The sequence below is a fragment of the Odontesthes bonariensis genome, chromosome 9 (genome assembly GCF_027942865.1).
Source record: "Odontesthes bonariensis isolate fOdoBon6 chromosome 9, fOdoBon6.hap1, whole genome shotgun sequence".
NCBI classification, from domain to species: domain Eukaryota; kingdom Metazoa; phylum Chordata; class Actinopteri; order Atheriniformes; family Atherinopsidae; genus Odontesthes; species Odontesthes bonariensis.
Genome location: NC_134514.1, coordinates 31,955,105 through 32,015,081, shown reverse-complemented (window position 1 = coordinate 32,015,081; position 59,977 = coordinate 31,955,105). Strand labels below are relative to the sequence as shown.

At 41.7% G+C, this 59,977-nt stretch overlaps 5 protein-coding genes across 6 annotated transcripts; 3 read left to right on the top strand and 2 right to left on the bottom strand.

Moving 5' to 3' along the window:
• Positions 1-1,810: 1,810 nt before the first annotated feature.
• On the top strand, positions 1,811-11,942 carry serpine2 (serpin peptidase inhibitor, clade E (nexin, plasminogen activator inhibitor type 1), member 2). Its single transcript, XM_075474035.1, has 9 exons — positions 1,811-1,962; positions 5,807-6,085; positions 6,263-6,490; positions 7,018-7,215; positions 10,192-10,390; positions 10,474-10,571; positions 10,954-11,040; positions 11,169-11,252; positions 11,366-11,942. Exons 2-9 carry the CDS (start codon positions 5,824-5,826, stop codon positions 11,401-11,403), a joined length of 1,194 nt encoding a protein of 397 aa, XP_075330150.1. The 5' UTR covers positions 1,811-1,962; positions 5,807-5,823; the 3' UTR covers positions 11,404-11,942.
• Positions 11,943-12,996: 1,054 nt separating this feature from the next.
• wdfy1 (WD repeat and FYVE domain containing 1) lies at positions 12,997-28,205 on the top strand. Its single transcript, XM_075474033.1, has 12 exons — positions 12,997-13,189; positions 13,886-13,953; positions 14,060-14,133; positions 14,263-14,317; positions 19,060-19,210; positions 19,291-19,403; positions 21,065-21,191; positions 23,152-23,257; positions 23,378-23,479; positions 23,566-23,696; positions 23,815-23,923; positions 24,970-28,205. The coding sequence occupies exons 1-12, from the start codon at positions 13,053-13,055 to the stop codon at positions 25,027-25,029; spliced, it is 1,233 nt and encodes a 410-aa protein (XP_075330148.1). The 5' UTR covers positions 12,997-13,052; the 3' UTR covers positions 25,030-28,205.
• A 56-nt stretch (positions 28,206-28,261) lies between these two features.
• On the bottom strand, positions 28,262-42,158 carry dhrs12la (dehydrogenase/reductase 12-like a). Of its 2 annotated transcripts, XM_075474031.1 has the most exons (10): positions 42,061-42,158; positions 40,374-40,507; positions 31,872-31,954; positions 31,666-31,761; positions 31,420-31,501; positions 31,274-31,335; positions 30,808-30,912; positions 30,182-30,272; positions 29,941-30,078; positions 28,262-29,206 (listed from the first exon to the last, which is right to left on the bottom strand). In XM_075474031.1, exons 1-10 carry the CDS (start codon positions 42,114-42,116, stop codon positions 29,091-29,093), a joined length of 963 nt encoding a protein of 320 aa, XP_075330146.1. In that variant the 5' UTR covers positions 42,117-42,158; the 3' UTR covers positions 28,262-29,090. The 2 variants fall into 2 exon arrangements, with proteins under 2 accessions (XP_075330146.1, XP_075330147.1); XM_075474032.1 differs by lacking the exons at positions 40,374-40,507; positions 42,061-42,158 and adding an exon at positions 35,760-36,024.
• Positions 42,159-42,647: 489 nt separating this feature from the next.
• ap1s3a (adaptor related protein complex 1 subunit sigma 3a) lies at positions 42,648-50,219 on the top strand. The gene is made up of 5 exons (XM_075474029.1): positions 42,648-42,731; positions 44,148-44,326; positions 48,351-48,459; positions 49,530-49,667; positions 49,751-50,219. The coding sequence occupies exons 1-5, from the start codon at positions 42,657-42,659 to the stop codon at positions 49,784-49,786; spliced, it is 537 nt and encodes a 178-aa protein (XP_075330144.1). The 5' UTR covers positions 42,648-42,656; the 3' UTR covers positions 49,787-50,219.
• scg2a (secretogranin II a) lies at positions 50,000-53,605 on the bottom strand. Its single transcript, XM_075474028.1, has 2 exons — positions 53,499-53,605; positions 50,000-52,280 (listed from the first exon to the last, which is right to left on the bottom strand). The coding sequence occupies exon 2, from the start codon at positions 52,270-52,272 to the stop codon at positions 50,368-50,370; it is 1,905 nt and encodes a 634-aa protein (XP_075330143.1). The 5' UTR covers positions 52,273-52,280; positions 53,499-53,605; the 3' UTR covers positions 50,000-50,367.
• Between the last annotated feature and the right edge of the window lie 6,372 nt (positions 53,606-59,977).

The following is a 59,977-nucleotide window of genomic DNA, read 5'->3' as shown; positions in this document are numbered from 1 at the left end:
TTGCAAAGTAATCTGGCAGCACGTTGTTTTGTTAAAACTCAGACTTCAGTTAATCAGAGCATGGCATGCATTAAAGACCATTTCAGCAGGGCGGACCGTTGCTTTTACACAAACGCTTCCATACATCACAGCTGCCTTCAGTAGCTAAATTTAATTCCAACATGTGAACCGCATAAGAGTCGAAAAGCTCATCACATCTCTCAGTAGAGGAGCAGTAATGGACAGTGTCACAACTATGTGTTCTTTGAAGATTAAAGCTTGTAAGTCCATTTGATGGACCCTTGAATAAAGTTAGGAAGCTGTAAATGAACAGTGTGGGCTCCTTAAGCAACAAGTGGTTCACTAATATTTTATTGGATTGAGTAAAACTTAAATCCTGACTTGCATAGTTGGATTAAACATTATTTTGATGATGTGGATTAATTAAGTTATAACCTACAAAAGAAACTGAATAATGTTAAGAGGTCATTTCTGTGAGAGTAAGATGTGTGTGAAATCAGCATTTTTCCAGCATAATATTTGCTTTTGGACACCATCGTGCTATGTCACAATCGTTTGTCACTGCTATTGACCAACCCTTTCGGCATGCGTAATACTCTTGAGCGTCAAACTCTTGACAAACGCATTTCACATTGAGACATGTTTTCCTACAAAGCTGCCTTTGTAAATTTCACAGACTTTCAAAACAAAGTTTATCAGTGAGTTCATCAAAACCATGTGCAGCATCATCCTTTCACTGTGCAAAGTCATGTCCTAACAGGAAGCACTCAAACAGAGACTAAACTTTACAGTGTTGCACCAACATGCTCAAATCTGGTCCTGTTCAGCACGGGCCTTTACTTGATGATAAGAGTGGAATTGAAACGTTTTCTTGGCTGCTCACCAAGAGCTGGACGACATCCAGCCAGGAACTTCTTTGTGTGACTGGATGGGGTACCGGGGAAGAAGAAATTCACAGAGCATAGTTTAAAAATGACAGTGATGTTACTGAACAACAGAGTTTTCATCGACTGCCTTGTGAAAATCCTCCACACACAGTCGTGAAGACTACCCTGTACTGAACACTGTCCAAGCATGCACCCACAGAAGCTGTGGACCAAAATCCTACTCTGAGACCAGCCCCATGGCGTCCCATGGTGGAGCATTCCATTCTTATACTCCACATATTTATTCACTCAGTGGTTGGGCCAAAAAAAACAAAACATACATGTGAAAATGTTATATATATGTAATTATGACAGACCCCAAACCTGCCTTTTAAGGTAAAACTCTACTATGGCCTCAGTTGTCATTTATTCCCCCGTTATTCAAACCTCCAAGCACCTACTCATAATCCTCCCTTTAGTAGCAACAGGAGTGTAATTTAGACTATTTTTGAGTTGTGTGTGTTTATATTCCACAATTTAAGGCAGTTTCCCGTAGGGGTAGGGAGCACATTGTGGTTCCCGCGGGTTATTACCAAATGATTTTTGAGGGTTGGGTTGGTTTTATGGTTGGAATGAGGTCATGGTTGGGCTTGCATTGTGTTAATGGAGAGTCCCCATGTGTATGTGAGTGTCACTGCTCTGATTCAGTAGAGAGAGAAATAGGTGGCATCAAGTGTTCCCCAGTCAGTCAAATATGTTTCTTTAAAAAAAAAAACGTGAAAAGTAGGACCAACAAAACTGTACCGGACCACCATGCAGGGTTCTCTACTGGTTCAGAGGCTTTCAATTTGAAAGTGTAGCGGAAGCTCGTGCTGTGTTGTTCGGTGTGAAACGCAACTTTGGTGCTGGGTTGTTTGCTTTGAAGGCGTGGTTCAGCCTGTTAAATTCCTCTCTGAAGCAGCGGAACAGTCAGTTGACTGTGCGGGAGTAAGGAGCTTGCTGTGACCCACCTTCGCTCCTCGTCCGGACCTCAGTGTAAAGAGAAGGTTACAGTTCCTCCTGCGGGACCAGTCGCAACGCCGTCGCCTCGTGAAAGGTACAGGCTGCAGTTGAACCGTCATTTTCTTGAAGACAAACAAACGTGTCGCCTAAACTTCCCAGAACCCGTTTTGAACGCCTCTTTCAGCTTTCCGACATCCACCTGGTTGTCGCGCGCTGGAAGTCTCCCGTGAATTTCTTTTGAAAGAAAACTGTTCTATAGCCAACATGTACAAACGTGCAGCATGCACCTGAGAGAGGGTCCGCTGGTTTTAAGTAACGTAGGCGCTTTGTATCTGTGAAAACCGAAGTTGTGTTGACGTGACCTGCATTAGAAGTGTTGAGAAAAAGTGTGCTTCTCATCCTCAGCTGCCTGCCGGCCTCCTACTGTTTGGACTGATTGTTTTAATGGAAGAGGAGCAGGGGATGGGGGGTCAGCCATGGCCGCTGGTTAAAGTCCGTTTCACCTCTGCAGCTTTCTCAACTTTTGTGACAGGGTCAGCCGTTAGGGAACAGCCAAAACGATGAATATTTAAATCTAAGTGCTGGGGCGATTTTAGGATCTGGTCTTATTGGGGTGCCCAGCCCCCAGTGCTCATAGAGGCAAATTATTTCTCACTAACTGAGGCGAACTAGTACATTTATAAATTTTGGAGCCGTATTAGTTTTGCTTTGAGTAGTGTTTTCCCCTACAACATTCAATTTTGACCTCTTCATTTCAAAAGACTGTGGCTTGACAGGGATAACAGAGAGCCTGAGACAAATATTGAAGATAACTCAACATTTATTTTGGGAGTAAAGAGTTAAAACAAAAACAAATGCTAGAAAATAAATAAAATGGTCACTAAAATAATGCATACTTGAGCAAAAAAAAGTGGTTTTTCATAATATAATATTTTAAAAATGTGCTGAGCCAGGGGGTGCCGAGCTATCTCACGGTGGTGCCTTGGCACCACTAAAAATACCCTAGCCTCGCCCCTGCCTAAGTGGCTGCTGTAATGTAAACCTGCATGCTGAGTACATCCCAGCAGGCACCGAGTCTAACTCTGCAGCACAGGGTGTTTCGGGCTCAGTCGTTCCCGTCAGATGGTGCCGAGGATTGAGTTTAGTCTGTAACTGCAACAGACCCTGCAGTGTTGAATGGAGGGCCAGAAAAGGTGAAGGCGATAATAGCTTTTAACCACGATGAGTCTAGGGTGACCAGATGAGGTTGGCTGAAATTCGGGAAGGGGCGCGCGTGCGGGTGGGCTGACATGTACAGTAATAAAATGCTTTGTCGTCGGTGTTCTAGTGTAGATTGGGTATAATTGCAATAAAAGACGCACACTCCGGTAATATCATGGCAAGTTCCAGTGTATTGGTATAACGTACACAGTCCAAAATTCTGGGGTTCATAAAATTAACATGAAAGTTAAAATTAACTTTTAACATGACGAACTGAACGTACAAAACATCAAAACGCATTATAACATCAGATTCTCCTCCGTGGGAAACGCCAAACTCCTTCCTGCACACTTTACAGAACGCCTTAAATTCATCCGTCAATGCATTTGTAAGCCATGAATATTTGCCCTCCTATTCCTTCCTGTACCTGCATTGTCGCTTTTGTTTTTTTGCTTGGTGGTGTGGCTCTTCGTCTGCCATTTCGCTAGCTATTGTGTGTCAGTGAAAGTGAATTTTCGCGCCGGTCATTGTTCGCGCTTACTGTTGCAATGGAATGGAATTAGAATGTCCTAAAGATAACAAAATAGATACATTGTAGCCGGGGTAGCACGCAGCCACTTAACATTTGGGGCTGCGCAAGCAAGCAGCCTCTAGGTGGCACAGACGCAGGGCCGTATTAAGTCAATGTGGTGCCCCTGGGCACTAAACCTCAAGTGCCCCTAGGCTACATTTTCAAACGTATTCATTCAAAATCAGTAACAATTAAAGGAGCATCCATCTATATACAGTATGTAGGATTATTCAAATATCTCCATTTAAAACCAATCAATTCAATTCACTAACAATCCAAACAGCATCCATATATTAAAATGTACAGATTCAAAATGTGTATCAATTCGAAGAGCATTTGTCTATATTGAAATATATTATCAATTCAAAGAGCATCCACCTATGCAGCACTAACAACACTCCTATTATCCAGGGGGACGTTATTGCCACAGCCGTCCCAGAGCACCATAAGTTGTCTCCCCGGAATGCCAAACCACTTCAAAACTTAACCAGGGTGCTTGCTCTTTTTCCAAATCAAAATTCCAGACTTTTTTAAAACTGAGACTTTTTTTCCCCAAGACCTTTACTTTATGTACTTGTAACTTGTGTTCCTACTGCCTACTTCATTGGTTGAGATTGTACCAACTGTGTTTATTAGAAATGTTCATTTTTATAGGCTAGTATTCAATGAACAAATCCATTATTCACAGTAAATTATGCTTTTACTGATGAAAACGTTTCAAAACATGAAAATCACAAGTACATGAATTTCACATCAAACAAGTGTAACAAAAACTATCTATAAAAAAATGAATGGATGGATGAATGTATGTAGAATTCAGTCTCTTCACTCACATCTCATCCCATTAGGCTAATACAGTACGTGACCAGTTAGTAAAATTATAGTTTTATATCCTACCTTCCTATTTCTCATTTCACAATGCCTTTGAGCATACTGTAACATTCTACCATACATTTATTTTCCATACTTTATTAAGACTTTCACACAAAATCCAAGACTTTTCAAGGTCTGGAAAACAGTGCTTCAAAATTCCATACTTATTAAGACTTTCAAGACTTGCGCAAGCACCCTGTTAATCACGGCCACAATGCGTCGCAACACCTCTCTCCAATACTTCGCCGCATCCTCTTTTTGTTGTCTGAGAACAACATCAACCGTACACGCATCCCGTGTGACCTCCTGAGAAGTGCGAGCAGACACTCGCGGTGGCTTGCGCTCTTCTCGTGGGCTGTGACTGTCCGGGTGTTTCCAGTCACTGTACCCCTCGGTGAAAGCATTTTGCTGCCCGGCCAGGCATTTACACGCAAAACAATACACCATGCCGGTTGAAGGGGAATAGATTAGCCAATCTCTAGAGACTGACTGTTTGTTCGGCAGCTGGCATTGGAAGAGATCATTTGTAAGAAACCTGGTTTTCTTACCGCCGTGCTGATGCTGCATATTTAGCCGCCCGGTTGTGGTAGATGGTGGGACCGTTAGCAATAGCCAGCTGGTTGTGACAGCAGTTGTCGATGTTTTTATAAAGAAACGATCTAACACTGGAACATTTTTAATTGCCGCTAAACGCCTGGAGTCTTTTTATTTTTTTTATTTTTCTCTTTGCACAACCACTCAATTGATGTCTATCCATTTATTTTTATTTTTACCGCGTTTTTTTAAAAACATGATGCATTTCACCATAGGTGGACTGGCTCAACTGACAGGTTGAGGGAGGGGGGTTAATGTTCACATCAGGCCACTATTGCTCAGAATTATGATATATCGTTGCTGTTCTTATCACATTAGTTTTAATAATGAATTTTATATGAATATTTATGTCAAGTGTCATCATTTTAAGTGTACAAACATTCATGAAAAAACTATTTTTAAAGTTTGTCGTGTGGTGCCCCCCCACTGGCTGTGAATGGTTGGTGCCCCTGGGCACTGTGCCGCAGGCCCATATAGTTAATCCGGCCTTGCACAGATGGCAGTAGCATTAGTTTGAGATGTGTACTTTACCTGGGGTTAAAAAGTAATTATTGCCTGCTGAGGTTGATGCTGAGCGTGATTTCTAATCGTTCCCTGTTCAGCCAGTTCAGCCAGCTGTTCCCTGAACAGCCAGTAAACACATCGAGGTGCTTGTGATTCATATGAGCTGCTTCTCGTGTTCTGCTGTTTCTCTTACCAGGTGCAGCAGGAATCAAAATGAAGCGGATTGCCTTATTTTGTCTTTTCGCACTGCTGAGCTCATATGGCCATGAGGGTGTGCTGTCCATAACTCCCTCCTATGGAGAGCGGGGCTCCGATCTTGGCATACAGGTGTTTCAGCAAGTTGTCCGCACTAGGCCCTTAGAAAATGTGGTGCTTTCACCCCACGGAGTGGCTTCTATCCTGGGCATGCTGCTGCCTGGAGCCCACGGGGAGACGCGGAAGCAGGTCCTGAACGCTCTGCGTTACAAGAGAAACGGTAAGGCTTGTGTCTGACAGTGGAAGGTCAACAGCTAGCTGGCATTAGACATCATTTGGTCGATGAGCCCCTTGTGACCTGATGTAAGAGGAGGCTTAAAAAAGGCTTTCTGATACTTGCACCCCAAAGTAATGTTTGAGGAATTATGGAGTGATGACGTTTACTTGGTCTGCACAGGGCCTTATAAGATGTTGAGGAAGCTGCACAAGACCCTAACTGCCAAGTCCAACCAGGATGTTGTGCTGATTGCCAACGCCATGTTCACCCAGATGGGTTTCCCCATGGAGGAAACCTTTGTGACCATCAACAAAGCCAACTTTCAGTGTGAGGGCAGGAGCCTGGACTTCAGCAACCCCCACAGAGCAGCTGAAGAAATCAATGGATGGGTCAACAATAAGACCAGAGGTAGGGGCTGTGGTTGGATGTCGCTGTGCTGTACACAATCCTAAGTGCTGTTATAAATCCTCTGTAATGGCTGATGTGTCTGTGCACTTTGAGTTTAACAGTCCCTTCTGTATCACTGTATAAATATAATGTGTTGACAGGATGATCCTGGAACTACACTAAGTCACTTGTGAACAGGGCTTGGATTGATTTTGGGATTCGTTCAGACACAGATCTAACGGGGATATTGAGCTTCCTGACTGTCCTGGGATGGAGACAGCTGCTCACACCTCTGCATGCAAGGCTCGATGTCTAGTTTATATTGTGTTTAGACAACAAGGGGAAACTTATTGAAACTAACTTTGGCATTAACACCTAACGCACTGACACAGTCCATTTTTTTTTTGCTGAGTTGACTGGCCTGTCCTTGTTTGATGCTGATTATGGCTTCATCTGTTGTAAAGTAAAGATGAAATACTTTTTTTTCTTCATTTAAATTATATATATATTTTTTTACCTTGGTGATCTACTGTTGCATATTTTTTCAGGTCACATCCCCAGCTTGGTCAAAGCAGACATGCTGGATTCGGCGCTGACCCGTCTGGTCGCTGTTAACGCTATCTACTTCAAAGGCTTGTGGAAGTCCTGCTTCCAGCCCCAGAACACTAAGATGAGGCCCTTCACTGGGGGTGATGGAAATGTATATAAAGTTCCAATGATGTCCCAGCTCTCAGTCTTCAACATAGGTAAGTGCTGATGTGTGTGAGCTTTCCACTGAGGCCGCTTTCATCGGTAAATGTAAAAGCAGTCATATCCATCACATGCAGTCTCTGTCTTTGATACATCACGATGCTTAATAGAAGTGAACCTCTCGGACACATTTCACAGACAATGATTGTTGGTTACCTTGCTGGACTGAAGCACATTCAGTCAAATAATGTTACAGAATCGTTACCAGCTACATCAGAGACTTCTCTGTTAATAAGTATTGAATGTGAGCCAGGTGGTAGGTTGAATATGATGTTTTTCAGTAGCTGCTCTTCTACTCAGGTCTGCAGATACTGTAGATTTAATGGTTAAATTCTCTCTGTTTAGTCTTTATAATCTAGTCTGTCCCAGTGTATGATTCATAGATCAACTTGTGGTGAGTAAAAAAAATGCAGGCAGTGACATGCCACATCTGTAGAATATTATTTAGTCTTGTGTGAAACGGGGTGATACACTCGTCAGTCGGCTATATTTAGAAGACTTGTCAGAGTTGTTGGTGCAGGCAGAGCTGCGGGTACGGTGCTGGTGTTGAATCGAGGCCATGTCTGGATCATGTGATACGTCTTCTGGAATGTCCACAGGCTAACAAACACGGGTCCAAACAGATTTTTTTTTTTTTTAACTGATCGATGCAGAAATGAGCAAAGTGTTATTTCCACATCTTTGGCTTTATGACTTCATAACAGACTTTGTGCTGTGAGTTACTTTAACACAAAGAGTTCCAGGCGTTGGGTTTGTGGTGTGAGGCTGCCTCTGCTATGACATTCCTTTTTGTACTTTCATAGTTGCCTTCTCATTGTAACATATTTGTTGTTCTTGTTTCTTGACTATTGCCTCATTCGATGTTAAACAGATGGTAAAAGCCTGAGTCAGTCCAGACCAAAAAATATCCTGTATGAATAAGAAATATCTCAAATATAACTTTATGAGCATTATGATGTTGGAAGAAAGTTTATAAAATAACACCAATGGGGAAAAAACAAAACAACCAAACTGAATTGAAAGTTAAAGTCTTTTGATGGCGTAGACAAAGATGTGCACCATCCAACTGTGAGTGTTGCTCACAGTTGGATGCTGCTGAGATCAGGAGCTTCTGAGATCAGGAGTAAGAACTGACACGACCCAAATAACTGAAGGTATTTTTGCATTGTACATAGGATGCAGGTAAAAGTAGGGATACAAATACCAAAACATTCAGGCGCAGAACAGGTCGAACCTAGTAACTCGACTGAACTGAACATCGGGGAGATGTTCGGGGGGAAATGATGGCACAGTCTCTCAGAAGCTGCCAAATTCTTCCCTTAGAGTTGGAAGACGAGAAGAAGAAGCAGCTATTTAAAGGAACAGTTCACTATTTAAGACCTTGAGTCCCAGTTCCAGCTTGTTTATCAAGAATAAGAAATGAGGAGACCATTTTCACAACAATAGCTCATTTCTATCCATTTTGGCTGTTTTCGCTGGTCCATCCTGCTGCTACAGACAGGGTTCCATTGGGCACTCTGTTCAATGTCCTTAAAACAATACTAATGTTAATTTTAAAGAAAAGGTCAACTCACCGGGTGGTTTGTGGATGTTCCTGTGTGTCCCAAAACAAATTGCGTTGCGAAATAAAAGTTATTTCTTGCTTTATTTAGCATTTTGTAATCCAATTGTATTCCGTTTGGAAGACTTTTCACTTTCACTTTCACTGTCAGATCACTGCGCCAGGGCTAGAGCCTCAGACTCAAATATAGAGCGGATGTTTACGTGCGTCGTGATTTAGCATGAAAAATAGTTCCTGAACAGCAAAGAACACGGATTACACGGATGGAAAACCATAAAATGCACCGACATTTTTTTTTTTTTTAATACCACTAACCACCCGGTGAGTTGACCTTTTCTTTAAAATTAACATTAGTATTGTTTTAAGGACATTGAACAGAGTGCCCAATGGAACCCTGTCTGTAGCAGCAGGATGGACCAGCGAAAACAGCCAAAATGGATAGAAATGAGCTATTGTTGTGAAAATGGTCTCCTCATTTCTTATTCTTGATAAACAAGCTGGAACTGGGACTCAAGGTCTTAAATAGTGAACTGTTCCTTTAATTAAATTTAGTTGTTGGTCAGATGTATCGAAATATCATTTCAGTAGCACTGATGAGGACGGACAAATCTAGTGCAATGAGGAAAAAAGAATGTCTTTGTATTTATGAGCATCTTTTTAAAAAAAAAGTATTTAACGGCATCGCCACCATTTGCAGCAACAGCAGGGATTGCCAGCATGAACTCTTTTCAACACCTTATTGGAGATGATTAATGGAAAGACGATACTTTATGAGCTAGAGGTCCACTTTACCTGTTGTCCTTAGGATCATTGCTGCTGCTTATCCCAGCTGCGCTTCAGGTCACGTGCACAGTGAACCTGTGATCCTCCTTCAGGGTTTTCTGAATTTCAGTTTTCTCTGATGGGACAGAACATTCCCACAGAACCAGACTGCCGCCGGCATGTTGTACTGAAGGTATAACGTCCTTTTTGTGGAAATCTGTGTTTTGTTCCATGTCTGAGGTAGCTGGACCCCTTGTTCACAACACTTCAGTCCACAGATTGTTCCCCCTAAAGGCTTTTGAGGGCCACAAAGGTGTGTTGTGATTAAAAGTTGGATGAACCTTTTGTGTTCCAGGTTAGCGGTGGATTTTTCTTTTTTTTTTTTTTTTCTTTTTTTGCCATTCTCTCCTGGAGGCCATTTTGAGCCTGATACTGGAGTCAAGAACACTGAAATGGGAGGCTTGTAATTTCTTGAAGTTCAACAAATGTGGAACGTTGAAATGTTAATTATTCTTCACTTGGCTGTTAAATCAACAAGTTTGTCTTCCCTAAAGATTTAATATGTAAAGGAAATGTATAGATATAAAAATGACGAATCGCCTCTGGTTCGTCCTTCCAAACTAACCCATAAGCTGTCTTGTTTTGTCAGGCTTGGCCACCACACCTCAGGGGCTCAAATACAAGGTGATCGAGCTGCCCTATCATGGCAACACCATCAGCATGCTGATCGTTGTACCGTTTGAGGAGGACACACCTCTGTCCCGCGTCATCCCGCACATCAGCACAGCCACAGTGCAGAGCTGGACCAAACTGATGCGCATGAAGAAGGTCCGCCTGCTCATCCCCAAGTATGTACACTCATACGCGCACATACTTGATTTGCTGTGAATTTAATAAAGAGCTGACTGCGTGCATTTCTTTTGTTTTGCAGATTTACTGCAGATGCAGAGGTAGATTTGGAAGAGCCACTCACAGTGCTGGGATTAACGGATATGTTCAGTCAGGACAAAGCCGACTTCAGACACCTCAGTGAGTTAAAGCCCAATATTCCGCTGTGACTCAAGGACTCCGGCACGATGATAATATTTATTATACATGTATGGTATGAGTAGGTGTAAAATATGAAAGGACTGCACACTGTTTTAGAGCCAGTAAGAAGTATGTATTGTGTCCAAATGTTCAGTGTGAAAATGTGGAGAACTGCTGGCAGCTCTGGCGCCATCTTGTGGTTTGATGAACCATAGCATCTTTAGATTGAGGCGTGAAAAAAATCTACCTGGCTGTCTGACAATTGGGCATTTATATAGTGGTGTAAAGTACAAAGAACTGATGGTTTTAGTTGACTCGTCTCAGAACAGCATGGAAACCAGGATTCTGCACTCTAACGCTGTAATGAACTCTGTTTTCTCAGGTACTCATCCTGTGTATGTATCCAGGGCGCTCCAGAAAACCAAAATTATAGTCAATGAAGATGGAACAAAAGCAGCAGCTGCCACTAGTGAGTTGTTGCAATTTGAACTCCTATGTTTTGTCAAGCAAAAGACTGGATGCCTATGTGATGAGAATATGTAACACTTATGTATATGTAATACAGTTGTTTGACCGCTGTGTTTCTGTTGTGTTCAGCTGCCATTTTGCTGGCGCGCTCCTCTCCTCCTTGGGTTATAGTGGACAGGCCTTTTCTGTTCCTCATCAGGCATAACCAAACAGGTACACGATGTTCTCTGTTCCTCGTGGACTGATGGATGGAGGCCAAAAGTTTCACTTTGCTGTGTTGTTAGTTTACCTCCACTGTGATGACTTCTGCCCGTCTCTGTCTCCAGGTACCGTTCTGTTTATGGGCCAGATCAACAAGCCTTGAGGTCCTCCTGCTCTGGCCGGCCCCTGGGGTCCCATCTGCCGGCATCCGAACATGCTTACACACTGACGTGCATGAACACACAGGCACACATAAACCCAAACACTTGGCTGTAGATTGTACAATGTGGACATATATTTGTTTTAAATGTGGCTTTTTATGTTACTTATTTTCTGTAATGCATAACATGCTGTGTAAAAATGTTTTGCAGACTAAATTTTTCCTGCCGTTTTAATTTTTTGTAAAGTCTTTTTGACTTTATTACATTTTTAAAAGACTTTGAATGTCAGTTGTGTATTTTCTCAAATCTGGAGTCGGATAATCAGTTTATTTATTATATCACTGTTTTAGTTTTTTCTCCCTCTCTAGTCACGTAACTCCAGCATGTGTTACATTTCTCTCCTAAGTTATGCTTATGTGCATCTCATCTTAAAGACTACCCATGATGACTACTTTAGAAAATATTTTCCCCTCACAGAGGAAGTCTTCTGTTGTACTTGTTTCATATTTGGATAAAATAAATGCACATATTTATAACATTAGTGATTTATGTCTCATTTACTATGTTTAAAATATTGAACCCGTGTGACATTTTGTCGTTATAATATTCTAGGTCAGTGTATTGATTTTCAAAGCTCTCTTTAGTTTTTATTTTACAGCTGCTGTCAGTTTTATAAACGGCTCACCTGTTCGGGGTCAGAGTATCTGTTCATCTGTACACAGGCTGTAACGCAAAGCTGAAACATACACGGGCAGTCTTATGTGAGCCACTGTTGCCGATTGGTTAATTAATGGCACTGACAAGTGTTTACTGGGCCCAAGATAATGAACAGGGTCTAACTTGGTGTGTGTTGTGTGGGCTAGATGTGGCAACTGAACAGATGGCGATTTGGACCTTCTATTCTGAGGCTGAGATTAGACGGCTACATTTGGGGTGAAGAGTGTTATCGAAGACCATACGCTGTCTGTGATTTGACACTAAAACTGTCTAAAGAATCAAAAGAACATCCATCCATCCAATTTCTATACCTGCTTAATCCAATTTCAGGATCATGGGGGGCTGGAGCCCATCCTAGCTTTCATTGGGCGCGAGGCAGGGTACACCCTGGACAGGTCACCAGTCCATGCAGCGCCACACAGACACACAATCATCCACACTCACACTCACTCCTAGGGACAATTTTAGAGACCAATTAACTTAACATGCATGTTTTTGGGTGGTGGGAGGAAGTCGGAGTACCCGGAGAGAACTCACACAGGGAGAACATGCATACTCCACACAGACAGGCCCCAGCCAGGAATCGAATCTGGAACCCTCTTGCTATCAAAAGAACAAAATCTTAATCAAGAGGCTTCTTGTTCGCTGTTGAAATAATTTGAACTATTTTTTTCGTGGATTTTCAGCTCTACGTGCTTTGAATCTCGAGTGCAAAACGCTTTTTGTCTGCAGGTGTGACAACCTTTTGAGGGGCCCCAGGATACCTGCGCACGGGCCTTGCGGGTAATTGAAACTATTTTTGCCAATGTGTTTGGCGCGTCCTTGGCGTCATTACGGTAATCCTGACAGCGGCTCTTGTGTCAGCTGATCCTCCTTTACTGGCGAGTGAGGAGGAAAACCATCTGAAGGAAAACACTGCTGCCTTGGAGAAACCATGGCTGCGGAGATTCATTCGAGGCCCCAGACCGCCAGACCGGTCCTTTTGAACAAGATCGAGGGTCACTCGGACGCTGTCAATGCTGCCGTTTTAATACCAAAAGAAGACGGAGTGATCACGGTCAGCGAGGACAGGTGAGTCTATTTAGCACGCTAACAGTAGCATAGCACCAGTAGCTAGCGGGCTTGGTCTATTTGCTGGTCATTGCGTTCATATTTCATGGCGCTATGGCTTAAGGAGAAACTGAAACATAAAAGGCACGATGTTTCCCACCCACAGCAACCACTTTAGCTTCTTCGTGTAGAGAGAACAGAGGAGGGGGGGGGGTCCCCTATCGTTAAAAAAACAACTAAACAACAGACGGGGAGATACGATCGGTGCTGTTGCTTTCAAAGACTCATGGTTTGATACATGGACGAAAAGCAGTGAAACTGGCCAGCTGGTCAAACTGCACATGTCAGATTGAGGTGGTCGTCAGCTGGAGTCCGACAGGCCTCGGGGACAGATAAATAATCTAAGCTGTGGAGGTGTGAGCCTCATATCAGTCCGTCACATCCACAGGTTTACGGGTGTTTGCAGGGCTATCAGACTGCGTTACCAGCAACAGGAAGCAACACCCCTGTCAAAGTGAAAGAATCTCAGCTGTGAAGAAATGCGATGCAGTGTCCATCACGCATCAAAGCTGCAGGGAAGGAGAAGTTGTCTGACCGCTGCTGCTCTTTGCTTCCTCAGTGCTCCGTTCAATTTCAAACTGATTCAAAGAGCAGCAGTAACTGAAAGTATGCAGGCATTGCAGAAAGCCTTCACTAACATGTCGCAAATTCCTTCAGGACCATCCGAGTGTGGCTGAAGAGAGACAGCGGTCAGTACTGGCCGAGCATCTACCACACGGTGTCCTGTAAGTAAGGCTGAGCTTTATGTCAGTGACTCATTGACGAGAGAAAAAAAAAAAAAAAAACCTCAGCATCCATGTCCCTGTTAATGTCTGCTTCTTTGTCATTTAGCTCCTTGCTCCTGCATGTCCTACCACCATGACAGCAGACGCATCTTCATCGGGCAGGATAATGGAGCCGTTGTGGTGAGTGGCCACAGTCATTGCTTGTTAAAATTTCAATATTTGGCTCTCTCAAATAGCTGGGATGTATGAAATACACAATTCAATGTATTTGCAACAGGTTTCTGTATGATTCGTTTGCTTACATTTTAGGAGTTTCTCATCTCTGAAGATTTCAACAAGATGAACCACGTCAAAACATATCCAGGTGAGACGCTAACACAAGGACGGGTCAAGTCCAGCGTGATTGGAAACGTATCGGGATGTGGTTCAGTAATGAGTAAAGGAGTTGAACTCGGCTGTCGGTCACTGCGAAGGATTCATTTGTTGGAGGCTGATCAAGCACTTGTTGTGTTAACAAGTTCAGCTACAGCTGAAGGCCTTTTTTATTTAAGTTTGATCTGTGAATGTTGGATCAGAAGTGGACAACATGTCATCCCTAGAATAACGATATATTTTTTCTCCATTGCTTTGTCATTAAATGAAACCCCGCATGCTCTTATGTGTGCCTATGTTTTGGCCCACATGCTTGTTAAGCAGTGCTTTGTGATCTGTTCTGTTAGTAAACTAAAGTTTCTCCCTACAGGAGTATTTTCTTCCTCATAAGTCATCTGTACAGATGAGCACGGACGGTTTCAGTTGTCCCACAACGCTCCTCTTAGCTTCAAGCTGCTCTGTTGCTGTTTCTTTACACATAATATTTCCGTGTTGAATAGTGGTCGAAGCAGGTCGCTTGCCTGCCTGGAATGTTATGCATGTAGATACTCGGTCCAGCTTGTGCTGCTTTTAAGGATGTGAAACAATTCCCAAATCAAACATTTCTCAGATGAAGAAGTTCTCTGACAACAGTACACCAAATGAAGGTACTCTGTTGTGGGATTTTTGTCCTGGATCTTAACTCATTTATTGTCAAAATTTTATGATGTAAGCCATAATACAGTGTGCGTTTAAAAAAACAACAACTATAAGTTACATAGAAATAAATCGGAGAGATTTTTTTATTTTTTTTACCCACAATCTGGCATTTTGTGTATACCTGCATGCATTAGAACAGTGGTTCCCAAATGTTTCACAGCCACGTACCCCTTCAGACATCTGACCTCCAGCCATGTACCCCCTACTCCCGCACACACAAAAAACTGTCTGTAAGCCCCCCCACCACCATCACCACACACACAGCATGTAACACTTCAGAAATCACTAAAATTATTATTTTATTCTTCACCAAATAGATCCATTTCTACCAGCATTTCACTGAGCAACACCAGTTCACTTTTGAAGAAATGAATCTACCAAACATTTCTACATTTCTCAAACATTCAGTTATAAATCACTTGAAACTGAAGAACAAACTCACCACAGCTTTAATGAGAATGAGGTGTGCCTGACAGGACGCGCAATAAAAAAAAGTCTGCAATATTGGGCTGAATTTCAGAAAATCTGAGTCTTAAATCATCCTCCACACAAAGTCTCGCTCTCAATTTTGTTTTCATAATTGTAAGGGCTGAGAATCCACTCTCACACAAGTACATGGTGGCATATTTTCGCCTTTTTGACGAGGTTGTTTCTCTGTCCGTCGCTGCATGCTTTCCCTCATCAGGAGACTCTGCGTCCGACTCCTCGCCGCTGTCGGTGGCGTCAGCTTGGCCAGCCACAGGTGCAACGCAAGCATCCCGGTCAAAGGTAGACGTTGAAGGTGAAGAGTAACGTGGGTTGTTGTCGCTGGAAAGTGCACCTTTGACTGTGGGCTGACTTGTGGTAGCAGTTGATGTCTCTCTGGAAGGGCAATTTATCCTTTTTAGCCATTTATCCATTTTCGGCGGTTAGCCTGGCGGTGGCTGGCGGGAGACGGTGTATTTATTTCGGCACTGCAATTAATTCACTGACCACTAGTGGATAGCCTATCTATGCATGGCAGTATCTTGTGTTTTTGACACTGTGAACAGGTACTCCAGTATGTCTATTTATATGCCAGTTTAAAAATGTAATCGGGCTCTTTGCAAACCATGTTTTTATGCATTTTTTCGTGTACCCCCTACGTACCCCTGGGGGTACGCGTACCACAGTTTGGGAACCACTGCATTAGAAGGTGCAGCTTCACCTGTCTGCACCTGTGGGTAGGACTGTGTCTTCTGTTTCTTCTAATGTACATGACGCATCACACAAGATCAGCACTGAGCCTCGGAACAAGGCTCCATATCTCCACTAGATGGTTGAAATCCCACCAATTCCCCTGAAAACTCTGCTGACACTTTTTTTTTTTTAATTCCTATTAATGGCTCAGCAAAGACCTCGTATCTGTGTGAATATATTCATCACGACATGATACAGAGAAGTTGGGTTGTTTGCACACAGGAAACGCTGAGAGAAGTGATTGCATTAGACACCAGCAACAGGTTACAGATGCAGGAAGCGTGTCGTCACGTCAGTGTGTTTTTTTTCACTGTGTTCCTGCAACACGAGAGAGCAGATACACAAGAAGACTACCTAAGCCTCTACATGCAGGATTTTACCATTGATTTGAGCCTTGAAGGAAACCAGATGACTCCCTTAGCTTTGCTCACTGACACTTTTATATAACTATGAACCATAATAAGTTAATTGAGCATATATATCACTTCTGACTGATGAGCAATACAGCCTTTGGGGCCAGTCTGGTTTACATGTCATGTTACAATTGCAGCATTTATTCAGGCACCTTTTATTTCCTTCTAACTGAATCTTCCCATAGTAGCTATTAAAGCTGCCGTCGGCAGGTTTTCAAAATTCCGAGTCTAAAGTTGGAAAATTTGAACTGATACAACTTTCAGGTCCATCCCCCAACCCCTCCCCCTCTGTGGACGAGGTTGTGCACGTGAGTTCACATCAGTGTGCGCGCACACAAGCTGGGGGCAGACTCACGCTCAGCATGGAAGACGTGGTTGGTGACTGTTCTGCTCAGATAATAGATCAATAATAAACCTAACGTGATTGGTTAAAAACAGCCGGGAGCGCTCGATTTTTGCAAGCACGATTACAGGCTTCAGAGGGAGCTACAGAATTCGGGATTTTTCCTTAACAGCCTATTTAATATTCTACTTCCAGAATCCCATGACAGTTCAAGCTAATGACTAAAAAAAAGTTGCCGACGGCAGCTTTAAGCTGGAAAAATGGAATGGAATTTACAATGGCGGTGTAAACATGCCTCTGAGAAATTTGATGGTGTTTGTTTGAGCTGCTCTTAGCAATATTTTTGTCTTGACAGTAGCTGAAACAAATGGGTGCGATATTCAAGGGTCGCCACCAGCCATGAGCCCGCAAACGCCCAGCTGTTAGTGGTTCTGCTCATATATTCAACGGGTGTCTGTCACCAGGGAGCTGTTTTCACAGCAAAAGTTTTGGAGCATTTATAAGTTACAGACGGGTTAATTTACCTCAAAGCGTCACGAGACATTTTTCTGGCTATTTGGCTCCCTCTACAGTTGTGGATGTAATGCCACTTTTGTAAAAACAAACCCTTTCATTAACCCTGCACATGCAAAGATCCATCCATCCATTTCCTATACCCGCTTAATCCAGTTCAGGGTCAGAGCCTATCCCAGCTGTCATTGGGCGAGAGGCGGGGTACACCCATCTGTCACATGCACAGATATACATGTAGATTAGATATCGTGCAGAAAGAAAAGACGTAATCTATCATGTCAGAGACAATGCTGTGTAATATTACAGGACCTAAAAGATTAAGACTGTATATTGGATATGTTATGATATATGCAAACATGCTCACAAATTACAGTACATTACAGCGTCGTGTGCTGAAGATGGCAGAGAACATTTTCAAAGGCTGCAAACTTTTGGTGGAAAAATGAGCCAAAACTGACCCAACATTTTAACACGTGAAGAACTTATTTCCACGTTAGTCTGAAACAGAACTGAGGCGCTAACTGAGGCTTTATCTGTGAGACAGAGATAATAAGGATAAGGTCATAGCTTATGTTTCAGTCTGATAAATAACATAGCAGGGATGAGCACGCTGCTGTTGTAATGTTGTGTACTTCCTGTTAGTCATGACACAGAGCACTAAACTAAACATCTGGAGTAGCCACAGCTACAGCTTCAATCTCCTCTGATTTACAGCCTCCATAGAGCAGAGGGAGAAATGATCATGTATTCTTTTCGTGAATTTAAACCTGCACTACTTCACCAATGGAGCCAAGCAAAGCAGACTGGACAGAACCAGAGAGCTGATCAGTTTTTACTTACTGATAGCAATAATCTCTGCAGTAAAATCCAACCTGATCTTTGTTCTTGTCTCGTGTCTTTGGTGGTGTTGTCTTGGGTGTCTTTGGTGCATCTGCTGCAGTTGTTTTTTTCTCTTAAACTTTGTTAGTAATCTGTTACATTGAAAGCTTATTGTTACCTAGCTGTTAGTGTGTGATGTGGTGGAGGACTGGAAACAAAAGCTGATTACTGGTTTCTCAGCCCCCAGGGGGCTCCAGGACAGTTTCAGACTTCAGGTTTTCAGTCTACTTCAAAATGAGTCGGAAGCGTACAGTTTTGAGGTTCAACATTCAAATTGAATCGGAGTGTATGTTGAAGACTGATGGAGGGTTTAGATGTTACACCATCTGAAAATGCCTCCTGGTTTGAACAAACTGATATCTCATAACGGCTTGTTACTCTCCTCAGATGGCCAGTTCAGCTCTGAACAAAACTAGAGATGTCGACAATAGGAATAAAACGAAAGGGTGCAACTAAGAGGTGATCCAAAGAAGTAGCATTCAGACTGGTGGTAGTACTAATAGTGTGAAGAGATTCGTCTGTCTCTGTCTGGATTACATCACCACATGGAAAGGACCAATTAGATGGAGTTCGTCTGTTGCAGAGTGAATGTGATCTTGTTTGTGCTTCATCCAAAGTCATGCTTCTGTTCAACACTTGTCATGTGTATGTGGGTGTGTTTTCTTGCAGCCCACCAGAACCGTGTGTCCGACATGGTGTTTTCCCTGGAGAGTGAGTGGGTGGTGAGTACTGGCCATGACAAGAGCGTGAGCTGGATGTGCACCCTGAGCGGCAGCATGCTGGGGAGACACTACTTCACTGCCTGGGCCTCCTGCCTACAGTATCCTTCACTGACTGATGCCACACTTTGTATACAGCAGGAACACGACAAATGCATTCGAGCCCTGACTCCTCGCTCAGATATGATCATGAGACGCAGCACGCCTTTGTTGGCGATTTCTCCGGACAGATCACTTTGCTGAAACTGGAGAAGCAGACATACTCCACCGTCACGACACTGAAAGGTCACGAAGGTAAAGCACACGTGCCACATTCGCACTGAACATGTTAGTCATGACAGCCCCCGTACTGCACGCTGAAGCAGGCGTGATGCTAATGGGCAGATGTGACTGCAGTAAATGATACATGACCCAGATTCCGGCACTGTAACACCATTCAAAGGATATCTGTTGGAACAGGGAAACACGAGTTAATGACCACAATAATGTCACATACACATAAAGAGAGTAAAGTGAGGAAAGGTGTGACAGATGAGGCCCCCCAGCAGTCTACCTCCCATTCTACTTTTAGAAACTCTGGGAACGTCAAGTAAACCTGCAGTTTGGGAACGAAGTGCTCTGTTAGGAAAATATCTTATAATGAGATCTTTAAGATATGATGGAGCTCGGTCATTAAGAGCTTTATATGTAAGGAGAAGAATCTTAAATTCTATTCTGAATTTAACAGGGAGCCAATGAAGAGAAGCTAAAACTGGAGAAATATGATCTCTCCTGCTAGTTCTCATCAGAACTCTGGCTGCAGCATTTTGGATCAACTGAAGGCTTTTCAGAGAATATGTGGGACATCCCAATAATAAAGAATTACAGTAGTCCAATCTTGAAGTAACAAATGCATGGACTAGTTTCTCTGCATCACTCTGCGACAAGATGTTCCTGATTTTAACAATATTACGAAGATGAAAGAAGGCAGTCCTAGAAACCTGTTTTATATGCGAGTCAAATGATAAATTCTAGTCAAAAATAACTCCAAGGTTCCTCACTGTAGAACTAGAAGCCAAGGAAATACCATCTAGATGAGTATGAGTGCAGGAACTTATTAAAAGCTAATGGCATGAATAAGTCCATTGGGTAACAGCCACTGCAGTCACCTGCCATTCAAAGCAGCCAAGCTCATAAATTATGCATAACCCAAAAGCTTTTATTTTCTTTTTCTGTGGCCTTTCTAGGAACTTAGTCTCTAGTTTTCTGACTCTTAACAGAAATCGTCATTCGGTTTGGAACAACAAACGTAGCTGCTTCAATTTAGCAAGCACTCGGATCTAGTTGCTTGTTTCTTGGATTAGATTTTCCAGATTTTTTTTTTTCCATCAGGAATCGGGAAATTAAAAATATTGACACTGTGTTTTCATGTCATTTCATTGTGATCTCCTGAGATTTCCACCCTGCCTCTGTGCTGCTCTTCAACTTTCCCACAGTTTGTCAACTAATTTTTGTTTGTTTTTTTTTGTTTTGTAATTTTTCCACAACAATCTGTACTCCAATAATATAACATCCTTTCTGGGATTGAAGTATTATTCCCTTTCGTTTTGTCCGTACCTATACAACAGTAATTGTGCCGCACGGAGCTTTCATTAATTGTGTCTCTGCTCAACTAATAACATACTTTAGGTTTATGGGTGTATTGCTCTGATTAGACAGGCATTAAGTAATTTTTTTAATGAAGCAAAAATCAGGTTCTGAGAAAATTGTTATGAATTACAATAGGATTCACCCAAAAATAGACCTCAAACAGTGATGGTGAACCAGTTCTCGTTGAAATTGAGGGTGTTTGGAGCTGCATGCAGTTCTCTTAGCAGGCACTGGGTGGTGCCAGCAGGTCAGACTGTGACACTGTCTCATAACACGGTTTTTCTGCAAATGTCTTGTGTATTAACTGTTGTTTCTTTTGCATTCAGGCAGTGTAGGAGCCCTGTGGTGGGACCCCATCCAGAGGCTGCTCTTCTCTGGGGCCTCCGACCACAGCGTCATCATGTGGGACATTGGGGGCCGCAAGGGACGAACGCTGCTCCTGCAGGGGCACCAGTAAGTTCCTATATTGCCCGCATACATGCAGGGGTTAAAAAAAAAAAAAAAAAAAAAAATCCATGTAGTAGTGTCGATCTTTTTTTTCCGCCACATTTCTGTGTGAGACTCTTGTCAAAGGCAGGTCAGTAACAGCTGTACCCTGGCACAGACTGACACTGTCCTTAACTCCCGTCCTTAGTCATCATACATAATTCAAAACCTCCCAGTTACAGACGTTATCAACAAAGCCTGTGTGCTCATGTGTGTCAGAGCCAACCTCCATATTTCCTGTTGTACTCTGGAAGGATTTACAGGCGTTTGCTCCGCAGACAACCAGAAATATGAGAGCTGTAATTCTCCCATACTTTTCACAGCTCCTAAATCCTCTTTGGTGTTTATGTTCTCCCTCTTCTTTTCTTCTTCTCCTCGCCCCAGTGTAAACTTAATTTTGTGGAGTCTGTAACGTCGTAGGGACACAAAGGAAAACCATTTAACATTTTAAGTGTTTATTTAATGTGTGGGTGTAAGCTCATTAAACCCATTAAAACCTGATTGTAAGGGCACCTTTAGCCAGTGGTTGCATTGTTCAACTTTACCGCTACATGCCACTTTCTCTCAACTGCTGATGTGTCAGTTGTTTTAGGGAAAACAATCTAATTGCTGATATGTGTTTTTGCTTTTGAGTTTGGTTGTTAATAGTCTGTTTATGTATTTATGTGTTGTTGGTGTACTGTTTGTGCTTATATCTTTACACTTGTGATTTAGGTGCTGATTGAAATCAGCATTAAGCCATTAATAAAACTGACAGATACACAATTATCACAGTTAAGTTGATAAAGATAATGGATCATTCTGCACTGTTGCAGGCTCAAAGTTTGGATGAAATCCTCCATTAAGGTTAGAGATGAGGAGATATGTGATTACTGCTGTTTGATAAGGGGAGCCAGGGGAAATATTTCTGTGGATCTGTTACTATACATTACACATAGTCCTCCTGAGGGATTCCGAGGCGTCCCCTGCCCAGAAGTTACATATAATCCCTCCAGTGAGTCCTGGGTCTGTCCCGGGGCCTCCTCCCAGATGGACATGCCCCAAAAAAACACCAAAGGGAGGCGACCAGGAGGCATCCTAACCAGATGAACCACCTCAGCTGACTCCTTTCAGCCCCCCATTCTGAGCTCCCTCCGGATTTTCATTCTTTCGGTCACTACCCAGATCTGTGATCATAGGTGATGGCTGGAACAAAAATGGACTAGTATATTGAAAGCTGTGCTTTCTGGCTCAGCTCCCTCCTCACAATAACGGACAAGAGCAGCGCCCTCATTACTGCTGATGAAGCCCCAGTTTGTCTGTCCATCTCTTTCTCCAACCTGCCATTAGACATTAACAACATTCCAAGATACTTAAACTCCTCCACCTGAGGTAGGGAGTTATCCCTCACCCCTCACCTTTTTCCAGTTGAGAATCATGGCATTGATTTGGAGGCGCTGACTTTCATCCTCTAGTGCAGCTGAAGGTCATGGCTTTAAGAATCCAAACAGAACCACATCATCTGCAAAAAGCAGAGGTGCAACCCTGAGGTTCCCGAACCAGATGCCCTCCTTTCCCCGACTGCTCCTCAATATCTTGTCGCATGAAAATCACAAAAAAGATTGTGACAAAGGCAGCCCTGGAAGAGTCCAACACGCACCGTAAACCAGCTCGACCTTAAGAATTACTTTGGTTATACAGAGAATAGCCTGCAAAAGGGACTCCGGTACCCTATACTCCCTCTGCACTCCCCACTGAATCCCTCAATGGACACAGTTGTGTTAAATATGTGTATCAGGTTCTCTACACCGTTGTAGTTGACTCTAATGTGTAAATGGCTGCGCACGGATATTTGTATAAGCTCATTGATTGACCTCCACTAGAAATTAAAGTGACCGAAATTTCCTGTTTTGGATTGTAACCATGTTACACCCTCTGACTCCCTCAGCGAGCGTGTTCAGGCCCTGCGTTACCTTCAGTTGACGAGGCAGTTGGTGTCGTGCTCAGCTGACGGAGGCATGGCAGTGTGGAACATGGACACGCAGAGAGAAGAGGTTAGATAACAGCAGGAACAAACTTATTTACCTGTTTTTCAAAAAAAGTTTCACTGTGTTTCTTTTTTTCCGCTGTTTCTCCATGTTAAAAGCTCGCTTACACTTTCCGTGTCTCTGCAGGCACCTCAGTGGTTAGACAGCGACTCCTGTCAGAAGTGTGAGCAGCCTTTCTTCTGGAATATCAAGCAGATGTGGGATACCAAGACCATGGGACTGAGACAGGTCGGAGAGCTAGACCAGGGTCCTCTGTGGATGTGATCCCCTCATCATTAATCCTGCTAATATGTGGATGTGTCTCTTTTCTGCAGCACCACTGCAGGAAGTGTGGTAAGGCCGTGTGTGGAAAATGTAGCTCGAAACGCTCCACCTTCCCAATCATGGGCTTCGAGTTCCCTGTGAGGGTGTGTGATGCCTGTTTTGACACAATCAAAGAAGAGGAGTGAGTAAAAGCCTTCTCTAAATTGAACTGTTGACATTATATTCCTGTTTTCACAGAGGGCAACGCTGATGAAATGCTGTTATCATATCTGTTATCATATCTGTTTGTGTGTGTGCAGTCGAACACCGCTGGCCACGTTCCACGAGGGGAAACACAACATCGCCCACATGAACATGGACCCATCCAGAGGCCTGATGGTTACTTGTGGAAGCGACCGCATTGTAAAGGTCAACAACAGTTCTTTGATAGCAGATAATTCATGCATGTGATAAGCCTGTTTCAAACACAGGCCCTTTGAGCCAATACTCCGACCAAAGCTACCACAAATCTCAAGCTGATGTCTCTCAGACCCATATTCCTTGCTGAACTTCTCGTGTCTCACAGGCACAAAACAATTAAATTGTATATTTGTATGTCAAACTGGAATCATAGCAAACCTTCCCAAATTGTTCAGTGTTTAGATTGTGCAGAATTATGTTTTCAATCTCCTTTCAAAGAGCATTTCAGTGACTGATCAGTTGTATACAGTCCCAGTGTGGAACATTTGTCTTGGCTTAAGTGCTCTTATGTTTTAAGTAGAACAATTTATAATCGCCGACACTACACGTCATTGTCAATGTCCTTCCACCATATCACTACGGTAGCCCAAAAGGGACAAAACCATACATTGGTTCTTGGGTGGGTCCATCGCTCAGAACCTTCCTAGATTTTCTTCCTGCTTGGAAGAGGAGGGATAAATGTTGATATTCAGTTGGTTGTTCTCTCTTAATTTAGATTTCATTACATGCATAATCCTTGACCAAAAATTGCACATTGTAGGGGGGGGGGGCATGCCAGATTACCTGCAACACGTTGCCAGGCGGTTCTGTAACAGTCTGCGTGCTTGATGTTGACAGTTTCCGAACCTCATCGCTCAGCTGTGTGGATGTTCACACTGTAATTACTATAGTTATTACTATGGTTGTTCTTTGTGTGGAAGGCCCTTATAAAAAATTGAAACAGACATTTTTATCTATTTTCTGACATTTTTAGAATAACTGTAGAAACACAACACTTATTGCACTGTTCTCATGAGGAAAAGGGAGAAATAAATTCTCTTAGACTACAAGCTGCAGAGGTGCTGTCCTTGTGTAGAGGGATTTGTGTGTATTTCCACAGTAAGAATCCCGGTTCCATTGTTTCACGTTCGTATTTATTCCTGTTGTCAAAGTTAACAGTGAGCTGAAAACCTCCAGTTCATGAGCCCTAACAGTAGTCATGTTTGTCTCCACAGATCTGGGATATGACACAGGTGGTTGGCTGTAGCCTAGCAACAGGCTTCTCCCCACGCTGATTGGCCCAGCCCACTACATGGTACCCCCTCTCGCTCAAGCCCGCCCCCACTCTTCCAGTGTCATGGAAACCCCTGTCTGTACAGTGCATCTCTCCATCACGCCTGGGATCTTCATCTGCAGCTGGGCCTGTCCTTAGTGTGTGTGTGTGTGTGTGTGTGTGTGTGTGTGTGGGTGCACAGGTGTATGTGTGTGCACAGTCTTCCACATCCCTCCTTGTGTTTGACTGATTTACACCTTTTGTTCTGATCTGAAACGGAACCCTAAGCACAATGTGTGTATGTGTGCATGTATCATTTTTTCTCCTGTGGGAGAATTGGTATTGATTTAGTGTTTACTTTGAATAAGTGTGATGCTTCTCTTGACAAAGGTCTTTTTTTATTGCTCTTCCACTGCTCAGTTAGGTTTTCCTATAAAATAATCTCCTCTCTTGCTCATCAGTGTGTCCCACTAATTGCGTATTGCTCAGCCCATGGAAAAAAAACAAAAAACAAACCCTTAATCAGCTGTACCTACTTCTGCTTCATGTGTACAGTAGAGGCTTGAAGTACTCTTTCTGGTTTCTTTTTCTCGTTCACTAGCTGGCCTTAACTCACTCTCAGGAGGTTTTCCATCAGTAGGTTGTCACTCTGTGGGTTCTGATGATGTCAGTCGTATCAGCAATTTCCGATGTGCGGTCACTGAAACAGCCTCCTCTTTCATAGATGAAGGAAATCTCATGATGGATTTGTCAGATTTTTGCTTGACCGAGTGACACCACTTTCACTTCGCAATCCAACTTGAGATATGGGAATTGCAATGCGTTGCCGTAGTAACGGTCATGGAGAGCAGCAGCATCCTGTCACAGGCTTTATGAGGTGTTGCCAGTGGAATTAGTTGAAGATGTGATTATTTGATTTTGTGGGTTGAAGTCTTAAACTTTATGCGGGTGGAGATGGATTTGGAAAATCCCCAGCCAGCATGTCCCTAAGGTACTGGACAGGTACTGTGAAATGTAGCACTGACTGCTGGTGTGTTGAACTGCTGTGTTCCTGTAAAAGCCTTAAAAGGAGAACGCACTTAAAGCCTTTTTTAGTGGTTTGCTAGTGTGTACGACTGTTCAGTCTTGCCCGTTTACTACCAAGCACTCGTCTTGTTCAATAAACTCTGGAGGTCTTGTTTGCAGCTTCTTTCATACTGTTTGTTTTTCCCCCATGATTCTGTACTCAGTCATCCTCCTTCCCCACTTCGCACACATTTGTTCATCGAGAATGTCTCTTAACACTATTAGCACTGCACTGAATTGCACAAATCGTCTTTGTTGAGTTGTAAACCTTTTTGTAAGTTCAGATGTGGGAGAGATAATTGCAGAATTCCATTGTAGCACTCCTGTAAATAGCAGCTGAAGTCCTCGAGCCCTAGACTTAACGCTTGCCTTATTGTTGGTGGAATAATGAGCATTATACTGTTGGAATTCCTGTTTTCAAAATGTAGTCACATTCCAGTTTTCTTGATCATGTAGTGTGTATTTATATTTGTAGTTAAGTATGTATCACTGTAAGTTGTCGTGCCCATCTGGTAGTGTTGAAATGTGCGTAGTAGCATATTAGAACATGTTAAATCCTCCGTTATGAAGTTCATAGAAACTCAGTGCTGTTGACCTGCAGTGTCAGTGTTTTTCACATCCAGACGAGGATGGGGATTAATTGGTTATTAAAGAACTGCAGTAACTTAATCCATGATATTTTCTTGACACACGTTGTTATACTTGGGCTTAGAATGAGAGCTGACACTCATTTTGTTTGTCAATTGCTGATATTTAATGCTACTCTTCAGTTTTCATATTCTAGAAGAGCAGCTCTGCTATTTGCCTTCAAACAAATATTTTCGTCCGGGTAGAGGAGCCTTAAAGCGAGGCTGTTCCCCACAGAGGACATCGAGCGGCACTAGTTGATATTATTGTGATTGTTTTGTGGAGTCAAACAAGCTGAAAACATAAAAATGACACAAGTAGTTGCCTATGTTGTTTTGGCTACTGTAAATTAAGACTTTGAAATTATTTTTTTGAGGAAATAGGAAGTAATGCAGCTTTCAGTATTTGCAAAACGGGCAAAAACAGGAAGGTGTCATGGGCTTATCTTTTTTGGTGACTCTGGAGCAGACCCAGACAAAGCTGACTGTGATCACACAGAAAACCAGAACAATGTGAGGCAAAGATGTGACCGTAAAGCTGCTGCAGGCCTGAAGATCTTCTGTGTGTCTGCTTAGTTGTGGCTACAAATGAGCAGCAGCAGGTTGATCACAGTGTGTCACTGAAAACAGCCTGTGCTGCTGGAAACATGCTTTACAGACAGCAGTCAGTCTGGTGCTAAATGCCAGAGTAGCTGTTGTAAAACCAACAAACTAAAGTGTCCATGTCGAGCTTAGGAGCTGCAAAGTAGTGACCTTGTAATTCCACCCAATATTTCCCATAATATTAATGAGTGCAGTTTTGTATACAATACATTTCCATGTTTGTAAGACTCTCATTATATGTGAAGTTGTCTTCTTCAGCAGTTAGCCCAACCCCAAGTATCGTAAAGATTCATCCCAAACGTCATCAGGGATCTGCAGGGTTATTCACCATGCTTCCGTACAGTCAGCACTCACAGCCCTCCTCTGTGCTCCCTCAGTTCACGGCACATCAAAGGCTCCCCCACTCATTTCTTCTCCTCATGTCCCTGCAGCAGGCTCGACAGATGTGCAAGAAGTTAAGGGCATGAGTAACGGCAGGAGTTGCTGCTGTCAGAGATAGATCTTCACGTTTCCTGAGAGTCCCAGGAAAGAAGCAGTGGATTTTACTGTGTTATCTGTGATAAAACAGTCAGCTGAATCATTGTGGTTTTGTCATCTTTGTTTTATCACTAGAATGGATGGCGGCCATCTTTAGGAGAACTTTTGACTTGCTTTTCACCACACCACAGCCCATAATCTCTGCCCATAAACTTTGTGACGTGATTTATGTTCTCTTACACTGCTCATTAAATATACTTGCCGTTCCAACAGGATGTTGTTAATGTATATCTGAAAATGACTGTATTTTTTAATACTTTAGTTGATGATTCAGGACTGACAGATGTCTCCCTGTGACCTCAAACCAGAGCACAGAGAGAAAAATACAATGCTTAAATAAAGATATTTGATATGTTGTTTTTTTTGACTGCTCTTTGTGTTCTTTGTCTCCTGGAGAATTACATCAGCACAACACATACAACATTGGGTCATTTTGTTTATTCATGCAGGTGTTTACAAGATGAACTAAAGTCAAAGTAACAGTGAGTGAAAGGCTTCTTCAAAGGTGCTGGGCAGATATCATGTCAAATGCATAAATTCTGTTTCACATGTCAGGTGATGCTGCTGTGTTTGTGTATTTGAGGCACACAGCTCATAGAGAGAACACTGCACCTGTAGCCTTGGTTCCACCTGTACTGCACAGTAGCTACACTACAACACAGCAAATACACAGGTTATTTACATGGCTATTAAACACAAACGTACACCACTGGACACATTTGTAAGTCACCAGAACACAAGTGTGACACTGAACCCATGGCTGTGTGAACAGATAATGAATGTGACCTTAGTCACATCAGATTCCCATCTGATTGACTGCTACTGAAGTCACAGTTACTCTCTGGCCTGCGTGTATGATCACTGGGCATTCTCTCTCAGCCGTGTGTCTCGGGCAGCTTCACTGTCAACCACTCGCACAATAAAACATCTAGTTCTTAAATAGTTGGGCTTACAACTGATGAAAGCTGCGGTCACATAAATGGTTAGGAAGCATTACAAATCTGCAAATCCCTGTTAGAAGTGAATCGGCCATCAAAAGGCTGGGTTTCCAAAACACAACTTAGCATTCAGTGTTCATGTCTGTCCCACTTCAACCCTGTGTTACCACTTTAAGTGCCTCAGCTAAAGCAGACAGATATGTTCCCTCTTCTCAATATGGGACAGATTTCCAACATAGTAGTGATGAACTCCTGAGCCCAGCCTTGGTCAATATAAACTGTTTGCGTTAGTCGAGGTGGTGTCTCGTGCTGACTCAGTGTGGCTGAAACGTCTTGGCCAAGTCCTCCAGCAGCGACATGAACTTCTGCTCCTCCAGAGGGGAGCTGTGGGTCCAGGCCAGAGGCAGGTGGGTGGACACCATCTTCCGGTCTATATACACACAAACACTGCGGTTAACGTGAAGGTAATGTAAGTTGACAGCTATGTCTCCTTTAACTCCTGTTCTGGCTCTAATTTTGAAGCAATGGGCCCAGTCTATGTAACTGTCTAAAGCAGGAGGGATGTGTTATAGGCATGAACACAACAGTGTTCACTCAAAGTGATGAAACTTTTAAGATATCTAGTTGTTTTAGATAGAAATTTTGCTCTCATGGCCATGTTCTGATTCGCTGTCAGCTTAGCTCACAATTCAGAATAAATCCCAGGTTCTTCAAACTGAGAAACTCTGACTGGTAAAGTTTTATGAAGAGACCTGTTGAATCATTTTGAGAACTGTGTGTCAGATCTGGCTGCTTGTACAGCCTCCATCTTTGAAGTCAATGGAGAATGTGTGTATGATTGAGAGAACAGAAAAGTTCATTTGTCTGCACTCATAGAGGCACTGTACTCTCTGGCAGTATCTGGCACCGAAAGCAGCCCACTCCAGCTGCAATGGACACAGGCCAGAACAGATCACTCGCACACACACAAAATCCATCCTCCCCACAACTGAAAAACACATCATTCTACTCAGACTCCTCTCTTCTGTTGCTTACTTTTTGTTATGTTTTTTTTAAATTTCTTATTTTAGATGAGTCTTTTAGGGTTCTTTTCACAACCCTTTCAATACATAAACCCTCAACTAATAAACAGCTAAATGACCATGTCTCATTTTTGTAACATACCCTGGTAGAAACGTCCACTGGGGTTTGTGGTAGCAGCCTCAGAGACAGCGAGCCACACCACCGTGTCAGCCCCCTCCTCTGGGGTCCGTAAGCTGCTCTTCATAGAGTGATGGAAGTCTGGCATAGCATTGGCCACCGCTGCGCAGACGCACACAGACCAACAGAAAGACAGCATGTATGAGAGCTTTGGAGTCAAGAAAACTGCGGAAGAAACTTTGAATCTGCAGTGAGTAGCCTCTACCTGGAGTGTCCACCCAGCCAGGGTGCATAACAGAGAAGTGGATGTTTGTGTAAGTCTTTGCCAGCTGCTCTGTCATCACAACCTGCTGCCTCTGCAACACATGCAAACCCAACTTCTCAGTGTGTTCACACTGATGGTGAAGAGGCACACTTGTTTGAGGTCATTTGGTTGCAAATGTGATCACTGAACAACAACAATGACAGATCCTCTCCTTCATCTTTGGCTCCCTCTCAAAATCTACTTTTAAGGCTTCATTCATCTGTTATTATCATTATTGTTATTGTACAGAGCTAATTTATGGTAATGTTGTTTTAAAGGGAATCACTTAATTTTTTCAGTGTGCCAAATAATTTGATAATGGAGGTCAATAGCAATCACCTCTTGTCTCAGTTTATACAAGTTAGGGAAAAAAATGGAAAAAGAGTAGAAATGCAAGTGTGCTGAGTCAGCAATAAACCTGAAGAAACCAGAATTATTCTAGTCTTAGCTCCACCAATTGGTTTCTGTTGCTCAGGGAAATAATGAAATACTGTAACTCTGACTATGAGATACAGACTAACTAGAGATTTATTGATATTTTTTCTTTCTATCCAAAACTTCTCCAGGAGACACTTAGTAGATCTTACTTTGTGCTGGGCATAGACCATGGTGCCATCATAGCGGCCTCTGTCGGACTGCAGATTTCCTATCCTGAGCTTCTGCACCAACATTCCCCCTGATGACACCAAAATCTGATCACAGAGAAAAGAGGAGAGGTCAAGGCAGGACCATCATTTCAGAAAACATGTGTATACACGGCTGCAAATGATAAGAATAATAACTGTCAGTTCTTTAAAGTTCTTGATCACAGAGCTACCTTAGCCAGAAAAAAGTCACAATACAATTACATTTTTACTGTAAGAAAACAATGAATGAACACAAATACCAAACTTTTTCATGTCCTGTCAATCACGCTTTAAGAAAGATTATTATTTACTGGAACTTTCTTTTCCTGAACATTTACAGTTTGTTCTGAAATGACAGAATATTCTCAATCCATTTACTGGGAACTCCTGGGATTCAGGCCGTTTGAATTAAAGAGGTCAAACTCACCACTTTGGGATCTGCACTCTTCTCCAGTAAAGGAATGAGACTCTTGGTGAGAATGAAAATCCCTGCAAATTGAAAGAAATGTTTCATAACCCTCCCCATCTTCCTTCTTATCAGGGCAATTCTTCACACTTTGATTTTTGACTCACCGAGGACGTTGATGGCAAAGCTCTTCTCGAGACCTTCAGCGTTCACATCCCTCTGACTCATGATGGAGCCTGCATTGTTGATCTGGGTGGATGAAAATACATTTGATGATCATTTGCTGCATTCAAATTATGGTGACATTATGATGTATTCGTCGCTTGCTGTATCACATATATAAAAATGTACTTACTTTGACTCAAAAGATTTCAGCACAAACCCATAAAATTAGGAAAATTCATGTTTCTTACCAGCACATTTAGGGTCTTGTACTTCCTCTTGAAGCTCTCAGCAAACTCCCAAACCTTCCTGGTCTCAGTCATGTCCAGGATGTGGACATAGATCTCCTGGAATGACACCAGTCATACGACATAATTAATGAGAGCAAAGGTAACATTTAGGGAATCTGAAGGTTGTGCAATTGGTTTTATGTGGTTAGAAGTGAATCACACTTTACTTTATTTCCTGTCTCCTTGACAATATCGGCCCTCGCCTCCTCTGTCTTGTCCTTGTTCCTGCACACCATGTGGATCGTTCCTCCTGTGACAGATCAAAAAGATCAAAGATCAAATAATTGAACCAGCTGGGGCCAAATCTTAATGCACCTGAACAACAACAAAAGAAAAAAAGCTTTGGGTTTACAGTACACATCAGAAGAGAGTATGCTTCTGTAAAATATCAGTCAACGGTCAAATGATCCATAACTGTATCACCTCTTGATAACAGCATTATTTCTAAGTTGATAAGCATTGTTACCTCTTGTGAAACGTCAAAAATACATACTGTATCTAAAATATAGGTCCAAAGGTAGAAAGACAGCATGAAGGATGCTACATTATGTCAACTTCTGCGAACGACAGAAAATTCCCCACTCGCTCACTTCCTGCAGATTAAACCCTGCTTGCAAAAAGAAAAAAAGATTTGAATAGTGATCATATGAGTGCATGACAAATTAGTTTGACTCATATGGGGTCCGGCATGTTGTGCATGAACCTGATCAGGACCACCAAGGTGAATATATAGTCCTGACAGTAAGGTATGGAGGAGGTAGTGTAATGAGATGGGCCAGCATGAGTAAAAAAGTTTTTGGGCAGGCACCATGAGTCAGGCCATACAAGCATCACCGTTCATTGCATACAAGTATGAGCAGTCCAGCAAATAAGAGAGTGAGTGCTTCCAGAGTTTTGAAATTCCCTTCTGTTTAACAGAAATGGTGTGTGATACTGGACAGGGGTGTACTAACTTCTAATGTTAGAAAAGTATTAAATAGAATACAGCTCCAGCATGTCAATAATGTGAACACAAACTTATGTTTCCATTTTCATACAACTGTTTGCTTCCTTCCTTCACTGTAGACTTTACCTAAAATACCAGCAACGTAGCTTTGGCCAGTACTGTTCATAAGTTTGTGCATGTAATAAGCATACTCTTTAAAACATTCAGCATTACTGGGCCACTGTATTCAAGAGGTCAGCTGAACAGTTTGAATTTAGCAGAAGTTTGGATCTTTTATATTTTAGAATTTCAATTTTTTTTTTATTCCATTGTGTTTTTAATATTATTTAATTGTTATTCATTATTTTTATTGTTTTTAATAACAGTTTTCTTCATGTTACAAGTTAAATGGGCTGACTTAAATGTAGCTGCATGGAAATGAGTGCCAGCAAAACAAAATGTTGTTCGTACTCCTGGGAAACTATCTGCTGACTGAATAGTTTACCATATCTACAGAGTAGGAGAGGTGTTCTTGTATGTGCATCACCACAACTTTAAAACCAGTAAAGTTAGTAATGCCGCTCATGTAGTAACCGATGGGAAAATCTGCTTCCTGGTATTCACATCGATGTTACTCTGACACCAGCCCTCAGATGTACTCTCTCCACTTATCCTGACCCAAACCATACAGGCAGCATGAGGAGGGCATACTCAATATAAGGTGGGTGTTCGTAGTGATATGGCTGATTGAGTTGTGTAACAAAAGCTCTTAGAGACAGGAACCTTTGTAGTATAACATCTATACATATAACATGTTACTGTTAAAATGAAATAAAGGAGACAGACAAATAACCTTTATAGAAATAACCATGACTAACCAACACTTGCACAACCTCCTCTGTGATTGTATCTATCACCCTTTGTAGTAAAATTAGATTTATAACCCATAATCTCAGCACATCTTGTTTGGTTGTTTCATATTCACATAGAATCCTATTTAAAACTGCTGGCTAAGGATAAACGTAAATATGGTAAAATAGTTATTCACGTCGGCGTTAATGACACCCGGTTGCGCCAATCGGAGGTCACTAAAATTAATGTTGCATCGGTGTGTAATTTCGCCAAAACAATGTCGGACTCCGTAGTTTTCTCTGGACCCCTGCCAAATCTGACCAGTGATGACATGTTTAGCCGCATGTCGTCCTACAATCGCTGGTTGTCTAGATGGTGTCCAGCAAACAACGTGGGCTACATAGATAATTGGCAATCTTTCTGGAGAAAACCTGGTCTGATGAGGAGAGACGGCATCCATCCCACTTTGGAAGGAGCAGCTCTCATTTCTAGAAATATGGATGAATTTATTTGCCACCCTAAAACATGACAACCCAGGGCTCAGACCAGGATGCAGAGTTGTAGTCTTACACACTTCTCTGCAGCTTCCCACCTGCTGCTACCCCCCAATCAATTAACACAAAAGGATCAAATCCTCTTGTGCAAAAAAAATTAAAACAAAAACTTTAACTGAACAAAAACATCAAACTATTAAATGTGGTTTGCTGAATATCAGATCTCTCCTTTCGAAGTCTCTGTTAGTGAATGAGTTGATTTGTGATCATCATATTGATATATTTTGTCTTACAGAAACCTGGCTGCAGCAGGAGGATCATGTTAGCATTAATGAATCAACTCCCTCTGACTGTTTAAATGTTCACGTTCCTCGAACCACAGGCAGAGGAGGAGGAGTGGCAGCTATCTTCAGATCAGGGTTACTAATCAGTCCCAGACCCAAGATTAGTTTGAGCTCTTTTGAATCTCTGATTCTCAGTTTTTCCCACGCAAAGTGGAAATCACAGAAACCTCTTGTGTTTGTTGTTGTGTATCATCCACCTGGCCCTTATTCTGAGTTTCTGTCTGAATTCTCAGAGTTTTTATCCCAGTTAGTGCTGAGTACAGATAAAGTCATTGTAGTGGGTGACTTTAATATTCATGTAGATGTTGAAAATGACAGCCTGAATATGAACTTTAATTCTATATTAGACTCTATTGGATTTTCTCAGAGTGTTCACAGACCGACTCACTGCCTTAATCACACCCTTGATCTTGTGCTGACTTATGGCATTGAGAGTGAACAGTTAACAGTGTTCCCTCATAACCCGGTCTTATCTGACCATTTTCTGATAACCTTTGAGTTTACATTACTTGACTATACAGTTTCTGAGAAGAAATTTACATATAGAAGGTGTCTATCAGAGGATGCTGTAACCAGATTTAAAGACTTAATTCCATCATCCTTTTCTTCACTGCCATGTGCAGATATGACAGAGGACGACTACCTAAACTTTACTCCAGCAACACTTGACACTCTTGTTGACAGTACTATAGTTTCAATGCGTACAGCACTGGACAATGTTGCCCCTCTGAAAAGGAAGGTAATCGGTCAGAAGAGGTTGGCTCCTTGGTATAATTCACAGCTGCGTGCTTTAAAGCAGACTGCAAGAAAGCTGGAGAGACAGTGGCGTTCCTCTAATTTAGAAGAGTCTCAATTAGTCTGGAAAGATAGTTTAATAACGTATAAGAAAGCCCTTCGTAAAGCTAGAACTGCTTATTATTCATCATTGATAGAAGAGAATAAGAACAATCCCAGGTTTCTTTTCAGCACTGTAGCCAGTCTGACTAAGAGTCCGAGCTCTGTTGAGCCAGGTATTCCTTTAACTCTCAGCAGTGATGATTTCATGAGCTTCTTTATTAATAAAATTGTTTCTATCAGAGAGAAGATTGATGGAGTCCTTCCCACTATTATCAGTGATGTATCATCAAGTACAGCAGCTTTAGAGGTATCTTTAGAACCTGATTTGTATTTAGACGGCTTCTGTCCAGTTGATCTCTACTGCACGCTGTCCCGTCAGCGGTACACTTGGGATTGGAATTGGGCGGTATGCACTTTAGTTCAATCCTGAAACGCCATTCCTTAACAAGTATATTAATGCCATACACCGTTAGAAAGCTGAGATTCACCCGATTCATTCAAGACCATTTCCGAATCAAATGGGTGCTCACAGCCATAACAGTAACAGACGTTAGCTCAGCTAGCCTCTAAGCTAACGTGTTTCAGTGTGACATCTCAACCTACCTTTCAAGCCTTGCTGTTATCCACCAAAACCTTTTCGTGACTCGGGGACACCTTGTAAAGCTTGCCAAGTATCCATGGTTATGAAATATGAAGTCCCTTTTCTTATAAACTTAATCCTCTCCTCACAATGTTGATGTATTGTCCAACCGCAAAACGTACTTTGGCCGACTAAAGACGCAAAAGTAACTTACATAGCTGGCTCCGAGTCATATGCCAGTCCATTGCTTACAAATTTCTCAATGTGGAGGTGTGTCAGGTACTGTAGCTTCGATTGACACCAGACACAAGCCAATCGGAGCATGGTTAGTGGGCAGTACACGTCTTGAAAGCCAATGAGGACACGCGTCTTCACTTCCCACAATACTACTTAGAATGACAGTAGTTCCAGCCAATGGCGATTTCCATGTAAATGATGTTGATAACCTTTTAGCCAATAGTCTAACGTTTCCAACGGTGTATGGGACTATACCAGGGGTCTTCAACGTTTTTCAGGCCAGGGACCCCCAAACTTATGGAGAGTTGGAGCAGGGACCCCCCTACTATTTATATGGCATACAATTGTGTTTTATATTTAACGGGGCCTAGTGCCGTGTATAAACATAGCTACTCTGTTATTGTACATTCAATACTTAAAGGATAAGATCGGTTTTTTGACATTGGGCCCTTGATTTCACATTATAACATGATGTTCTACTCACCCCTGCTTGTTGTTGAACATTTGGAGCTGTTCCGAAGATATTCGCGAGGCGTCTGGCTGCTCTCTTGAGATATTCGGCCATGAAACGGTTTCCTATGGGCAAGTTTATACAGGCACAAACTATGCTGTTTATAATTTATTAATTACTCTACACTAGCACTGATAACGTGGAGGTGCGTCGCTTACTTAAAAAAATCCGGGTTATTGTAATTTTGATTTTTTTGTCGTAAAGTGGGTGTTACTGACGTCCTTGTCGTGCTACTACCACAGACAGCCCACAGACCTGCTGCCTATTTATTCATTCGGCTAAAATTCAAAATTAGTAACCCGGATTTTTTTAAGTAAGCGACGCACCTCCACGTTATCAGTGCTAGTGTAGAGTAATTAATAAATTATAAACAGCATTGTTTGTGCCTGTATAAGCTTGCCCATAGGAAACCGTTTCATGGCCGAATATCTCAAGAGAGCAGCCAGACGCCTCGCGAATATCTTCGGAACAGCTCCAAATGTTCAACAACACGCAGGGGTGAGTAGAACATCATGTTATAATGTGAAATCAAGGGCCCAATGTCAAAAAACCGGTCTTATCCTTTAAAGGTAGGGTAGGAGATCCTGGATTTTGAGTCCAGCGAAGCTGCATTTTGAAACTACACAGGTAAAAAAGTCCCAACCCTTTTCTTCACTTTCTTCCCGAAGGCACGCCTCTAGAGTACATGAACGCGCACGAGCACTAAGGTGCACGAGCGCTGTTCTGACAGCAAGCATCGATCGTTGCCGTATTTAGTATTTAGTATATGCTAACTATACGTTTAATAATGCTAGGTGCTAGCCAAGCTGGCTCTAGTTTAGCTTCCTGCCAAGCTTCTGGACGTGTAATTCGTTCACGGAGCAGGGTACGCGCACGGGGGGGAGGGAGGAGCAGATTGCAGTTTGATAGACGGCATCAGTATCCAATCATTGTGAACGGTCCGTTCACAATGATTGGATACTGTTTTTCCTAGATTGTACGTTCTAGAGGCCACTAAAACTTTTCATATTTGTGTCAAAACTTTAAATTAATTGGTTGCAATGGGGGTGTGAAGAGTATTTCAAGCAATATGTAAAAAAATGTTCCAGAAAAAGATCCCCTACCCCGCCTTTAAGCTATTCAAATAATACACAGGTTAATATATTCATGTTTTTATTTTAAACATGTGCTTGGTACAGGGTGTCCGTGCCACTGCCATTTATAAACAAACATCTTGCAAACAACACTGAGCTATTCAAATAATCCACAGATTTTAACTTTAAACATGCATGTAGATGGGACAATGAATCCTCAAACCATCTGTGGATGGCACACGTTTGCACACAATTTGTGAGAAAAAACTGTTTGAAAAAAAAAAAAAAAAATTTTTTTGTTTGTTTTTTGTTGTTTTATTTCGCGACCCCCCTGCAGTACCTCCACGGACCCCCTGGGGGTCGCGGACCCCCTGTTGAAGACCTCTGGACTATACTATCAAGCTTGTATGTGCCAAAACAAATCCATGCGTTATCGATCATAGGGGAAATGCCCCGTGTGGTGCGTAACGTGCATAATGTAAATGCGTACAGATTGTTGCATTGAATCATAACACACAAAGAGATTTGCGATTTTGATATTGGTTTGATATTGTAATTGATACTGTAATAGATAGATAGATAGATATTATATTATATTATTGTTTGATTCTGGTTATACAGCTTTGGTAACCAAGTGTCCTTTTGGAGACTCCAAAAAGGAACTAAGGAAAACGCATAGACATACCTGTTGAAAAATACCTCTGAACAATTAATTTTTTGGTCTTTTGACTCCAAATTTGGACTGCATGAAGTCAAGACATGTGGCTCTGACCTAGCTGTGTCTATAGAGGCCTAGATGTCCCTGAATGGCTTTACCCAATTTAATGTATAGGCAAACATATGGACGGGGAAACAACCCCATCATTCTAACCCCTCCCACTCTGGGTCAGTAAGACACAGCATCACACAGACACTTTTATAATATTCCTGAGAGTGTTACCTTTCCAATGATACCAGACACATATCTGAGTCTCAAAAGATGTGGGATCTGTGCTGTTTACAACTTGGGCATGTCGTTTTGGCAAAAAACATGAAAATGGGGGGCGCGTAGTAAGGGGACACTTCCATATTGGATTTGATCAATCTGTCTTTGTTGACAGGATATGTACCTCAGACTTTTAAGGTTGCTGTAATTAAACCTTTACTTAAAAAACCTACTCTTGATTCAGAGGTGTTGGCTCATTATAGACCTATATCCAATCTCCCTTTTATGTCTAAAGTTCTTGAAAAAATAGTTGCAGCTCAGCTTTGTGATCATTTACACAGAAATAATCTGTTTGAAGAGTTTCAGTCAGGATTCAGAGTGCATCATAGCACAGAAACAGCACTGGTGAAAGTTACCAATGATCTCCTCTTAGCCTCTGATAGCGGACTTGTGTCTGTGCTTGTCCTGTTGGATCTCAGTGCTGCATTTGATACGGTCGATCACAGTCTCTTATTACAGAGACTTGAACATGTTATTGGGATTAAAGGAACTGCATTAGGCTGGTTTAAGTCATATTTATCTGATAGATTTCAGTTTGTTCTTGTAAATGAAGAATCTTCCTCACACACCAGAGTAAGTCATGGAGTTCCCCAGTGTTCTGTGCTTGGACCGATTCTTTTCACTTTATACATGCTTCCATTAGGTAACATTATTAGACAGCATGGCATAAATTTCCATTGCTATGCTGATGATACTCAGCTGTACTTATCTATAAAACCAGGTGAACCCAATAGGTTGGTCAGACTACAAGCATGTCTTAAAGACATAAAGACCTGGATGACTCAGAACTGTCTGCTTCTAAATTCAGACAAAACTGAAGTCGTTATCTTTGGACCTGAGCGTTTCAGGGAGAAATTGTCTAGCTATATAGTTACTCTAGATGGTATTTCCTTGGCTTCTAGTTCTACAGTGAGGAACCTTGGAGTTATTTTTGACCAGAACTTATCATTTGACTTGCATATAAAACAGGTTTCTAGGACTGCCTTCTTCCATCTTCGTAATATTGTTAAAATCAGGAACATCTTGTCTCGGAGTGATGCAGAAAAACTAGTCCATGCATTTGTTACTTCAAGATTGGACTACTGTAATTCTTTATTATTGGGATGTCCCACATATTCTCTGAAAAGCCTTCAGTTGATCCAAAATGCTGCAGCCAGAGTTTTGATGAGAACTAACAGGAGAGATCATATTTCTCCAGTTTTAGCTTCTCTTCATTGGCTCCCTGTTAAATTCAGAATAGAATTTAAGATTCTTCTCCTTACATATAAAGCTCTTAATGACCGAGCTCCATCATATCTTAAAGATCTCATTGTAAGATATTTTCCTAACAGAGCACTTCGTTCCCAAACTGCAGGTTTACTTGAGGTTCCCAGAGTTTCTAAAAGTAGAATGGGAGGCAGAGCCTTCAGTTATCAGCCCCCCCCCCCTTTCTGTCTTCTCAAACCCCAGCTGGTCGAGGCGGATGGCCACCCTTCCTGAGTCTGGTTCTGCCAGAGGTTTCTTCCTGTTAAAAGGGAGTCGTTTCTCTCCACAGTCGCCTCAGGCACGCTCAGGACGGGAGATTGGACCGAAAAAGAAAAAGTTTTCAGTGCAATCTGTTGGTTTCCTTAGCTAGGAAATTTTTTTTGAATTGGCTCTATATGAACGAATTGGATTATTTTATGAATAATTATGATTACAATGAATTGAATTCCAATTGGCTTGAATTGGACTTACTATCTAAGTGCCTTGAGATGACATTTGTTGTATTTGGCGCTATATAAATAAAAATGAATTGAATTGAATTGAATATGTGAACCGATCAGCTGCCAACAGGGTGTAAAAATGGTACCTCTTTTAGCTATGGCCATGGCGGTGGCTTTGCCGATGCCACTATTGGCTCCTGTGATCATGAAGGAGCGTCCGGCCATAGACACGTCCAGGTCCTTCTCCACAAACTGCTTGGATGCAGACAGGAAGCCCTTCCTGCAAGAGATCAACAATTTTTACTTTATTCCTATATCAGCAGCCTGTTTAGCAGCTTACCTACACTGCACTGCTTCCATACACATACACCTATATCCCTGCCTCAGAGTTCACTGATGTGTGTGTGTGTGTGTTTGAGGTCAGCCTGTCTCCTATACATCTTTTCACAGCTTTACAGTACAGATACAGTGAAGCAAGGAGTGTGTCTGGCATTGTCTCTGATGAGAGGAGGTTTGGGGTGAGACTCCCATCAAAGACAACAACATCAGTGTGTGTGTGTGTGTGTATGTGTGCGTGTGTGTGCATGTGTGCAAGAGAGCATGTGTGGCACCAAAGGTCCTCAATTCCCCTTATTGTCCTGAACTTGATGCCATCGTTGATGGTGGCTGAAGGGAGGGGGGGGTGAAGGGGGCTACAGAGATTAAATGGCCGCTCTGTTCGATGGTGTCATGCAGAGAGCTATTAGAGCAGGGTCAGAGCGGGCTGCCGGGCAGCTCTCTGGGAGGAAAGATAACACAGAACAAAGGGGAGATGGGAAACAATTACAAAAGCACCTCTTCAGGCTTGTTGGCATGCTGTGTACTGATGAGGAGAGGCGCCCCAGGGCTCCCATAGATCAAATAATACCAATAAAGGGCCCAGAGCCCCTTTGTGGTTGAATAACTTCTTTATGGTGTTATATGGTTTCTGCTGAGTCAATGTAAAATTAGCTTTGACTCATAAATCTATGACGTGCAGGACTCTGCTGCTGCTGTCCTACTCTGTACAGACATACTGTGGCAGCCTGTAACTGCACAGCTGAAACCTCCCATCAGAGGAGCGCTTTGAATGGTCAGTAAGAAAGCGATATAAATTCAGATATCATAAACTACCTGCAGAGACAAAAGCCTGCATTGAGATACATTTTTTCTTGTCATGCAAAGATCCAGTCCTTACATGACTCTGACCTACCCCAGAATAACCATGGCGGATAATCATATCACATTTATTAGCACTATTCAACTTGGTGTTTACGTTACATGACTGTTTATATTACAGGTACATATTTTCCTGATTCAATCTACAAACTGTTTGGTTAATTCCATGTAAGAGAGCAGAGAATAATGCAGGTCAGGATTACTCAGTTGTTACTCATTACTCAGTCTTGTTTTGTCACATACAAAAGACAAACTCTAAATCCTCATATTTTAAAAGTGTTTGACATGTATTAGTTTAGAATGTATCAAATGACTAATGTTTTGTCAAAGCATTTTTATTTTTGATGATCAGCTCTTAATGATGAACACATTTTTTTGTGAGTAAGAGACCCATCCGTAATTCATGTCTTCCAGCAACAGTCTACAAATCTCTAATTAGTTTGGAATGTAATAACATGCATTTTTTTCAAGTCAGGAAGCTAAGTATAAACTTGTGGGTGTTAAATTAAAGTGCCCTGAATTCAGAACAGTTTCTGTAAAGATCCAACAAAGTTCTAACTGTGATCTGAACTAACGAATTGGAAACACACACACACAGACTGCCCCAGCTCAAACAGAGCAGGACTAACACCTTACCTGGTGAACTCGGTCAGTCCCTTCAGGAACCAGGCGGAGTTGCGGTACAGAGACATGGTGCTGCTCTGGAAGCCTCTCGTTGTGACGGCCTCTCTACTGAGCTTTTACTCTGGACCAAAACCACGTGCAGATCCACTGAATAAACATCATCACCGGACCACAACCCCACCCTCCCCAGCGGCGTCACACCAACTGACAGCAGGCTGACACCCACTCACACACCAACATACAGCTGTGCCAGGTAAGTTTTGTAAGTTTTTCAAATATGAATTCTAATATCTACAAACAGAACTGATTCTGTTTCAATGACACAGATAAACAAGTATAAAAAAATGTGTAAAAAAAAAAAAAAACTACGAGGGGAAAAAACTTACTTAAAAGTTTCGTCAGGCCAGTTTCAGAATACAGTGGATACATTTTGGGCCAGACATCTAGTCTCGCTATAAGAGACGTTCCTCACCGCAGCTTTACAGGACGGTTTCACGGCAGCCAATCAGACGCTGAAGCGCAGCAGGGCGCGCCTCTGACCTGACAAGGTGTGCGCGCACTGATTTCTGGGCGGATCAACGAAGTCTCCGCAGTTCATACAGCAGTAGATGAAGAGGGGCGCTGGTGTCCGGGGATATCTGCATTATTTATGCTTATTTGCTTTCTTGCGGAGGTATAAAATGGTGAGTATCTGAGCTTTTTCCGTTTATCTGCAGGTGATAACACCTGCCCGACAACATAACAAACGGCCTCTAAATTCCTTTCCTCGAGTTTGTCCTACCTGCTATTAGATATGTGAAAACTGCCTGGATATGGAGATTCATTTAAGTTTGTGGTTGAGTAACGCAAATCAGACTATTTGCCCGATTAAAGGTCGCTGAGCTGAAACACGTGTTTCCCCAACAGTTATCAATAGGCCTACATTACAAATGCAGGAGCAAACCAACACTGGATGGTTTATCTGTCTCATTCATTGCCTTATGCTAGGAGAAGCCTTGAGTAGAACAAGCAATGGCATCTTATCAGACTGGCAAACGAATGTAAATCTGTGGCTGAGCTCTTCTGATATTAATTTAAACATTAAAACCATTATATAATGTGACAATGAAAGATATGAGTGGCACATTGCTGCCCTCCTGGGCCTCTGCACTCCACATGTCCTGGTTTATCTTGCTACAGTCAGAAGCAGTGCAGCCTGTGGCTGCACCTCGGGGCAAAGATCTCATTAATTACCCTTGAACAACACCGCTTTGTATTCAGCGGGTTATTGCACTCAGAGGTGATTTACATGTGCTGTGTTTTCCTGGTGATCTTCATCCACATTTCTAGTTGTGCAAGCTAATTGCAGTCTGGTGTAATGGTGGTGGCTCTGGTGTGTTTGGGCGCCACCCTAACCACGCTTAAAGGAGAAGTTCAGTTTTTTCAACGTGGACCTTATTTCTGGCATAAAATACGTATATCTACTCACTGATAACAGTTTGGTGAAAGTTGGCATCCTTCGGAAGATATTTAGATTACTCGAGATCCGCGTATATCCATATAACGGGAGTGAACAGGGCATAGACAATACAGCCTCTAAATAAGACATTATCTGTCTTTGTTTCACCAACACTTTAAGCCAAATGAATGACTGAACGCGTACTATAGCACTGTTAGCTGCCATGTTGTTGTCATCCGGGGATAAAGGGGGGGCTTATAGGAAGCTCTCTACACACGCATCTAGTGGGATGACTTCATCGACGCGCGCCACTGCAGCACAGCTCATTCTGCCCGGTAAGGACGTCTATCGTACTCAAAGTCGTCGTCCACGTCGTCAAAATCTGATAAATATCCTGCAATGTTGCATAAAAAAAAGCAGTAGCAAACTCCGTATGAAGTTAGCTGACTGTCACAGAGCAAGTATTTTATGCCAGAAATTAGGTCCAGGTTTAAAATAAAAATGAAATTCCCCTTTAAGCTGGGGGACTTTATCAGCCATAACACAACATGTTCCTACTGCTTTTGTTATTTTACACAATTACTTACAAAGTCTATTAACATAGCAAACGTTTAAGGAGTAATTGTATTTCATTTTTTCACCCACTCTTTACTCTCTTAAGATGCGTTTCTTGCTGCTGTTCAGTCGGCAGGGGAAACTGCGATTGCAGAGATGGTTCACGCCCTTATCGGAAAGAGAAAAGAAGAAGGTGATCCGGGACATGACGATGTTAGTTTTGGCCCGTCCACAACGTACCTGCAACTTTTTCCAATGGAAAGACCTCAAAATCGTTTACAAGAGGTAGCTGCAGAAAACACAGAAGCGTTCTGTCACATGCGCTGGTCAGAATGTGTACACTCTGTGTTCATGCTTTCAAGATTTTCAGTTCCTTGCTAAAGCATTCACTGAATTGGCATTTCCCCCTATTTTGTTGCATTATATCCTGAAATTCATTGTTTTGAGAATTTATTTAAAGCATTACTTGAAAATCTGGCCATTTTTTTGCTATTTGGCTTCCCGTACGGTTGTGGATTTAACGCCACCATTGTGAAAAAAAACCTCCAAATAATTACTAATTACCTGTACACATAGATGTACAGGTAATTAGTTGTCTATGGAAAGCCATTTGAGCATTTATTCCATATCCTTGATATCAGGCATTAGTTACATTCACTGCTTTGATTGCACTAGTTGGACATTTGGTCACACGAATTAGACATTTTGTCCAACTAGTTGAACAAAAAGTCCAACTAGTGACTCCTTTTCAGCAAGTAGTGTCACTTTTGTTGAACTAGTTCCAGCAAAATCCTTACCAGTGATGCCAGAAGCTACACTAGTAGAAGCAAAATCCAAACTAGTCAGCTTTTTGACAGACAAGTGGCCCTCTGGACCAAACTAGTAAAAAAAAACTTTACTAGTAAGCTGCAAAAACTCCAACATGTTAACTAGTTTAGCTGTTACTAACCTTACTAGTTTATCAGTAATGTACAATTAGTTTAACTAATTAACCAGTGAGAGCCAAAACTTATCACTAGTTCAACTAGTACAGATTTGTGGAACTTTACTAACTAGTTAACGAGTTGAAATATATTTTCACAGAAAACTAATAGTTACACTAGTATGAGACATTTTGACTCCAACTAGTCACACTAGTGAATGCCCAAAATGAGGTCAAAACTGTTACAAGTTGGAAAAAACAGATAAACGCTTTTATATGGGAAAGCAGAAATGTGCACTGCTCACAATAGTGGCCCTAATGCTAATAATCCTATTGGCCTTCTAATTTATTAAAAAAATGTCTCATTCAGGATTTTGTCACCTCCCAATTAACATGCTGTCCTGAAGACCTGCAACTAGTAAACTAGTGGCTGCATGTTGTAGCTTACATGTTAACTAATCAAATAAGAAATCATCACATGTTTACTAGCTAAGGACTATTTTGACTCTACTAGTGAGCTTCATGAAGCACAACTGGTCAACTAGTAAAATGTACCACTAGTCAACTAGTCAAAACCATACATCACTAGTGATACTAATTCAGGGAGTTTTCACCTAACAAGTAAACTAGTGAAGATAAAAATGTTACTATTTAGCTAGTAAGTCCGAAAATGCCAACTTGTTACACTAGTTTTGGTATTTTTTTCTACTTTACTAGTTAACTAGTAGGCTGCACGGTGGTGTGGTGGTTAGCACTGTCGTCTCACAGCAAGAAGGTTCCAGGTTCAACTCCTGGCTGGGGCCTTTCTGTGTGGAGTTTGCATGTTCTCCCTGTGTATGCGTGGGTTCTCTCCGGGTACTCTGGCTTCCTCCCATCATCCAAAAACATGCATGTTAGGTTAATTGGTGTCTCTAAAAATTGTCCTTAGGAGTGAGTGAGTGTGTGTGGTCCTTTGTCTTGTTTGTCTCTGTGTGGCCCTGTGATGGACTGCTGCCCTGTCCAGCGTGTACCCTGCCTCGCGCCTCTCGGGATAGGCTCCAGCCCCCCCGCGACCCGACCGACGGATTCAGCGGGTATAGAAAATGGATGGATGGATAGTAAACTAGTAACATATTCTCAAACAAGTGAACTAGTTTGGTCCAAAAATACTCACTGGTGAATTAATGACATTGTCCCGTTCACCTAACCAGTTAACTAGTGTGAAGCATTTCATGTTATTAGTAAGACTTTGGCCGAGCATGCTGGACATTTTTCTAACATGTAAAGCTTTTCCTTTTACCAGTAAAGCCCCGTTCAGCACTAGTGAACAACTGTGGACAACTAGTGAGACCTTTGTTTAACATGTTGGACTTTTTGTCGTACTAGTTGACACCTTCGCTACAATAGTTAACAATTTAATCTTACTAGTTTGATAAAGCTGTGTACTAGTTAACATGTAAAGTGGAGCAACTGCCATACATGTTAACTAGTGAAATTTGATCTAATTACTAGTTGTACTATTGAGAATTTACTAAAACTGATCAAACAATTTAACATGAAAATAAGTTATTTTCTTATTATAGTCTGAAACAGAACTGAGGCGCTAACTGAGGCTCCATCTGTTAGACAGAGATAATGATGATAAGGTCATAACTTCCCCCTATTCAGTCTCTGATAAATAACATAGCAGGTATGAACACACTGCTGTTTAATGTTGTGTACTTCCTGTTAGTCACAATACAGAGCACTAAACTAAATGTCTGGAGTATATAAACTTTATAACAACTTTATTACAGGAATCAACCACAGCTTCAATCTCCTCTGATTTACAGCCTGAGAATGATTGTATTCTTTTCATGAATTTAAACCTGCATGTCTATGACTTCACTAACAGAGAAAAGCAAAGCAAACGGGATAGAACCAGAGAGCTGATCAGTTATTACTTACTGATAGCAACAATGAAGCTAACTCAACTGTCTGTCATCCTGTTTTATCTCTGTTCTCTGCAACAGAGGCATTGAATCTGATCTTTGTTCTTGTCCCAAGTCTTCCTCGTACACTGTAGCTCTTCTTCCTCTCTTCCTCTGAGAGCATTGTGTTGGGTATCTTTGCTGCATCTGCCTCTTTTTTTTCTTTATTTTTGTTGAATTTGTTTTAAAGTACAACAGAGTTTATTTAAAAATGTTTTTTTTTCACTATTTATTGTGTCAAAAGGGTGTTTTTATCTAGTTGCTGGTGCATGATGTGGTACCTTAAATCAAAATGGTGTTGTATCGGGCAGGAAACCAAAGTTCTGAAGTGAAGTATCCCATATGTATATGTAATGTATAGATATTCACCAGTTTTGTCCAAAAGTCCAGCTGTGTACCATCCAAGTGTCACATGATCTCAGTATATATAAGTCTGTTGTGAAAGGGTTAGGGTCAAGTAGTACAATGAAGACAGGGAATCAGTGTTGCCAGGTCTGCTTATTATAGGCGACTTTGAGCTTGATTTTTGTCCCCTCAAATGTCATTTGTAAATAGCATCAATCAGAAGTGTTTTTGGGCTTGTTGCTGAAATGGAGTTGCCTATGTATGCTTCCTCTAAATAATCATTTTGATTGTTTAAACAAGCATAAAGTACATAGTTTGTTATCCTGTATAGTAGAATCTGTAACAACTCCATCTACTCCTCCCCTCTCCTTCCTTTATAGACACACTGACAATCAGTCAGAGAAACAAATGAAACAGAACGAGTTGCCAGAATTTCTGCAGCTACTTTGCTAACAATGCTAAAGATGGAGATAATGAAGAAATACAACAAATAGTGGGTTAAAAGACTGGAATCAGCAACAAGTGATCACATTTTAAAAGCTGTTTTCAGCAGGAACTAATGATCCATGGCTAGTGGATCTGAGAGGTAACCACAGCAAAGTCCCAGAACAGGAACTAGCGACCATCACGGTGACAGGACTGTCATGCAAGACTGTAAGATCAGACATACAAATCTGTGCACCGCCTGGATTGACTACAAGAAAGTATGAACTCCAACGACTCCATGCCGCACACATGGATACCGGAACGCTTGGAACTCTACAACATCAATAGGACACAAAGAGCCTTCATCAGGAACTCAATGGGACTGTGGAAGACAACCTTAGAGGACAATTCCAAGCTTATTACAGAAGAGAGCACCAAGATGTAGCTCATTGTCAGTTATTTTAGTGACACTGCCACACATTGGCTCTTATCATTGCTCCTTTGTATCCAACAACAAAAAGAAAGTGAAAACTGGAGATGATGAAAGGGAATGTTAAGATGAGAACATTTCTCAATATAATGCACCTGATGAAAGAAATTGATGTTTGTTGACATCAGTGCACCACCCATCACTGTACCATGTAACTTTTCTTTTATCCGAATGCAGGTACGCCAGCCTGTATTTCTGTACCGGTCTGGAGGGCGAAGATAATGAACTGCTTACTCTTGAAGTTCTGCACAGATATGTTGAGCTGCTGGACAGGTACTTTGGTAATGTAAGTAGAGCTGTATATTGCCCCACTGAGAATCCATCAAGAGGCTATTTTCAATCATTGACTTCATATGAGTACTGATGGTCTGATTTAATAACAGATGCAGAGTGGGGGAGATGTTAATTAAATTTGGTATGGATGATTTTGTTGAGGAAATGTCATCTAAAATATCAAAGTAATAAAGTGTCCTTATGTGAATCATTTTTCACCACTGATCCAAGAGCTTAATCTGTTTAGAAATCAGAAATGTGCTATTAGAACAAGACTGAAAAAAACGACAGACACAAAATCTGTAAATACATTTTACAGTTACGTATTGTTACGCAGGTGACTCTTTACTTAAAGTCCTGCTAGTTGATATTCATAAGCATTAATTAAACTTTTCATACATGATTTATAATGCAGGCGTAAGGACATTATTGGAGTATATATTACTTACAGCTGTGATGTACTATATTATTGAAGTTACAGTGGTTGACCCTTTAGTGTGTAACAAACCATGTAATATTTCAGTTACGCTAATGCTAAAAAGGAGGACTTGAAAGAAAGTGTTACTGATGTACAGTTTTCCTTTGGTGAAAAGTAAAAAGTTATCAAGCTTGAGATGTTTACACTCAGCACTGAGAACATGAAAAAACAGATAACATAAAAAGGATACAGAAAGCTGATTTCTTACAGCAACATACAGTAACATACAGATCAGTCAAAGCATTCTGCATTGATTCTTGCTTTATATTATCAACAGTGATGTGAGATCCCTCTCTTGACTGTGCACAGAAAAGTAGATGTGTCAGACTCCCTCTGGTGTCCACCGGGTGCCTATGCTCGAAATTCGATAAACCACACAGCCACACCCCAACCCCCAACAGTGAGGGAGAGGCAGTTGCTTACTGTGTATTTTCTACAGCCCTTGGAGGAATATTAGTGATACCAATATTTTTGCATCTTTCAGTAAATTACAGCTTCTTTTTAATTTTGGATTAGAATCTGATCATCTGTGAGGGAGATGTAAAAAGTTTGTCTTAACGGAAGCACAGATATCTCTGAATTAATGGCTGACATAATCTGCTCAGGTGTGCGAGTTGGACATCATTTTCAACTTTGAGAAGGCCTACTTCATCCTGGATGAGTTGCTGATGAGTGGAGAAATCTTAGAAACCTCCAAAGTTGCAGTGAGTGTGTCTATGGAGGAGGGTGACATTCTCCAGGAGGTATAGTAATCTTCAAAAACACTTCAACTAATGAAGGTGATGTTGGTCCACATGATATACAGTCAGATGTTCTATCTCCACAGACAATGGAAGAGTACATGAGCAAACCTGCTTACTGAAAGGAGAACAGACTTCAAGTTGCATCACTGTGGTCATGAAGCCTCATATGTTTTTTAATCTCAGGGTTGTATAACAAGAAAAAATCTTTAATCTAATTCATGTAATTAATTTCTTTGTTTTAAACTACTTTTGTAACCTGGTACATACAAAGACTTGGTAGACATATTTATACTCTATATGGTGATTAAATGAGGAAACACGACACAGTAAGGAAAAAATAAAGTCAATGCTTTATTAATCTCAGGTATTTCACACATAACCACATTTGATAAAGAGTTACCAAAAAAACACAAGTGAATGTAAAGGGTCTAATACTGACTCCGACTCTGTGTGTGTTTGTGTGTTGAAATGTAAGGCTGGTGAGTCACGTAAATCTATCTGTTGTCGAGCAACCAATTCTTATTCAGAAAAACATCATGTGAATGTCTGAACACTCATTTCTGTTAATAAATAAGATTTTTTGTAAACCTACATAATAACTGAAGTTGACTGCATGTTTTTTTCTTCAAAATACTTTATTTTCACCTCTTCCTAACCACCAAAGCAATATATATATATATCTGTGTATCTACCACCTCATTTATATTCCTTTGACAGCTTTGGCATTACTTTCTTCTGTTTCTGGGTTCAGGTAGCTCAACAGTTTCATCACAACCTCATTCTCAAAGCCCTGTGTTTGTGTTTCTCCACCTCTCTCGTCTTCTTCAGATTGTCTTTTCTCATTTGGACTGTTATCAGAGTCCATTAGATCAAAATATTCCTCTATTGCCTTTTCAAAAGAGTCCGCCACTCTCTTTCCAACCTCATCCCGCTTTTGGCTCGCCTTGTTGCTAAAAGCCGGTTTGGGGTACTGTGCCAGCATCTGAGCTGCTAGATAAGCTGCCAGCTCATCCCCATCCACAGTGTCATCGTAGTCATCTTTGAAAGTGTTTGGAAAGCGCCGTTGCGTGGGAGCGGATTCCCCCAAACGCTCAGCAGGCCGAGTGTAATGTCGTGACAGCAAGCTTTTGTGCTGCCTCTGCTTCCTGGGGGGAGCTGGAACCTCTTCACCTCCCAGCCCCAGGATTTTTAGGATTTTTTCTGTTCTCATCTCTTCTGGAGTTTTCCATCCATAAGGCAGGCGTCTGCTGTAGAATTTTGCTTCAGGGATCTGGTTTTCCTTCTTTGAGAACACCTGAGAAAACCTGCTCTTTGCTCTAGCTAAATCGTTGCTCTTTCGCAGCTTGTCTGGATTCATCCTGTTTCCAGTTTTGAGCATGTCTATCAAGTCTTCAGGAGGGATCTGGTATTTTTGGGAGACAGTAATAAGCTGGTAGATGACTCGTGGATCTATGTTATCTCCATTCTGAGTTTGAGCCGTCTCCCTCTCAGCCCTGTCCTCTTCCTCCACTGCCTCTCTTTTCTGCTCCTCTTCTGTTTTCTCCAGCACTTTGAGGAGGTAATAGTCCATTAAATTAGCCACATCATCTGCATCACTTGACCTTTTAACTGGAAAGCTTTGATCATCTTCCTCTTCATCATCTTCATCAGCCTCTTCATCATTGTTGTCAATATAATCAAGCCCTCGTTCAACTTTATTGTTGTCCCTGTCCTCCTCCTCCTCTTCCTCCTCCCCCTGCTGCTCCTGTTCTTCCAACGGATCCCAGTCTTCATGACTCTCACCCATGTCATCATACACTGCATTTCTCACACTAAACAGATCCTCATTTTCCTCCTCGTCATCATCCTCCATGTCATACTCCTCATCTTGGCGCTTTTGTGTGATCGTTGAACCTGTCAGCTTGTCCAGTTCATCAAACACAGACTGCAGCGTGGCCAGGTTTTGAGGCGTGTACTTCTCCTCCACGTTCTCTTTGGTGCGTTTGAAAGGGCTCTCATACTTGGGGCCCTCTTCATCCTCTTTCTCACTGTCTTCCTCATCCTCAAACATTAAGGGCAGCTTCTTGTGGGGCATGATGCCTCGTTGCTTCTGCTGTACTCTTGGATACATGCCGTGATTCATGCTTGTTCCCTCTGAGCCGGGGTGAAGCAGAGCTGGCTGGGAGGTGTGCTCCGTCTGCTGGAGTGTGCTGAGCACAGCCTGGAGCAGCTCTTCACTCTTATCTTCTCTTTCCTCTTCCCCCTGCTCCTCCTCATCTTTGATCTGTGTAGGGTTAGAAGCCAGTCTCAGCTTGGCACGCAGCTTTTCATTGTCGTCCATGTGGCTGACATCGTGTCCCGCAGCCAGAAGGACAGGCTGCAGCGAGTTGATGCCGGATCTTTGATGGAGACTCTTGAGATACTCTAAGGCTTTCAGGATATCTGCATTAGGTGACTGGTGGACATTTTCAGTCAGGGTGTCAGATTCACTTCCCCGCAGCCTGTGCTCTCTGAGTGAAGCCCCGTTAACACCAGAGGAAGCGAGGAAGGCAAGGATAAAGAGAGGGGAGACTAAACAGATGAGAAAAGGCTTGCTTGTTGTTGAGGTCTGAGGGACTGACGGCATGGTGACGTCTGCAGACGGGAGAGAAAGAGCCACATGTTAGCACTGACCTTTACAAATAAAACCAATAGGTTCACAATGGTTACTGAGAGACAATGGTCTCTCGTCATCCCTTAAGATGTGAGTTTTGATGATTGAATCACAAACAACTCTGACATATTTTGTCATTCTGTGGAAGAAAATCTATTTCAATCAGAGAAAAAAATCTGACTTCAAACTGGTCTCATTGCATCCCTTCTAAAAAAAAAAAAAAATCACATTTATCCAACAACCACCAGATAAATAATCATCTGTTAAAAATATTTTTTGTCTGACTGTGCTTCTTATAAGACTATAATAGAATTAAGATGATTTATTCATATGTTTTGTATTTAACATTTTTAGTAAGAACCCTGAAACTGCTTGGGAAAAATATTAATAATATACAGTGTATATCTATGTAATAGATAAAGCTGTGAGTGGATGTATCTGTGACACTGGTCTACCATAAAGCCGTCATAGTCTTTGTCTCCCCCGTATTTTCTCTGCCTGTTGCTTGAATTTGAGCATCATGCTGGGATCTCGCTTGTTTGCCTGCAGCCCTAATAGCAGCCGTATTCAGCTCCCGTGCAAATCTTATTAGTCGTCAAATTGCTGCTGTACGTGAGTCACGGCCCTGTTGTCAAGGGAACCTTATGTTCCTATGGACCCCCAACCCCCTCTCTTGAAAAACCTCCAAATACCCAGTTGTTCCTGTTTTTCAGCTTTAAGTCCGGTTGAAAAAGAAATCTCCTTTGAAATTAATTGTCCTCCAGAGGCATTAATTGAATATGTCTGTTGGATGGTTATTTTGTTGAAAAATGTAATTTACAATGATATTCTGATAAAACATAAGCAGCGGTTCTCATTTTGCCATGTTTACTTTTTTATTCGTTTTACCTACCTGGATTTAATTCCCCGCACTTAGCCTTTTTATTAATTTTTATGTCCGACAGAAAAGTAGTAATTTTACTCTTCGGAGCGCAACATACTGAAAATAATGTAGAGCGAGATAAGAACAAAGGATCACTGAGGGGAGCACGCCACATCCTTCGCGCCTCAACATCTGTGGACGTGCATCAGGTTGGCAAACAGCTACTGAAACAAAAGCTCGCTGAAGTAACTTTAAAATAAGACCGATTCACATGGCACGCGACAGGAGCACACTCAGAGTGGAGCAGTGTAGGTTAGCCGTCAGTATCGAATCCTACCTTCTGCAGTTAGTTTCTGTTGAGGGTCGTCGGTGAGCTGAGCATCTCTCTGTCGCGCAGTGGGAGTCTGCTTTCAGAACCGCGGACAGCTCTTCATGCTATGAGAGGAACCACCTGACTCGTGCGTCAGGAGATACGCAACACACGTGCACGCGCACACATTTACACAGCGCCCACGCACGCAAGCAGTTCATTTGAGTCAACCAAGCAGATCCGTCTCTCTTTGAACAGAAACTAAAACTAGTTTCATGCAGAACGGTGTGTGTCGCAGCTAATAATGACGTGTTTAATAACAGGGCTATATTTAGGACCACTGATGGGCTGACATGTGTCTCTGCTAGGTGAGGTTAGAGGTCCGTACTCTTTAGAAAGATGTTGAGTGGTGGAAGACAAGCCATGGACACTCACTCACCTATTCAGTGCTAAAATACAAAGCAGACGTTATTAAATAGCTTAAATTGAGATTTTCTGTTTCATTCCGTTTCTATTTTTATTGAATTGTATGGTAATTGCATGTTGTGTCATGATATTAGTCTGTGAAGCAGACTGATGCCTTCCTTGACTGTTGTTGTGTTTCTGCTGCAGCACAGAGGGACAGAGACTGTTAAAGTCCACCGATGACTCACATATGGACTCCGCCAAAGCCTGAGATGGGCGGGGCGAGAGTAGGACTGCAGAGGTGTGTGTGTGAGAGAAAGAGACAGACAGAGACAGAGAACGCAGTTTTGCCATCAGCCAGCACGCACTGGTTCTCTATTTTTGGCTTCCTGTCAAATCTTGTCAAGCATAGATCGGTGTGTGTGAGTTCGTTGGTGTGTTCGCTTTGCAGTTTCATTCATAAATCCTCTGCGTTTGATAAGAGCTCTGGATATTCTCCACTGACCTGTTTATCTGATAATCTGTGAAGCCTCTCCTGGTTTCAGCTTTGTCACAGCTGAAGTATAAAAAGTTCACTGTGTGCAGGAAATAAACAGAATGACTCACACGACCTGTGACTATCCAAAATATGTAAGCAAATGATAAAAAAGACAGCGTTTTCAATCATATATCTGTCATTACTTCTGGCTTAGCTACATAAACAACATGAAACAGCTTTGCTTTAAAAGTCACTGTGTTCAACTGAAAGGAAAAACACTGATGAGTCATACACTAAAAGGATCTTTAAAGGCTCTATCCTGTTTTTTTTTTGACAGCTTCAATATGGATTTATTTTGAGTCATAGAAAAGCATTGATTTCTCATTTTTTGAAACAGTAACAACAAAGTCTATCTCTCCAATACGGCCATACCAGGAGCTTCAGGACCAAGACGCTGAAAGAAACTAGGACAAAAGAGCAGATTTTAAACCGATGCTCCCTTCAGTCTAATTACTGCCTCCCACATGACTTAAGCACATACACATGCATAAACAGAATTTGCCAGTGTTATTCAGATAAAGCCCGAGTTTTTGGGCTAATTGCTTTCAGTTGTGTTCATGGCAGGAGAATTTACCTCTCAAATCCACCCCAAATTTTGTCCTCTAAAAGCTTTCTGGTAGCAAAGAAAGTTTCTTACCAGCAGTTAGCAATGTCTTGGTTTCATCCTGTGAGTGTTTGGGGCTACATCTTTTGTAGTACTGTAGGGTGGATTTTAAACTTTTTCCATTAAAGTGAGGTGTATAGACTTTTATCACATGTTGCAGTTTTATTGGACAGCACAGTGGGGATGCACAGTGGGGGTGCAGGGGTTAGTCCTGTCATATCACAGAAAAAAGGGTTCAGTGTTTGAATCTGCTAGTCAGCTGGAACCTTTATGTTTTCTCATGTTGCTCCACTTTTTCTCCCACAGTCCAAACACATGCTTGGTCAGTGGTCATTAACTGTTATGTTTGTTGTCCCCTCTTTCCTGTCTTCTCAAACCCCAGCTGGTCGAGGCAGATGGCCGCCCTTCCTGGTTCTGGTTCCGATGGAAGTTTCTTCCTGTTAAAATTTACTTTTTTCTCACTTCGCCTTGCGCACGGTCAGGACGGGGGATTGGATTGAAGTGAAGTTTCTCATGTCTTTAACCAAGCAGTCACTTCAACAACCTTAATTTAACAAACTCCCCTAATATAATGACACAAAAGGGAAACTTATATACTGGATTAGCCAAACCTAATGAAACAAAAAGGGGAAACCAGAATTATTGCTAACAGCTAAACATATAAGGTACAAACGAACTAAACCTAAACCACCTCTCCTGCACATAGTATGGCCTGATGAACTTCCACCTGATTTAATAGCCCTCAGCCCTTGGCCAGGCCTTTGCTCCTCCAGGAAACAACACGTGTGGCTGGAGCCATTATATGCTCCTAAACTTGACCAAGCATTCCTCATGAAGGATCTCATATTTTCTCAAGATACTGGATGCAGTGTGTGTGTCTTTTTAAAAAATGAATAAATCACGATGTCTGTGGTGTCTCAGGTCCATCAAGGCACATGAGAAGCTCTACCCTAAGTGCTCTTTACACAGAAACATTAATCCTCATGGTGCAGAGCATCTCCTCCTCCTACCTTTCCTCTCTGAGTGTTTGTCCCCCAGCGACTGACCAGCCGTTCCCCATTCATTACTACTGGGTCTGACAGCCAATAATCCTGCTCCTTAACTCAGGCTGGCAGGATCTTGGCAGGCATATTGTAGATACAGTGAGACAGGGAGGTAGAGGGAGTGGTTGTGAATGGAGGTTTGACGTCAGTCTCTTTTCTGCAGTTGATTTTATATATATATATATATATATATATATATATATATGTGTGTGTGTGTGTGCTTGTGTGGGGGTGTGGGTGTGTATTTATAAATGGGTGATGCATCAATTTTTGTTCTTTTGCGAAAGGCGATTTGTGGCACCAGTCTGTGTAAGAGTCTCTTCAAAACATTTATAGCACACCAGGTCAGACATGAACATGCTCCCCACTGTGTTTATCATCTTACTCCGAAACAATGAAAACAACAAAGTCATCCAGTTCTGAAAACAACATGTTTACTCCCCTCACATCCATTTGGGAGGTTTACTGCGGGACAGAGTGTTTGCTGATGACAGAGAGAAATGGGATGAAAGCAAGAACACAAAGAGTCTGATGTTTACACAATGTTGTTTCTGTTGGACAGTCATTAAAAGACCTGAGCAGACTCGTTTCAAAGTATGTCCTATTCCGTTTTCTTTCTCTAGTTCCAATGAAAAGACCAGGCCCACTGCAAGTCAAAATGAATGTATATATCCGAAGGAGCATGAGTCACTCATGTTTTAAGAGGAGAATGCATTAAAGCAATTGAATTACTTTGGCTGTTAATGAAAATGTAAATGAAATTTGTCAGACCTGTGTCACGTTTGAAGTATTACAACAGGAAGCAGACAACGCAGGAATAGTGCAGAGGTAAATCTGAAGTCTGTAGCATTGCTCAGACACGTGTTCAAAGCGCCAATAAAATTTCACACCGGATTAATTCATCACCTACCACTTCAACGAGCCAAATCGTGGAAGTCCACCCAGCCCAATAAATACTCACTGGGAGGTAAATAAAACTAAAATGTTCATAATTATGGGCACATACATGTAACATGCCAAGGTGTAAAAAAAAGCCTCTCGGACCCATTGGCTAAATCAAATAGGAAGTCAGCCATCTTGATTTGAAGATTTGAGATTTGCGGTGCAATTTTTGCCTTTTTTCACATCTCATATTTTAACAAACTCCTCCTTCGGATATTAATGTATCACCTTGAAACTTGGTCAGTATAAGCATAGAGCCCTTTTCATTAAAAGTTATTAAAAACTTTATGTTGCATCAAAGGGCATGGCCACGGCAGTTGATTGAATTCTGATGTTTCACCTTTTCATCACAACTTGTTCTTTTAAACTTGAACCTATTACTGTGAACTTTTTGCCACTTCAACTTCAAAGATGGTCAGACAACACATAACTCTTTCTCTTTTCTTCGCCAACTCTTAGTCTTGTCATAACACATCACATAGCAACATGGATTTACCAGTGATGCTACAATGCTGTATAATCTTTGGAATGCGTGCCACATTTTTCTTTTCTCTCTGCTTTTCTTGGCTGAGGCAGCTGATGAGACCCTGAAAAAGAGGGTAGGTTAGAGAAGTTGTTTGAAAGGATTATAAAGAAGAAAGTATATTTTCTTCATGCTTTTGGTTTATGCTCTGCTGCATCTTACAGTAATAGGAGCTATTCTCGAATTATTACCCCAGAGTTACACTATTAGACTGACATAATTTTTTTTAGAGGACTTTAAAAACCCATCCACACTTTTCTTGTGAAAAACAACACAGAGCTTTTTCATGAACCTGGGATTTGATGTTGTTCCTTTTGAACAGGAATTGTGCATCATTCCGCCATCTTAAAGTCACAGAGCTGTTGTTGTCTTGTGGGCACGTAAGGCAATAGTTTTTTTTTTTTTAACTACTTCCGGAAAGACAAAAGTAAACTTGACCCTTTTTCCTCTTCTATCTCACTGGCATCTCTGACAAGCAGCTTTCTGCTGCAAAACATTAGAAAACATTAAGGAATACTTGTAAGCGAGCAGGGAGCTGTGTGTTAGAGTGGAGTAGATGAAATTAGATTAAATGAAAATATATTTTATGTATCCCAAAAGGAAGTTATGTAGTTGCAGAAATTTAAAAAAAAAATCAATCGTTACAAGCTTTCATTATAAACATGCTGCTGCTCCAGGAAGGACCTCCTGTATCTTCCTATTTTGCTTTGCAGCTGAAGAATCCTCAAACTAATTACACTATGTTGTTTCAACACAATGTTATGAAAAGGATGGTCAGTGTTGTTCTTGTTAACCAACTTCTGCACCATTCTTCTTTCAACAATTAGCTCCTAGGGCTCCAGAGCAGTCCCCAGCACAGAGCCAGGCTTCCCTATTGTTCAGTTTATTTGAGTCTCTGTTTCTGATGCTACTGCTCCAACAGATTCTGCAAAGCAGATTGTAGATAGAAGATATACAACATTTTGATGCAGACATCGAAGATTGAAGATGGAGATAAAGTTTGATCCTGAATAGTTTTGTCTATCTACAGGGATTGAACCAAAACCGCAGTTAGAGCTCCCAGTTTTCATGGTTTCCTTTTAGGGGATTCACCCTCTGCTCTGGTGGACACCAAAGCGACACATAAGATGCACTGCCTCACTAACATTAAATAATTGGACAAATTTAGCTCCTAAAGGAATTAAAATAAAATCAAACCAATAACATGGAAGTGAGCCTGAATGTTTTGAAAATACCACAGATTTTTTTATGCAGCAATTTTTGGGGCAATGATCTGTAACTCCCTACTCAGCTATAGCAGCATCCAGGATGAATTGTAGTTCACGTCCACACAATGTAGCTTCAGGCTCAGGCTCAGGTTTAGGTTCAGGTTACTTTATTTATACCCATAGGTATTTTGTTTTGCAGTGATATCCCATTCACCCATACATACAAACTCTAAAACAACATAGAACAACACAGTAACCCCCAAAGAAAGGCCAAATAAAACGAACTTCATATAAAACCAAGATTAAAAACCTGAATGAATAAATAAACAAATAAATAGGCTGCAGCTTGTTCAGTTCAATAATGGCAACGGGAACAAAGTTGTTTCTGTAATGTTTAGTTTTACATTTGGGGACCAGGAACCTGCATCCAGAGGGAAGAAACTGGAACTCACTGTACAAGGGTTGGGAGTCATCATTCAGAATGGAAGAAGCTATCCTCTGTATCTGCCTGAAATACAGGGATGCTGGCAAAAGCAGTGACTCACAAGTCAGTTGAGAGGACCATATAACTACTTGGTTTAAGGCTTTCCTCTCCTTTAAGGACGTGTGACCAAATTACGGCACCAAAGCATAAAGATAAAACTGATTCAATAAAAGCACAATAAAACATACAGTGCATTCAGAAAGTATTCAGACCCCCTTCAATTTTTCACCATTTGTTATGTTGCACCGTTATGTTAAAATCATTTAAATTCATTTTTTTCCCCCATCAATCTACACTCTGCACCCTATAATGACAGCACAAGCTCAGAATTAAAAAAAAAAAGGCAAATTAATTAACAAAGAAAAACTGAAATATCATGTGAACATAAGTATTCAGACCCTTTGCCGTGACACGTATTTAACTCAGGTGCTGTCCATTTCTTTTGATCACCTTTGAGATGGTTCTACACCTTCATTAGGGTCCACCTGTGCTGACTTAAATTGATTGGACATGATTTGGAAAGGCACACACCTGTCTATATAAGGCCTTACAGCTCACAGTGCATATCAGAGTAAAATGAGAGCCATGAGGTCAAAGGAACTGCCAAGATCTGTGCCTTGCCACAATTTTGTCTCGGAGCACAAAAAGGACTCCCAGACTGTGAGAAAGAAGATTCTCTGGTCTGATAAGACCAAGATTGAACTATTTGGTCTTAATTCTAAGCGGTATGTGTGGAGGAAACCAGGCACTGCTCATCAT

Excerpts from the sequence above, each read along its gene's own strand:
- serpine2 (XM_075474035.1), top strand. The coding sequence starts at position 5,824 with ATGAAGCGGATTGCCTTATTTTGTCTTTTCGCACTGCTGAGCTCATAT. Across the intron at positions 6,086-6,262 it reads TCTGCGTTACAAGAGAAACG|GGCCTTATAAGATGTTGAGG; the intron begins GTAAGGCTTGTG and ends TGGTCTGCACAG. Across the intron at positions 10,572-10,953 it reads AGCCGACTTCAGACACCTCA|GTACTCATCCTGTGTATGTA; the intron begins GTGAGTTAAAGC and ends CTGTTTTCTCAG.
- wdfy1 (XM_075474033.1), top strand. The coding sequence starts at position 13,053 with ATGGCTGCGGAGATTCATTCGAGGCCCCAGACCGCCAGACCGGTCCTT. Across the intron at positions 19,211-19,290 it reads GCCTGGGCCTCCTGCCTACA|ATATGATCATGAGACGCAGC; the intron begins GTATCCTTCACT and ends CTCCTCGCTCAG. Across the intron at positions 23,697-23,814 it reads GACACAATCAAAGAAGAGGA|TCGAACACCGCTGGCCACGT; the intron begins GTGAGTAAAAGC and ends GTGTGTGTGCAG.
- dhrs12la (XM_075474031.1), bottom strand. The coding sequence starts at position 42,116 with ATGTCTCTGTACCGCAACTCCGCCTGGTTCCTGAAGGGACTGACCGAG. Across the intron at positions 31,955-40,373 it reads CATGGCCATAGCTAAAAGAG|GAGGAACGATCCACATGGTG; the intron begins GTACCATTTTTA and ends GATCTGTCACAG. Across the intron at positions 31,336-31,419 it reads CTTTGCCATCAACGTCCTCG|GGATTTTCATTCTCACCAAG; the intron begins GTGAGTCAAAAA and ends TTCAATTTGCAG.
- ap1s3a (XM_075474029.1), top strand. The coding sequence starts at position 42,657 with ATGAAGAGGGGCGCTGGTGTCCGGGGATATCTGCATTATTTATGCTTA. Across the intron at positions 44,327-48,350 it reads CTCAAAATCGTTTACAAGAG|GTACGCCAGCCTGTATTTCT; the intron begins GTAGCTGCAGAA and ends ATCCGAATGCAG. Across the intron at positions 49,668-49,750 it reads AGGGTGACATTCTCCAGGAG|ACAATGGAAGAGTACATGAG; the intron begins GTATAGTAATCT and ends CTATCTCCACAG.
- scg2a (XM_075474028.1), bottom strand. The coding sequence starts at position 52,272 with ATGCCGTCAGTCCCTCAGACCTCAACAACAAGCAAGCCTTTTCTCATC.